Source organism: Acipenser ruthenus, chromosome 5 (assembly GCF_902713425.1).
Source record: "Acipenser ruthenus chromosome 5, fAciRut3.2 maternal haplotype, whole genome shotgun sequence".
Classification (NCBI taxonomy): domain Eukaryota; kingdom Metazoa; phylum Chordata; class Actinopteri; order Acipenseriformes; family Acipenseridae; genus Acipenser; species Acipenser ruthenus.
Genome location: NC_081193.1, coordinates 88,956,030 through 89,027,870, shown reverse-complemented (window position 1 = coordinate 89,027,870; position 71,841 = coordinate 88,956,030). Strand labels below are relative to the sequence as shown.

Sequence of the window (71,841 nt, the reverse complement as noted above, 5' to 3'; positions counted from 1 at the left end):
TTATAACTACCCCCCCCCCCCCCACCACCACACACACACACACCCCCCTCTATATACACTATAGCCTTTATAACTACCCCCCCCCCCCACACACACACCTCTATATACACTATAGCCTATATAACTACCCCTCCCACACCCTTCTATATACACTATAGCCTTTATAACTAGCCCCCCACACACACACCCTTCTATATACACTATAGCCTTTATAACGAGGAGGCTGTGTGGTCCAGTGGTTAAAGAAAATGGCTTGTAACCAAGAGGTCCCCGGTTCAAATCCCACATCAGCCATTGACTCATTGTGTGACCCTGAGCAAGTCACTTAACCTCCTTGTGCTCCGTCTTTTGGGTGAGACGTAATTGTAAGTGACTCTGCAGCTGATGCATAGTTCACACACCCTAGTCTCTGTAAGTCGCCTTGGATAAAGGGGTCTGCTAAATAAACAAATAATAATAATAATAATAACTAGCCCTCCACCCTTTTACAACAGGTAAATTGTCAGTTTGAAGTTATTATGAATGACTGAATGAATCTGACAGAAAATTAAACTGTAGGGGGTGTGCTAAATACATTTCAGAATAAAACCAGACAAAACACAAGCCTGAGATAAATCCTGTAGCACAGCTTGACAACGACTTTTCCTGATTTACTGAATAAAAAGGCAACCGTTCAAACAAACAAGGAACACCATATGAAGTTGAAAAAGGTAATATATAGAAGGGTGCTCAAACTCTTTTTCACTAACAGTAGCGCCACAATAGTCCAAAAAATAAATAGTAAAAAACAAACATGCCATTGTTGTGTAGTGAAATACGTTGGTTTACTGCACCCAAAACCAGCGATAATGTTTCCTTGTTTTTTTGTTGATCGGGTGGGTTTTGACTTGCTTCATTAAAGAAAATGCCCTCAAGAGCAGAGAAATCTTCAATGTTTTGGCATACAAGTAAATTTAGGTGTTGCATATATATCTGTACCCTGTAGAATTCTGTACCCTTGATGATTGCACGCCAACACAGCTGCATTTTTTCAGACAGCTGGACGTGAACGCTTGATGTTTCTAAACAGTATTTACATGTAATGCAATGAATGTGTTTTTTTTGTGTTTTTTTTTTTTTAAGTTGTATAAGGTTACGTTAATCAAGGGTTTCGTGTATTGAGCAAGGCAGGAGACTGAACGTACTGTATATCTAGAAAATCAGTGGTGTTAAATGTGCTATTTTATTTTGCCACAGAATTAGTTGTTTTCTTGTTTACAATATTTGTTGCAAGCTGCAGCAGAACTCAGTGGAGAACACAACGGGGCTGGGGCACAGAAATATCGCGTGTGCACGTCCAGCGATCTTTTAAAAACTGCATCTGCACAAGCATGGAATAATGTGGGGATACACAATTATATGGGGTAATGTTACATAAATCTGCATAACACCTGTCAGAATAATCTGATTTTGAGATACATGCCTCTGTTCGAATGTCAGTGAGTGAAGTTTTTCCAGTCAAATCTGTATATGTAAAAAATATAACACACACAAGCGTTTTGGGCCCACCTTGAGTTCGGGTCCTGGTCACATACCTAGTTTGTCTATGCGTTAATCCGGCCCTGAGTGCAAGTCTCTGTTAGGTGAAGGGTTAGAGCACAGGTTACCAATAATGTGGCCCCTTACTATCTACACTGAACTGAACTGCAGCCCCCTGCTATCTACACTGAACTGAACTGAACTGCAGCCCTCTGCTATCTACAGTGAACTGAACTGCAGCCCTCTGCTATCTACGCTGAACTGAACTGCAGCCCCCTGGTATCTACACTGAACTGAACTGCAGCCCCCTGGTATCTACACTGAACTGAACTGCAGCCCCCTGCTATCTACACTGAACTGAATTGAACTGAACTGCAGCCCTCTGCTATCTACACTGAACTGAACTGCAGCCCCCTGCTATCTACACTGAACTGAACTGCAGCCCCCTGCTATCTACACTGAATTGAACTGAACTGCAGCCCTCTGCTATCTACACTGAACTGAACTGCAGCCCTCTGCTATCTACACTGAACTGAACTGCAGCCCCCTGCTATCTACACTGAACTGAACTGCAGCCCCCTGCTATCTACACTGAATTGAACTGAACTGCAGCCCTCTGCTATCTACACTGAACTGAACTGCAGCCCCCTGCTATCTACACTGAACTGAACATCAGCCCTCTGCTATCTCCACTGAATTGGACCCATGTTGTCATGTAGCTGAAGTTTTACTTTTGAAAGTAAAAGTGACTTTCACTATTTGTCACTGTTGGTAAGGACCACTTGTTTAGAGTTATTATTATTATTATTATTATTATTATTATTATTTATTTCTTAGCAGACGCCCTTATCCAGGGCGACTTACAATCGCAAGCAAATACAAATACATTCAAGTGTTACAATATAAGTCATACAATAAGAACAAGAAATACAATAATTCTCAAGTGTGACAAACCACAATTCAATAATACAGCAGATAATAGTGAAAGTTACATCAGGATATGATTAAGTAGTGATAGTTACATCAGGATATGATTAAGTACAAAATACTACAGATTAAACACTTGGGAGATTACAATATTCTGAGGTACAGGATTAAATGCAGTAAAATAGGGGGCAGATAAGAGCAAAATAAAGCATATTTAAATGAAGGGTGATAGTGTCCCAGGATACAACAGAGGAGTTCTACAGGTGCTGTTTGAAGAGGTGAGTCTTAAGGAGGCGCCGGAATGTGGTCAGGGACTGGGCAGTCCTGACATCTGTAGGAAGGTCGTTCCACCACTGCGGAGCAAGGGTGGAGAAGGAGCGGGCTCGGGAGGCAGGGGAGCGTAGCGGAGGTAGAGCCAGTCTTCTAGTGCAGGCGGAGCGGAGAGGTCGAGTGGGGGTGTAGGGAGAGATGAGGGTCTGGAGGTAGCTGGGTGCAGTCTGATCAAGGCATCTGTAGGCTAGTACAAGAGTCTTGAACTGGATGCGAGCGGTGATCGGGAGCCAGTGGAGCGAGCGGAGTAGTGGAGTAGCGTGGGCAAAGCGAGGTAGAGAGAACACCAGGCGAGCAGCAGAGTTCTGGATGAGCTGGAGCGGACGGGTGGCGGACGCAGGGAGGCCAGCCAGGAGGGAGTTGCAGTAGTCTAGGCGGGAGAGTACCAGGGCCTGGACCAGGAGCTGGGTAGCATAGTTGGTGAGGAAGGGTCGGATTCTTCGGATGTTGCTCAGGAAGAATCTGCAAGTGCGTGCCAGAGTGGAGATGTGCTGGGAATAAGAGAGGCAGGGGTCCAGGGTGACTCCAAGGTTTTTAGCTGAGGAAGAGGGAGAGAGTGTGGTAGATTCCAGAGGAACAGAGATAGAGAGATCAGAGGAGGGGGAGGAGGAGGGAAAGAAAAGGAGGTCAGATTTAGAGAGGTTGAGTTTGAGGTGATGCGAGTGCATCCAGGAGGAAATAGCAGACAGACAGGTAGAGATACGGGAGGAGATGGTGGAGTCAGAGGTGGGGAAGGAGAGGAAAATCTGAGCATCATCAGCATAGAAATGGTATGAGAAACCATAGGATGCGATGAGGGGGCCCAGGGAGCGGGTGTAGAGAGAGAACAGGAGAGGACCCAAGACTGACCCTTGGGGGACTCCAGTTAAGAGAGGGTGAGGTGTGGAGGTTGCTCCACGCCAGGTTACCTGGTAAGTGCGGTTGGAGAGGTAGGAGGAGAACCAGGCCAGAGCAGTGCCAGAGATCCCCAGGTCAGCAAGAGATGATAGTAGAATAGAGTGATCAACAGTGTCAAAGGCAGCAGAGAGGTCGAGGAGAATTAGGACAGAGGAGAGAGAGGCAGCTCGGGCACACTTAAGTGAGTTGGTGACAGAGAGAAGGGCGGTTTCAGTGGAGTGAGCAGAGCGGAAGCCAGATTGGAGAGGGTCAAGCAGAGAGTGGTTGGACAGGAAAGCAGAGAGCTGGCGGTGTACAGTCCGCTCGAGGGTTTTGGAGAGGAAGGGTAGGAGGGAGACAGGACGGTAGCTCTGGAGGGAGGTGGGGTCGAGGGTAGGTTTTTTGAGGAGGGGAGTGATAGAGGCTTTTTTGAAGGCAGAGGGGAAGATGCCAGAAAGTAGAGAGGTGTTGAGGAGGGAGGAGATGAAGGGGAGTAGGGCAGGAGCAGCAGCTTGAAAGAGGTGAGTGGGGAGGGGGTCCAAGGCACACGTGGTGGGTTTGTGACCCTGGAGCAGGGAGGAGAGGTCAGAGTCTGAGAGGGGCAAGAAGGTGGAGAGGGAGGGCGAGTTAGTAGGGGATGTAGTGGGTGTAGGGGTTGGAGCAGGAGGGGGTGCGGGGGAGGGAGAGGTGTTAAAGAGTTTGCGGATATCTGAGATTTTAGAAGAGAAGAAGGAGGCAAAGTCGTCAGGGGAGATAGAGGAGGGAGGAGGAGGGGGGGGAGGGTTTAGGAGGGAGGAGAAGGTAGAGAATAGTTTACGTGGGTTGTTAGTGGAGGCTTGGATTAGAGTTGGTCTGATGAGGTCGATTTAAAGAATAAGCTATATTTATATTTTTCATTGTACTATACACCTCACCTGTAACTACTTCTCTGAGACTGTGGCAAGGCAAAGCTACCAAATTCTACCCCCTGCCACTCACTGTAAAACATGCAATGTGAACAGAGGAGTATTGACTGGTTCATGAGGACTGCATTCTGTATCAGTATTGACTGGTTAATGATAACTGCATTCTGTATCTGTATTGACTGGTTCATGAGGACTGCATTCTAACAGTATTGACTGGTTCATGAGGACTGCATTCTGTATCATTATTGACTGGTTCATGAGGACTGCATTCTGTAACAGTATTGACTGGTTCATGAGGACTGCATTCTGTATCTGTATTGACTGGTTCATGAGGACTGCATTCTGTAACAGTATTGACTGGTTCATGAGGACTGCATTCTGTAACAGTATTGACTGGTTCATGAGGACTGCATTCTGTAACAGTATTGACTGGTTCATGAGGACTGCATTCTGTAACAGTATTGACTGGTTCATGAGGACTGCATTCTGTATCTCTATTGACTGGTTCATGAGGACTGCATTCTGTATCAGTATTGACTGGTTCATGAGGACTGCATTCTGTATCATTATTGACTGGTTCATGAGGACTGCATTCTGTATCATTATTGACTGGTTCATGAGGACTGCATTCTGTAACAGTATTGACTGGTTCATGAGGACTGCCTTCTGTATCAGTATTGACTGGTTCATGAGGACTGCATTCTGTATCATTATTGACTGGTTCATGAGGACTGCATTCTGTATCTGTATTGACTGGTTCATGAGGACTGCATTCTGTATCAGTATTGACTGGTTCATGAGGACTGCATTCTGTATCAGTATTGACTGGTTCATGAGGACTGCATTCTGTATCATTATTGACTGGTTCATGAGGACTGCATTCTGTATCTCTATTGACTGGTTCATGAGGACTGCATTCTGTATCTCTATTGACTGGTTCATGAGGACTGCCTTCTGTATCAGTATTGACTGGTTCATGAGGACTGCCTTCTGTATCAGTATTGACTGGTTCATGAGGACTGCATTCTGTATCAGTATTGACTGGTTCATGAGGACTGCATTCTGTAACAGTATTGACTGGTTCATGAGGACTGCATTCTGTAACAGTATTGACTGGTTCATGAGGTCTGCATTCTGTAACAGTATTGACTGGTTCATGAGGACTGCATTCTGTAACAGTATTGACTGGTTCATGAGGACTGCATTCTGTATCTGTATTGACTGGTTCATGAGGACTGCATTCTGTATCTGTATTGACTGGTTCATGAGGACTGCATTCTGTAACAGTATTGACTGGTTCATGAGGACTGCATTCTGTAACAGTATTGACTGGTTCATGAGGACTGCATTCTGTATCATTATTGACTGGTTCATGAGGACTGCATTCTGTAACAGTATTGACTGGTTCATGAGGACTGCATTCTGTAACAGTATTGACTGGTTCATGAGGACTGCATTCTGTAACAGTATTGACTGGTTCATGAGGACTGCATTCTGTATCATTATTGACTGGTTCATGAGGACTGCATTCTGTAACAGTATTGACTGGTTCATGAGGACTGCATTCTGTAACAGTATTGACTGGTTCATGAGGACTGCATTCTGTAACAGTATTGACTGGTTCATGAGGACTGCATTCTGTATCAGTATTGACTGGTTCATGAGGACTGCATTCTGTATCAGTATTGATTGGTTCATGAGGACTGCATTCTGTATCTGTATTGACTGGTTCATGAGGACTGCATTCTGTATCAGTATTGATTGGTTCATGAGGACTGCATTCTGTATCAGTAGAGTATTGGCTGGTTCATGAGGACTGCATTCTGTATCTCTATTGACTGGTACATGAGGACTGCATTCTGTATCTGTAGGACCTTAATTATTTTTTTATGAAATAAGCCCCAGCCCTTACATGACTTGAGCAATTCTGTATTTTTACCTGGTGTATTTGCAGTTTTAAAGAGCTGTGTAAGACAGTGCTTCAGTGAACATGCCCCCGTTATCCATCAATACAGCATCTTTATCTGCCATGTTAAATTATTATGATCTAATACATTCCTGACCACAAAATAGGGCCAATTAAGATGAAATGCAAATGTGCCTGTTTATGGAACAGTGCCCAGTATACTGAGTGTGATGTCTCTGCCACACCGATACACTACGTAACCCTAATCAGCAGGTTTCTTTTTGTCTCTGCCACACCGATACGCTACGTAACCCTAATCAGCAGGTTTCTTTTTGTCTCTGCCACACCGATACGCTACGTAACCCTAATTGGCAGGTTTCTTTTTATCTCTGCCACACTGATACGCTACGTAACCCTAATTGGCAGGTTTCTTTTTGTCTCTGCCACACCGATACGCTACGTAACCCTAATTGGCAGGTTTCTTTTTGTCTCTGCCACACCAATACGCTACGTAACCCTAATCGGCAGGTTTCTTTTTTATCCAGCTGTTCTTTTTGCGTGTTTTCTGTATTGTGGCCACCACCATATCAACCCCCTTCCCCTACCCAAGTGTTCTGTGCCATGCTTCCAGTGTTCAGGGTAAATAATGTGTAATACATGGACTTGTTAATATGGGAATTCTTGTATAAATGGGTACAATGTACTATATTGTAAAAACCTTGTAAACCTTTTAAAAACAAAAAAAAGCTCTTCAGTAACTAAAATAAATGCTTTGTTGTTGAAGTTAAAGCAGATTGTTTTAGTTCTGAGTGGGGTTTGCTGAGTTTTGCAGATATGCTCATACCCCTGTGTCCCAGTTCTGTCAGAGTTAATCACAGATTTAATGCCGTACCTGGACTTGTCTCTGACACGTCTTTGTCTTATCCTGTCACCTGCTAAAGCGGATTTGTAATCGGGCTGTAATTTAAAGCAGCAATTGTGCACCAATGACATACATGTTTGACCTTCCCAGACACACTTACCCTCCTATCCTAGCCACATATGGGTTGTTGAGTTTAGACAAGGTGCAGAGCTGTACCAGAGTGTGGAGTTTAGACAAGGTGCAGAGCTGTACCAGAGTGTGGAGTTTAGACAAGGTGCAGAGCTGTACCCGAGTGTGGAGTTTAGACAAGGTGCAGAGCTGTACCAGAGTGTGGAGTTTAGACAAGGTGCAGAGCTGTACCAGAGTGTGGAGTTTAGACAAGGTGCAGAGCTGTACCAGAGTGTGGAGTTTAGACAAGGTGCAGAGCTGTACCCGAGTGTGGAGTTTAGACAAGGTGCAGAGCTGTACCCGAGTGTGGAGTTTAGACAAGGTGCAGAGCTGTACCAGAGTGTGGAGTTTAGACAAGGTGCAGAGCTGTACCCGAGTGTGGAGTTTAGACAAGGTGCAGAGCTGTACCCGAGTGTGGAGTTTAGACAAGGTGCAGAGCTGTGCCCGAGTGTGGAGTTTAGACAAGGTGCAGAGCTGTACCAGAGTGTGGAGTTTAGACAAGGTGCAGAGCTGTACCAGAGTGTGGAGTTTAGACAAGGTGCAGAGCTGTACCCGAGTGTGGAGTTTAGACAAGGTGCAGAGCTGTACCCGAGTGTGGAGTTTAGACAGAGCCGTACTACAACCTACCATTTTCAAATGGTTGGATATGTCACTGTAGTGTGTTCTTCTGTAGAATAGTTAAGCAAGAAAAGGCTAATTTGCAAAGGAACGTTAATGCTTTTGCCAAAACATTAATTTTCAACCAGTACATTTAGTTTCATATTAGAGTTTAAAATGATGACGTTATTGAAGTTATGAAACAGTCATTTCAAAATTCCATAAAACCTAATTTAAAATCTGCACATGGTGCCCCATTCAATCAAAACAGAGACCAGGTGCTACAAGAGCACACAGAGCGATTGCACAATACAAGCTGAATTAAAAACCTGTCGATTTTAAAAATAGTCACTACTCAACTGATATAAGGATCCCATGCTTTGCCTAGCACTGGCCCTGGGCCCAACTGTGTCTCACACCAGTGTTTGCTGGCGCAGATGGTCGTTGTTCATAAGAACATAAGAAGAACATAAGAAAGTTTACAAACGAGAGGAGGCCATTCAGCCCATCTTGCTTGTTTTGGTTGTTAGTAGCTTATTGATCCCAGAATCTCATAAAGTAGCTTCTTGAAGGATCCCAGGGTGTCAGCTTCAACAACATTACTGAGGAGTTGGTTCCAGACCCTCACAATTCTCTGTGTAAAAAAGTGCCTCCTATTTTCTGTTCTGAATGCCCCTTTATCTAATCTCCATATGTGACCCCTGGTCCTTGTTTCTTTTTTCAGGTCAAAAAAGTCCCCTGGGTCGACATTGTCTATAACTTTTAGAATTTGTATGCTTGAATCAGATCACTGCGTAGTTCTCTTTGTTCAAGACTGAATAGATTCAATTATTTTAGCCTGTCTGCATACGACATGCCTTTTAAACCCGGAATAATTCTGGTCGCTCTTCTTTGCACTCTTTCAAGACCAGCAATATCCTTTTTGTAGCGAGGTGACCAGAAGTGAACACAATATTCTAGATGAGGTCTTACTAATGCATTGTAAAGTTTTAACATTACTTCCCTTGAGTTAAATTCAACACATTTCACAATATATCCGAGCATCTTGTTGGCCTTTTTTTATAGCTTCCCCTGCATTTTATAGATGAAGACATTTCTGAGTCAACATAAACTCCTAGGTCTTTTTCATAGAATCCTTCTTCAATTTCATTATCTCCCATATGGTATTTATAATGCACATTTTTATTGCCTGTGTGCAGTACCTTACACTTTTCTCTATTAAATGTCATTTGCCATGTGTCTGCCCAGTTCTGAATGCTGTCTAGATCATTTTGAATGACCTTTGCTGCTGCAACAGTGTTTGCCACTCCTCCTATTTTTGTGTGTTCTGCAAATTTAAGTTTGCTTACTATACGAGAATCTAAATCATTAATGTAGATTAAGAATAGCAGAGGACCTAATACGGATCACGGTGGTACACCGGGTTCGGTTTTGTCTCCCTTTTTGTGGATCGGTATTATGTTTGCAATTCTCCAGTCTGTCGGTACAACCCCTGTGTCAAGAGACTGTTGCATAATCTTGGTTTGCGGTTTGTAAATAACTTCTTTCAGTACTATCGGGAGGATCTCATTCGGCCCAGGGGTTTTGTTTATTTTTCGTGTGCATGTTGACAGGAATGTGTCTCACAGCAGGGTTTGCCGCTGCAGATGGTCGTTGTTGGTGTGCATGTGAATGAGTTGTCAGTGAGAAGAGTAGAACAGGACATGCCCTACAGAAGGTATTTATTCCCTCTTGTCCTTCAGCGCTGATCCCATATTAATGCGTCACACTGCCTGTCCGGGACACTTACTGAGATTGAGGCTGTTCTGAGGAAAGCCTGTGAAGGGTAATGCAATAAAGAGTGTAAAGCTGTTCAGGAGCCTCTCAGACTTTGAGCTGATGGGGAGCTACCTTGGGCTGCACGTTCTTGTTCTCACACCGTCCCCCCTTTCTCACGCTTTCTCACTCAGATGCTGCATTTTCACAGTGTGCGTCAAGCCCTGCTAAGTGGAGTGGCTGCCATAACAATGCCAGTGCTGAGCAGGGAGAGTGTTCAGGTGCTGAAGACGCAGGAAAAACCATAATCAGAATAACCTCCACAGGATGGGTGTGTGGATTCACATGCTGTCATTCAGTGCAATGTGTTTGTTTCAGCAGGATGGGTGTGTGGATTCACCTGCTGTCATTCAGTGCAATGTGTTTGTTTCAGCAGGATGGGTGTGTGGATTCACATGCTGGCATTCAGTACAATGTGTTTGTTTCAGCAGGATGGGTGTGTGGATTCACATGCTGTCATTCAGTGCAATGTGTTTGTTTCAGCAGGATGGGTGTGTGGATTCACCTGCTGTCATTCAGTGCAATGTGTTTGTTTCAGCAGGATGGGTGTGTGGATTCACATGCTGTCACTCAGTACAATGTGTTTGTTTCAGCAGGATGGGTGTGTGGATTCACATGCTGTCACTCAGTACAATGTGTTTGTTTCAGCAGGATGGGTGTGTGGATTCACATGCTGTCACTCAGTACAATGTGTTTGTTTCAGCAGGATGGGTGTGTGGATTCACATGCTGTCACTCAGTACAATGTGTTTACTTTACCTATGATAGGCGATTATATCATAGAGAGATTTTTCATGATACCCAAAACCATTTATTTTTCTCAATTTCTTTAACCATAATCGCTCATTAGGCGGCAGTTCAATGTTTTCTTTATGGACACATGGAGATCATAGGACAGATTTGAAGACAAGTCAGTTTGTGTAAACTCTCCTGTGAAATAACTCCAGGATCGCGCTGCAGTGTGAGAGTGTGGTGTGATGTACTGACAGGAGGGTTAACTGCAGGATCACGCTGCAGTGTGAGAGTGTGGTGTGATGCACTGACAGGAGGGTTAACTGCAGGATCACGCTGCAGTGTGACAGTGTGGTGTGATGCACTGACAGGAGGGTTAACTCCAGGATCACGCTGCAGTGTGACAGTGTGGTGTGATGCACTGACAGGAGGGTTAACTCCAGGATCACGCTGCAGTGTGACAGTGTGGTGTGATGCACTGACGGGAGGGTTAACTCCAGGATCGCGCTGCAGTGTGACAGTGTGGTGTGATGCACTGACGGGAGGGTTAACTCCAGGATCGCGCTGCAGTGTGACAGTGTGGTGTGATGCACTGACAGGAGGGTTAACTCCAGGATCGCGCTGCAGTGTGACAGTGTGGTGTGATGCACTGACAGGAGGGTTAACTGCAGGATCGCGCTGCAGTGTGACAGTGTGGTGTGATGCACTGACAGGAGGGTTAACTCCAGGATCGCGCTGCAGTGTGACAGTGTGGTGTGATGCACTGACAGGAGGGTTAACTCCAGGATCACGCTGCAGTGTAACAGTGTGGTGTGATGCACTGACAGGAGGGTTAACTCCAGGATCGCCCTGCAGTGTGAGAGTGTGGTGTGATGCACTGACAGGAGGGTTAACTCCAGGATCACGCTGCAGTGTGACAGTGTGGTGTGATGCACTGACAGGAGGGTTAACTGCAGGATCACGCTGCAGTGTGACAGTGTGGTGTGATGCACTGACGGGAGGGTTAACTCCAGGATCACGCTGCAGTGTGACAGTGTGGTGTGATGCACTGACAGGAGGGTTAACTCCAGGATCGCCCTGCAGTGTGAGAGTGTGGTGTGATGCACTGACCCAGACGCTGACAGGAGCGTTAATCATAACAGCTTCCCATTGAGTCCTTAAATCATCCTGATCGCATTGGATAAACTGGACTCCTTGCTGAGCAACCTCACAGAGCGACTCTATAAACGCTCCTCTGTTTATTGTTATGTGTTTATTTAGCAGACACTTTATCCAAGGCGACTTACAGAGACTAGGGTGTGTGAACATCAGCGGCAGAGTCACTTACAACAACGTCTCACCTGATAGACAGAGCACAAGGAAGTTCAGTGACTTGCTCAGTGAGTGAGCCAGGATTTGAACCGGGGACCTCCTGGTTACAAGCCCTTTTCTTTACCCACCGGACCACACAGCATCCTTAGGGGTCGCACCTCTGCCACAGACTTGTATTTCAATTGCTGGATCTCCCCTCGCTGTGATATCACAGTTCTGCAGTCTTGCATATTAGATAGGGAAGACGAGCTTCAGTAAATTAAAAGTCATGACCCCATTGGAACCTTAGCAGCAACTCAATTGCAATTTCACTGAGAGTGCAGATCTGCACTCCGAATGCCAATGACACAACATTCGGAGCATTTAACCACAAAAGGTTCTATATAAGCAGATAAAATACATTACCAGCAAGTGTTCGATGGCTAGCTCTAATCAAGCTGAGAGTGTGTTTTCTTTTGCATCCTTTGTATGAAACAGCAAACCCACTCTCACCTTGATTGGAACACTTATAAACATATATTTATATACAAGTCTGTGTTCTCTGCTGTGCATCAAAATGCTATAGAGCAGGGACCTTCACTATGACTCAGATGCACCACAGCAATGCTGCAGATTTATTTGTAACCAGTACCACAGTAGCTAATGCCACACACAATATTGACAAGGTCTGGTCCCACAGTTTCACATGAGGGCCGAGATCCACAGTTAGTTAAAACAGTGTTGGGTCAGCTCTGGTGGCTTCTGTAGTCAAACTGGACCTTACACAAGAAGAAAAAGAAAGATTTGTAACCTGACCAAATACTTTGTTGTCTAACTGTGATTGTGACCCGGGAACCATGATAAATAAATCACTTTGTATTTAAAACTCACAGTATCATTCCCATCAACATATCTTACTGGTCATGTCTAATGCTTTATGGTGAAATTATATATTTAAACAAACACTTTGAATAAGGATGTTCATAAAAGATGTGTTTTATTAAAATATTTGAATAACTAAAATACATGTTTACAGATGTTCAGTGTAATTATTGTGCCCCTACTGACACATGAAGGTTTATAAGAGGATCAGTCTTGAAGCAGATTCACGCCTGGAAACGACGACAGCAATGCAATCACACTGGAGCGATTTCACCCCCGAAGCCATGTCACCCCCGGAGCGATTTCACACCCGAAGCCATGTCACCCCTCGGAGCGATGTCACCCCTCGGAGCGATGTCACCCCCGGAGCGATGTCACCCCCGGAGCGATTTCACCCCCGGAGCGATGTCACCCCCGGAGCGATGTCACACTGGAGCGATTTCACCCCCGAAGCCATGTCACCCCCGGAGCGATTTCACACCCGAAGCCATGTCACCCCCGGAGCCATGTCACCCCCGGAGCGATGTCACCCCCGGAGCGATGTCACCCCCGGAGCGATGTCACCCCTCGGAGCGATGTCACCCCCGGAGCGATGTCACCCCCGGAGCGATGTCACCCCCGGAGCGATTTCACCCCCGGAGCGATTTCACCCCCGGAGCGATGTCACACTGGAGCGATTTCACCCCCGAAGCCATGTCACCCCCGGAGCGATTTCACACCCGAAGCCATGTCACCCCCGAAGCCATGTCACCCCCGGAGCCATGTCACCCCCGGAGCGATGTCACCCCCGGAGCGATGTCACCCCTCGGAGCGATGTCACCCCCGGAGCGATGTCACCCCCGGAGCGATGTCACCCCCGGAGCGATGTCACACTGGAGCGATTTCACCCCCGAAGCCATGTCACCCCCGGAGCGATTTCACACCCGAAGCCATGTCACCCCCGGAGCCATGTCACCCCCGGAGCCATGTCACCCCCGGAGCGATGTCACCCCCGGAGCGATGTCACCCCCGGAGCGATGTCACCCCCGGAGCGATTTCACCCCCGGAGCGATTTCACCCCCGAAGCCATGTCACCCCCGGAGCGATGTCACCCCCGGAGCGATGTCACCCCCGGAGCGATGTCACCCCTCGGAGCGATTTCACCCCCGGAGCCATGTCACCCCCGGAGCGATGTCACCCCCGGAGCGATGTCACCCCCGGAGCGATGTCACCCCCGGAGCGATTTCACCCCCGGAGCGATGTCACCCCCGGAGCCATGTCACCCCCGGAGCGATGTCACCCCCGGAGCGATGTCACCCCCGGAGCGATGTCACCCCCGGAGCGATGTCACCCCCGGAGCGATGTCACCCCCGAAGCCATGTCACCCCCGGAGCGATGTCACCCCCGGAGCGATGTCACCCCCGGAGTGATGTCACCCCCGGAGCGATGTCACCCCTCGGAGCGATGTCACCCCCGGAGTGATGTCACACTGGAGCGATGTCACCCCCCGGAGCGATGTCACCCCCGGAGCGATTTCACACCCGAAGCCATGTCACCCCCGGAGCGATGTCACCCCTCGGAGCGATGTCACCCCCGGAGCGATTTCACCCTCGGAGCGATGTCACCCCCGTAGCGATGTCACCCCCGGAGCGATGTCACCCCTCTGAGCGATGTCACCCCCGGAGCGATGTCACACTGGAGCGATTTCACACCCGAAGCCATGTCACCCCCGGAGCGATGTCACCCCCGGAGCGATTTCACACCCGAAGCCATGTCACCCCCGGAGCGATTTCACCCCCGGAGCCATGTCACCCCCGGAGCGATTTCACACCCGAAGCCATGTCACCCCCGGAGCGATGTCACCCCCGGAGCGATGTCACCCCTCGGAGCGATGTCACCCCCGGAGCGATTTCACACCCGAAGCCATGTCACCCCTCGGAGCGATGTCACCCCCGGAGCGATGTCACACTGGACAGATGATGTCACACCTGGACTGATTGCACCCAATGCATTTGTGATGCTCTGTGGGGAGTTCATTCTGCAGATCTAGTATTTTCTTTTAGCCATCTCAACAACAAAGCATCATTTTTGTTTGTAGCCCAGAACATTCTTAAAATGGAGTGATTGCAGTTAATAAACCTCCACTGAATACAAACGTGGCACTGCAGTCAAAGGACACCTAAATGTGGGTAAACACCGGACACGATTCAATCAATCTAAACAGAGCTGCAATTATAATAGCAACGCAGAACCAAACCTGTCTTTATTTATTTTAAAAGACAACCCTACAATAAGGAGACTCAGACACCTTTTTAACAAGTGCTGGCAGTATTTAGATCATCCACATTTTAGATGAATGGAACAGATCCCAATGTGCCAGATTTCAATGTTAATTTACAAAGAGGTTTCTTTTTTTATGCAAGATGCTTTTAATATTGAACATATTTGTAAGCAGCATATAAATAACTAACAGCACTTCACAAATCTCCTTACTCACTGAGCTGAGACGTGACAAAGATAGGCTTACCTCTTTATATAATACAGACAAAATCCAGCTAACAGCTTTGTACGAAAGGACAAGACACAAGATTCAATTTACAGTACTAGTTATTTTAAAATACAATTTCAAGAAAAAAAAAAGTTTAATTACAGATACACTGGAAATGAGAATGTTGAAGGAGGGGTGTCAGTAAGGCCGGGTCTTGCCCCTGAAATGTTGAAGTCTGAGACGGTGTGAACCTGTGTACCCAGTGAAGTCTGAGACAGTGTGAACCTGTGTACGCAGTGAAGTCTGAGACGATGTGACCCTGTGTACGCAGTGAAGTCTGAGACGATGTGACCCTGTGTACGCAGTGAAGTCTGAGAAGGTGTGACCCTGTGTACGCAGTGAAGTCTGAGACGGTGTGACCCTGTGTACGCAGTGAAGTCTGAGACGCTGTGAACCTGTGTACCCAGTGAAGTCTGAGAAGGTGTGACCCTGTGTACGCAGTGAAGTCTGAGAAGGTGTGACCCTGTGTACGCAGTGAAGTCTGAGACGGTGTGACCCTGTGTACGCAGTGAAGTCTGAGACGATGTGACCCTGTGTATGCAGTGAAGTCTGAGGTGGTGTGATCCTGTGTACGCAGTGAAGTCTGAGACGCTGTGAACCTGTGTACCCAGTGAAGTCTGAGACGGTGTGACCCTGTGTACGCAGTGAAGTCTGAGACGGTGTGACCCTGTGTACGCAGTGAAGTCTGAGACGGTGTGAACCTGTGTATGCAGTGAAGTCTGAGACGATGTGACCCTGTGTACGCAGTGAAGTCTGAGACGGTGTGAACCTGTGTATGCAGTGAAGTCTGAGACGATGTGACCCTGTGTATGCAGTGAAGTCTGAGACGGTGTGAACCTGTGTACGCAGTGAAGTCTGAGACGCTGTGACCCTGTGTACGCAGTGAAGTCTGAGACGGTGTGACCCTGTGTATGCAGTGAAGTCTGAGACGGTGTGAACCTGTGTACGCAGTGAAGTCTGAGACATGTGACCCTGTGTATGCAGTGAAATCTGAGGTGGTGTGACCCTGTGTACGCAGTGAAATCTGAGAAGGTGTGACCCTGTGTACGCAGTGAAGTCTGAGACGGTGTGACCCTGTGTACGCAGTGAAATCTGAGAAGGTGTGACCCTGTGTACGCAGTGAAGTCTGGAAGGTGTGACCCTGTGTACGCAGTGAAGTCTGAGACATGTGACCCTGTGTACGCAGTGAAGTCTGAGACGGTGTGAACCTGTGTACGCAGTGAAGTCTGAGACGGTGTGACCCTGTGTACGCAGTGAAGTCTGAGACGGTGTGACCCTGTGTACGCAGTGAAGTCTGAGACGCTGTGACCCTGTGTACGCAGTGAAGTCTGAGACGGTGTGAACCTGTGTACGCAGTGAAATCTGAGGTGGTGTGACCCTGTGTACGCAATGAAGTCTGAGACGGTGTGACCCTGTGTACGCAGTGAAGTCTGAGACGGTGTGACCCTGTGTACGCAGTGAAGTCTGAGACGGTGTGACCCTGTGTACGCAGTGAAGTCTGAGACGATGTGAACCTGTGTACGCAGTGAAGTCTGGGACGATGTGACCCTGTGTATGCAGTGAAGTCTGAGACGGTGTGACCCTGTGCATGCAGTGAAGTCTTCAATGGTGTGACCCTGTGCATGCAGTGAAGTCTTCAATGGTGTGACCCTGTGTACGCAGTGAAGTCTTCGATGGTGTGACCCTGTGTACGCAGTGAAGTCTGAGGTACTCCCATTACATTCTCCACCTCTGTGACCACATTACTGATTGGGACGCCAAAGTGTAAAAAGACCTCCGATCCAAATGAAACTGCCCTCACACCAGACTATCGAACAGTTCTGCATTACCAAGCAGTTTCATTAGTGCTGAAGGAAAGCGCAGTGTGAGCTCTTGTATCTTCTGCACAAACACAGCCACGTGGTCACATTGATGGAAAATGTAATGACGGAACCTCAGGCTTCATTTCGTACGCTAGCTTCATCATTCAAATCATGGGAACATTCAGACTTATTGTTTCATGAATTCTTCAGGAGCCCAATCTGGGCTTTATCGGCAATCTCCCGTCCTTTAACAGCAGTATCATAGACACAGTTTCAGTGCATCCGTAGAGCACGCCAGGAAGGGGCAATGTTAAAATGTGATGTATAGTTTAGACCCTCCTCCAGTACTGTAACTCCCTCCCAAGGGACTGGTGATCACAAACACTGCAGGATGTCAGCATGCAGGACCAGGTTTTTCTGGGTTATGTTTTGACATTCCCCCCTGTCAAAGCTGCCGCGATCGACTGCGTCGGTGAAACAGATTTTCAACCCCATATTTGCTCTCATTTAACCCTCTTCTTTGCGTGTCAAAAGTCTCTGTTGTTCCCAGCAGGGATTCTCAAAGCAGGACACCATGGAAAGCAGACTGAGCTGTCTGATAACTACAGGCTCCCTGGCTGCATGGTGTCTACAGGCTCCCTGACTGCATGGTGTGTACAGGCTCCCTGGCTGCATGGTGTGTACAGGCTCCCTGGCTGCATGGTGTCTACAGGCTCCCTGGCTGCATGGTGTGTACAGGCTCCCTGACTGCATGGTGTGTACAGGCTCCCAGACTGCATGGTGTCTACAGGCTCCCTGGCTGCATGGTGTGTACAGGCTCCCTGGCTGCATGGTGTGTACAGGCTCCCTGACTGCATGGTGCGTACAGGCTCCCTGGCTGCATGGTGTGTACAGGCTCCCTGACTGCATGGTGTGTACAGGCTCCCTGACTGCATGGTGCTTATAGGCTCCCTGGCTGCATGGTGTCTACAGGCTCCCTGACTGCATGGTGTCTACAGGCTCTCTGACTGCATGGTGTCTACAGGCTCCCTGACTGCATGGTGTCTACAGGCTCCCTGACTGCATGGTGTGTACAGGCTCCCTGACTGCATGGTGTGTACAGGCTCCCTGGCTGCATGGTGCTTACAGGCTCCCTGGCTGCATGGTGCTTACAGGCTCCCTGACTGCATGTTGCTTACAGGCTCCCTGGCTGCATGGTGTCTACAGGCTCCCTGACTGCATGGTGCTTACAGGCTCCCTGGCTGCATGGTGTGTACAGGCTCCCTGACTGCATGGTGTGTACAGGCTCCCTGACTGCATGGTGTGTACAGGCTCCCTGGCTGCATGGTGCTTACAGGCTCCCTGGCTGCATGGTGCTTACAGGCTCCCTGACTGCATGGTGCTTACAGGCTCCCTGGTTGCATGGTGTCTACAGGCTCCCTGACTGCATGGTGCTTACAGGCTCCCTGGCTGCATGGTGCTTACAGGCTCCCTGGCTGCATGGTGTGTACAGGCTCCCTGACTGCATGGTGCTTACAGGCTCCCTGGCTGCATGGTGCTTACAGGCTCCCTGGCTGCATGGTGCTTACAGGCTCCCTGACTGCATGGTGTCTACAGGCTCTCTGGCTGCATGGTGTGTACAGGCTCCCTGGCTGCATGGTGCTTACAGGCTCCCTGGTCCACTCACTTCACCAGGCTCGTACTCTGTGGGAATACTATGAGTTACCCTGTGAAAGAACCCCACTACCTAACATAGACGATCTCTCTCTGATTAAACATGGGCAGGCAATGCAGCTCTTCACTGGCTGTTGTGTACACTATGCTTCAGATGGATAGCCATGGGGAAAACCTCCCAGGGTAGGGTGGCACTTATCGGGTTAAAAATCCATTCCTTATCTCAGAAATGAATCACAATGCAGTCACACAAGGGAATATGAAACACATTTCATGAAAGGACGGGTTTATTTAGTTATTTGTGTTGTTCCTGTCCTCTGACTGAGGGTATTTCACATTGCAAAGCAAACCTTCTAACTTTAAAGCAGAACTGTTTTATATACCGGGGACGGGCTGAGAATTTATATTAATGAGTGAGTGGCCATGGGGGGATTACAGTCTATTCAATTACAGTGGAATGGATTAGAAGAACCAGATTTACAATATACACAGGTCTCTGGTTGGCAACAAGTCATGCTTTTTGCATTTATATTTTATACAGGCATATATATAAATATATTCATGTGGGCTCACATTCTACATGGTGTAAAATACTTGTTCACTTTTGTGTGCAATTAGTTTCCTGGTTGTCTTGCTTCCCTCCCGCTCTCTGATAAGGGATTGGTCCCCCAGGCTGTCACTCCTCAGCTGACAGTGGCGACGGTCTGTGCCTCCACTCCCCCGGCCTCCGCGTCGCTGTCCACCTGGTTCGACTTACCCATGGACTTGAGGCCCTGGAGGAATGAGCTCACTGTCTCCTTCACGCTCTTCTCCAGCAACCAGCCTTCACTCTCGCTCTCTGGGTCCTCCGGGTTCGACAGGCTCTCCAGGGAGGTGTGCAGGTACCGCAGCCCCACCATCACTGCCCCCTGCAGGTGGGGAGGAGCAAACACATGCATGTTACACAGAAAGCCACCAGGCAAACACATGCTCCGCTGCCCCACTCTCCCGACTCTCCGTGCTCCCCCGCTCCCCACTGTTCCCCACTCCCCTGCTCCTCCACTCGCTGCTCCCCCGCTCCCCACTCCCCACTCCCCTGCTCCTCCACTCGCCACTCCCCCATTCCTCTGCTCTCCCTGCTCCCCTGCTCCCCAATCCCCCGCTCCCCTGCTCCTCCACTCGCCACTCCCCCATTCCTCTGCTCTCCCTGCTCCCCCGCTCCCCTGCTCCTCCACTCGCCACTCCCCCATTCCTCTGCTCTCCCTGCTCCCCCGCTCCCCAATCCCCCGCTCCCCTGCTCCTCCACTCGCCACTCCCCCATTCCTCTGCTCTCCCTGCTCCCCTGCTCCCCCACTCCCCCGCTCCCCTGCTCCTCCACTCGCCACTCCCCCATTCCTCTGCTCTCCCTGCTCCCCCGCTCCCCCACTCCTCTGCTCCTCCACTCGCCACTCCCCCATTCCTCTGCTCTCCCTGCTCCCCTGCTCCCCAATCCCCCGCTCCCCTGCTCCTCCACTCGCCACTCCCCCATTCCTCTGCTCTCCCTGCTCCCCCGCTCCCCCGCTCCCCTGCTCCTCCACTCGCCACTCCCCCATTCCTCTGCTCTCCCTGCTCCCCCGCTCCCCCGCTCCCCTGCTCCTCCACTCGCCACTCCCCCATTCCTCTGCTCTCCCTGCTCCCCCGCTCCCCCGCTCCCCTGCTCCTCCACTCGCCACTCCCCCATTCCTCTGCTCTCCCTGCTCCCCCGCTCCCCCGCTCCCCTGCTCCTCCACTCGCCACTCCCCCATTCCTCTGCTCTCCCTGCTCCCCCGCTCCCCCGCTCCCCTGCTCCTCCACTCGCCACTCCCCCATTCCTCTGCTCTCCCTGCTCCCCCGCTCCCCTGCTCCTCCACTCGCCACTCCCCCATTCCTCTGCTCTCCCTGCTCCCCCGCTCCCCCGCTCCCCTGCTCCTCCACTCGCCACTCCCCCATTCCTCTGCTCTCCCTGCTCCCCCGCTCCCCCGCTCCCCTGCTCCTCCACTCGCCACTCCCCCATTCCTCTGCTCTCCCTGCTCCCCCGCTCCCCAATCCCCCGCTCCCCTGCTCCTCCACTCGCCACTCCCCCATTCCTCTGCTCTCCCTGCTCCCCCGCTCCCCAATCCCCCGCTCCCCTGCTCCTCCACTCGCCACTCCCCCATTCCTCTGCTCTCCCCGCTCCCCTGCTCCTCACTCCCCTGCCCCTCCACTCTCCGCGCCCCACTCCCCTGCTCCTCCACTCGTCACTCCCCAATTCCTCTGCTCTCCCTGCTCCCTCGCTCCCCTGCTCCTCACTCCCCTGCTCCTCCACTCTCCGCTCCCCCATTCCCCCGCTCCCCACTCCCCTGCTCCTCACTCCCCTGCTCCTCCACTCGCCACTCCCCCATTCCTCTGCTCTCCCTGCTCCCCCGCTCCCCCGCTCCCCTGCTCCTCCACTCGTCACTCCCCAATTCCTCTGCTCTCCCTGCTCCCTCGCTCCCCTGCTCCTCACTCCCCTGCTCCTCACTCCCCTGCTCCTCCACTCGCCGCTCCCCACTCCCTCGCTCCCCTGCTCCTCACTCCCCTGCTCCTCCACTCGCCGCTCCCCTGCTCCTCCACTCGCCGCTCCCCCATTCCCCTGCTCTCCCGCTCTCCCTGCTCCCCTGCACCCTGCCTCACCTCCAGGAGCAGGACGAGCAGCACCAGGATGCCGATGGAGTTCAGCATGCCGCTGTAGTAGCTGAGCAGCGCCTCTCGACAGCCCCGAGTCCAGATGTTCAGCTCCTCGCTGTGGTGGTCATAACTGTAGTGGGCAGAGTTGTTGGTGATCTGGTACTGGATACAGGGCCGGGGGGAGCTGGGGTTACAGCAGCTGAAGGGGACCCCGTCCATCAGATACTTCCCATCCACGTTACTCTTAATGCGGCTGGAAAACCAACAGTGAGAGAAGGTGAGATGCGACGCCCAGCACACGCTACACTGGAGCTGCAAAGACAACTAGAGCTTAGACCTACAGCATGCCGGCTGAACAATCTTTAGCTGAACACATACATGATTATGATTTAATTAAATTAGAAATAAATATAGCTAAATATAGCTTTCTAACAGACAGATAACTTCCTTTACTAATGGTTGTCTCTAATGTTATTCAGCTGACAGTCTTCGGATTGTCCAGTTCTTTGTTGTATTGCATCCACTGTACTGTGTAGGTCTGACCTTAATAGAGTGTACTGCTCTCAAAGAATGCTAACGTATTCTGGAATTCTGTTGGAGATTCCACTATGGTATCAAACAACACTGTTTTTATATAAGTACAAAGTTACACATTTTATTTGCTTTGAATCTTTACCAAAAAAAGGAAATAGTTGACAGAAGTCAAACAAAACATTAGGATCGTTGTGCAAGATATCCCAATTGTGCCATGAATAGAAAATAAAAAGAGGTTCAAACCAGCCATTGACACACAAACACATCCACCTGTTCTAACGGATCTAGAGCCTCCCAGCCGATCACCCAGCCTTCGATGTCATGAGAGTATTTACAGGCTGACTGTGAAACAGTTTTATAAAAACATGAAGCCAACATGAATGCCTTCTACCCTGGAGCAATACACTGCAACACAGAGCTTCAAACAAGACGTGTATTAAAATACACTGAACCACAGAGCTTCAAACAAGACGTGTATTAAAATACACTGAACCACAGAGCTTCAAACAAGACGTGTATTAAAATACACTGAACCACAGAGCTTCAAACAAGACGTGTATTAAAATACACTGAACCACAGAGCTTCAAACAAGAAGTGTATTGAAACACCCTGCAGCAGAAAAGCAATAGGAACCTTCCTGGAGCTGCCAAGACCTCAATGATGTTTGAGGAAGGGACATGAAGCAGCATTTTATACAACTAATACTATAGTAATAAGAGAGGCATTGAAACAACACACACACACACACACATTACTAAACATAAAAATGAATGAATCCATGCATAGCAAGTAAGCTGTTATGTATCAATAGATAATGTGTTAAAAGAATGCACCTCTATCCCTGGGTTTGTTTCTGAATCACTAATACAATATTTTAACATTCTACTCGTTTAATGTAATATCCAAATAAAACAGCACTAGATGAATTGAGCTGCTCATGGCAAACAGCAGAAGAGCAGGAGGGAGACTTACTCTTTGACCTCCTTGGAGCTGAAGTCCAGGTAACGGTTGCTGATCCACTGGATCTCAAACCAGTCCTTGTAGTTATTATTCCCGCAGCAGCGGAACTCGATCTGCATCATGTCCAGGGTGGTCTTCATGTAGCAGCGGCCGGGCGTGTCTGTGTCCTTGTAGTAGCGCATGCCGCTCTTCAGCCCGTGCATCAGCGTGCTCTCCAGGGCCAGCCGCATGGTGAAGCACAGCCCAGCCGTGAGGAACAGCAGGATGTTGAAGATGAAGCAGGTGGCCAGGAAGGGCTTCAGGAACGGCTTCCACTTGCTGTACTTGGCCGGGTCCAGGGAGTCATAGCAGATCTTGCCCCCGAAAGCGTTCAGGGCGCAGGCCAAGATCCCCACGCAGATCAGGGAGTTGGGGACGAAGTGGCTCTCGGCATTGTCCATCATCTCGCTCCGTTTGCGCAGCTCCACTTTGAGAACCAGTCCCAGGCTGAAGACCAGGACCCCGGCCATCACAGAGAACCAGTTCATCAGCCATAGTGTCTGGGCAAGAGTCACCCTCTTCTTCAAATCGAACTTCACCGTCATGAGCGCCATTCTGCCTTTCCACACTGTCCTCCAAAAATATATATATATTTATATATGTATTCTTTTAATTAAGAATTAAAGAACAAGAACAAATATAAAAACCAAAGTGGTGGAGAAATCAAATTTAAAAAGAAGTTTGTAATCCATTCCATACAGCAGCTGCAAAAGACAAGACTTTGTTTGAAATCCCAGGCTGTCCATCCATGCTGACCACCCAGCTTCTCGTAACCTAGAGCACAACAACTGAAAACTTATCACCCCGCCCCAAAAAAATGATATGTATTTATTATTATTTTAATACATATAAAAGAACTGGCCAGCAGGCTTTACAGCTATTTCAGGTCCTTTTCCAGCAAAGGAGAAGGATTGTCTGGGATCCAAATGATAAACTCTGAAGTTCCAGGACATCAGCCTAATGCCACTAATCAGCCTCATCCCAATTACAAAAATCCCTGTCAGCAGATGAGCCAGGAAAATAATCCTGTTTTACTATTTAACTGGTTTGGTCATCTTGCTCACGTGGTCATCCTGCCTGTGCTGTAGGAGCCAAGCAGGGATTAAAAGCACAGCCCGTTTACAGCAGCTTGTTGAAACAGAGGGTATGAAAGCCAGGCTATGACTTAGTATATAAGACCCACAGCAGTGAACAGCTAGTTAGTTAGAAAGGTATCAATCAAGTCAGTTCAGCAATTATTATATATTTTAAACCAGGTCACTGTGACCTACATACACAGGTATAACAAATACTCATCCTACAAACCAGAAGAGCGGTTCTCGAGATGTAGCCTTCAATAGTTCAACCAATCAGTACCATGCAGCAGTTCCTCATACCTACACACGCAGCATGTGGAATAAGTGCTTGTAACAAACATCTGTGCAACGTTGCTTCCGATTTGGGCGGGATTTTGTTTTAGCCCAATCAATGAGGCAAGATCACCTAGGTTTAAGTACCTGAATGTATAAACCTACTTTTATTGTGAAATATGTTCGTGTGTAAAATTGGTAAATCTATAGATCAACCGGTAAATGTGTAGATTTACCAGCAAATCTGTCAATGTATAAAATAACTTAGGAGATGGTAGCTAATGCTACGGTAGTTATCATGCTACAGCATGGGAGGTGAATTTGGAAATAAAGTAACATCAGGGAGCTGAATGGCAAAAAATAAATAAAAACATTTCTGTAAGATCTGCTACGTACTTGTGGGTAAATTAACAAATTTATTATTTATTTTTCTTAAACTCCAGCCTTAGGATTTCTTTGTATTATTTGATTAATCTTTCTAAACTTCACTGCATCCCTTCTTGCAATATTAATATTATTAGTAGTAGTACTAGATGATAATAATAATAAATATAATAATAATAATTTATGTACTTAGCAGAGACCATGTATTAATGTTTTGCGCTATATATAGACATGATTAGAGACAGATTTCTAGTTTTATTTCCAACGATTTTATCCCTCTTGTCTTTCGCTTTATGTAAGAAAAATGCACTTTCCCAATTTTATTTTAAATCAAAATGTACGTTAGGGCAAGCATTCGGCATGCTAATAATGACATCTCTATAGCAGAACTCCACGAAGTGTGCTTTAGGGTTATTCAGTTGAACTCGTTTATAAAAAAGCATCCCGAGTGCATGCGGGTTTCGCATTTCAGGGAGAACTACACGTAGGGTGCTGCTTTACCACCAACACATTATTTTGTATTGTGAATTGTTGCCATACAGTGATCATAGATGTAAGTGAAAGAGATTGTTTAGTACCATCTCTTCAGTTATTTTATACATTGACTGATGAGCTGTTTAACCTACACATATAATCAAGCGATGCAAGTTATTTCACTCAATGTTTTTCCTTCTTCATGAAAGTCAAGGTTGTTATAATAGTAGAAAACAATGGTGGAGGCTTTGAGTAAATTGTTGATGCTCATAGTGCATCAGAGTAGAACAATGCAACATGTCTAAGACTTTTGCACAGCAGTGTGTGTGTGTGTGTGTGTATATTACATTACATTTGTTTTTTTCTTTAGATGTTGTTGCCTGTCCAGACAGACAAGTCCACAAGTATAAGCTGTAAAGGTTTGACAGGCAGCTGCAGTGAACTGTGAGGGTGAGGATTATTATAAAGCACTCAGAGCTGTGAAAGGCACTGCCATTCTGAGCATGTCAGCGCTATAAGAATATTAGTACTGTTAATCACAGTGCTGAAGAGCGTCTTAACAACTTATTTATAATTGCAGCATTAAATTAACAGATATATTGAAATCTTTAGCCTTATTTCATACAATCTACTGTTTTTATTGTGTTATTTATTTTCTGTACATCTGCTGAAGAGAAGTATAATGCACAAAGCACTTAAGTATTCAAAATAAAACACATGAGAAGTTACTTTGTGGAATTGACATCTGTCTCAATTTTAATTGTGTCTCTAGGACGAACAGTCATTCAGTTAACACGTTACATCACCAATAATTACACAAGCAACTGCTTTTTTTAAAAAAAAAAAACAGATTTCTATAACAATCAGTATATATTGTGTGCTGAATCAGCACTGGAATCATTTTTATTTAATTCTGAACAGCCATGGAGTTGGGGTTGGGGTTGGGGTGAAAAATGAATACACACTCCATGCTGGTTCAAAGCAAGTAACTACCATTGGACACAAGTCACAAGGTGTTTCACACGCTTATTATTTGAGAATATTCTACACAGAACTGCTGCATATACAATATTCTACAGATGTGAAATCCATATTATTTTTCAGTCCTCTGCATTACTGTCTGCTTTAGAAGAGACTGTATTTACATCACATAACTTGTACAGATCACTCCAAATCAACCAGTCCAGAGACAGTGAGTCTAGAGTGACAAAACGATCACAGCTTGTCAATTAGTCATACTGCAATGCTCATTATTGTACTTTCCTATCTTAATGACTTACAAGCATGAAGAGCGAAGAAAGTTTACATGTCCTCAGAGTTCTAGAATGATATCCTTCATAATGACATCACATTATACTGAGATGGTGATTTAGACTCAAGGGAAAAAAACAACAACATAGGATTGAGCATTTCTGTAAGATTCATATTTTCCTAAACAGAAATACATAAATAAATAGAGTTCTATTTGTATTCTTTCCCTGAACATTTCTCATTTCATTTCTCACCCCAACCCCAACCCCGTGGCTGTTGAGAATTAAATAAAAATGATTCCAGTGCTGATTCATGCACGTTTACTTCTTACTAGACAAGGTTTTTATTCTGCACAAAAGATTAGTTTTCATTAAAAATAAATAACAAATTCAAGTAAAAACAAAACATGAAAGAAAGCCGGTTTGCATCCATTCTAGTTGACGTGTGTGTTGTGCTCAACATGCATGCCAAGGAGCACCGCATCACGTGGGGCTGCCTGCCGCTACATTGACAACAATACACCAACTGCAAAGGCGCTTGCGCTGTCCGATCCATTATCTGAACAGGTTCGTGTTACTCTGGCATCGCGAAACGCATACATGTTATCAGGTGTGGGGCCCCTGGTATTGACACCAGGCAGGGTAGTCATTCGTTTGGGTTTTATTGAAACAACCCCTTTCACACGCCTTTAAACCCAGGTAGTTTTCCTCTCCTCCTCGGGAATAACACTCCAGTTGGGAGAAGGGGTGTCACTCGCCAGCCAGTTGAAATCGTCCACCTGGGTCCAGTTGTTTCTCTCCCTGTCTAACCCCGACACCTGGAAGTCTTCCTCCAGGCCCGGGTAGCTCCAGGTAAACGGCGCAAACCGCACCCCGCTGCAGTCCTCTACAATGGCCCGGCTGGTGACGTGCAGGTACGCCCGGCTGTCGGTCGTGTTGTGGGTACGCAGTTGCTGGCACGGGAACGCGAAGGTGCAGCCCGAGCAGTGGTCGATGAAGACGGAGCTGGACACGGGCCCGCACAGTATGGTGGAGTCCCTGACGTGTTTGATGTGGAGGGTGCTCGGGGCTCCGAACAGCTTCACCGTGCAGCTGGACAGGTGTGTGAGCAACACGTCCCTCTGATTAATCTCATCCGCCCTCTTGATCAGAACCTGCGAGACCACATTGGAAAAGCCGCACTGCGCGCTGACATCATCGCTGTTACCTGGGGACGCCGTCACAGAGGCGTCTGTCAAATCAATGGGTCTGCTTGCTTGCTCGCCCCCCTTCCTAGGTTCGGGGGTCTCTTTGTTTGTATTATTAGCCCCGACATTGCGCGATCGGAAGGCAAACTTCTTCTTCGGCAGCAGCTCGCCTCTCTTCTCCGCCAGGCCGCTTTGGAGCTTCTGCAAGGCGGACTGGGCCTGCCGCAGCTCGTACTGGGGCAGGAACACCATGCTGTCGTTGAGAAACTTCTGCAGCTGCTGGATCCGAGCCGAGATATCCTCCAACCGGCCTGCCAGCGAACCGGACTCTGCCTCACCGCCGCCCGCCAGCAGCTCCTCGATATCTGCCTTCTCCTTGGAGAAAGTGCTGGTGAAGAAGTCGCTCTTTTCCTCTGTCACCTGCTTGCTCTCCTTCGCCTCTTTGCGCCTCTCCAGCTCCTCCTGCCTCTCCTGGTCCCTCTTCTGCAGCCTCTCCGGTATCCTCGCCATCCTGTCCGGCTCCGCGTCCCCGTTTCCCTGGCAGGTCTCCCCGACTTCGATAGCCACAAGCTGATCCATCTCACTGTCTTTCAATCTCGTCAATACTGTGCTGTTACAGGAATCGAGCAACTGCGCGGATAGCCACTTGCAAATAAACCCGAATCTCACTGGGTGAATCTGCCCGGTCTCTTCTTGTATGCGCACTTTTCATTGGTGTTCGTTTGCGGAGTCAAGGGGCACTGTTTGTGACTTCCGTAAAGGCGCAGTCCCGCCCCGCTGTTTTTACGCTATTCTTACGCTAGTCTAATGAGTCTGCAAACACTGGGTTAGATTATAGCTTTGCTCTGACCGTATCACTGAGAAAGAAACCCTGTCGTTTCTTTTAGTACTGGCTTAAAGTGTATTTATTGAGGAGAGAGATGGCTGCTGTCAGAATCGTGTAGCTTTATTATTAATTAACTTATTTTCGGATTTGATTTATTTTACAGTCAATAAGGGTCAGTGCAGGGTGGTTTTCTCAGCTTGATTAGGCACGTTGTATTGGTCAAAGCTGCTCAGTTCGGTCTTATTAGACACAGTAAAACCAGGAATGGATCAGACTGCTGTGCAACGAGTCTTATTATTATTCCTGGAATGATTCAGTTAAAATGAAACTCATTATTCTCACTCTCTCTCTCTCTCTATATATTTTAAGTGTATCCACAAAGTCTTGTAACATTGAGTGGAAATTAGTAGCCAGACGGCCACAGCAAGATGTGGTACGCTAAAGTAGCAGACTTTATTCAGTGAGGGTCAGCACACAATAGCACAACCCACAGCAGCGTGCAGGCTGCGCCTACAGCAAAACACAGTGAAAACATGGAACATTTAGACATAACCAGACATACACTGCAGACATAACAAGACACATTGGACCAAACAAATCGAACGAGGGATAAACACAACATGACTGGACAATTTTCACAAGCACACTGGGGTCACGACTCTATCACGCCCCCCCCCCCCCCCCAATCACAGGCACCCAGGACGGAACAGCGACACAAAACGATACAACACACAACACTTAGTACAGATCGCTAAAATATTTAAAATGAAAAATAATATGTTTGGACAGTGTTAAGTAGCCCACAAGTCTACCTGTAAGCATTTCACAGACTTGGTTCCAAAAGAGCAACAGCATGAAGTCATTACAAAACAAATGTCAAAATTGTCTGATGGTACCTCAGTTTACAGTATGTGTTGCCAATCAGGTGTATAATTGTGTGTTTGGTACAAGAATCAATGTCTACTTACATATATAATCATCAAATATAATAGCTTTCCTCCATACAAAGCTACCTAGACATTACAGGATTAATATTTGAGAGTACTCTGTGATGACATTAACAGTAAATACAAAAATTATGAAAGTTATGTTTATTAATCAAAGGGTTAAAGAGTGGTGAGTGTTGTGAACATGCCCCTCTAGATACTACATAAAAGCACAAAGCCTTATCTTGCTGTACCATGTAAGACCATTGCCACTCCTTTACTGTGTGTTGTAGAGTTTGCATACACACTTTACTGAAGAGCTGATCATGTGTGTTTCAGTGCGAGGGGAAGCGAGTCATGGTGTAACCCAACACCACTGGAATGCAGTGTGCACAGTGAGGTGGGGTGGGGCGGGGCTCAGCAGGTAGGAATGCAGGATCTAGCCAATGGAAAGATCCATGCCCTGTGTCCAGGAAGTGTCTCGACAGCCACCCTGTTTATAGGATGGCTCTTGTGTGAGGTATGGTAATTATGCTAATGAATGCAAACTGACAGAACGGAGCCCACTCTGGGACACAGGCTGACTGTCTCAGTTCAACACAGGAGTGTTCCCTAAACACATGAGGGAACAGCTCCATTAGTAGTACAGTGAGGACAGAAACGAGTGTCACTGCAGGGGAATAACCCCAGGAACACTCACGTCAATGCAGTCTCTGTTGCTTATTTTTCTTTAATGTGTGTAAATTATTGGTACCGGTAAGTTCAGATGTTTTATGTAACCATGAGATAACATGAAAAGTGAGATTTATGAGCAAAACTTCCTTAATGTTACACGAGAAAGATCCAAAATTTACATTCCAGTTTGTTTACATTCCCTAGGTGTCTTGCCCTTTAAAACCAACCTTTTTTCTTTCTCAGCACGTGGTACAGAGAGCTCTCTTCAAGCCCAGCCAGCAAAACATCAACTACAAAGATGTGCTTACTGCTTACAGGAAACACCAGCAGCTCCATAACAGCCATCCGCCATACAAACAAACCCTTTCAAAGGTTATTTGAATGTGTTTATTTCCTTGCCTGTTTCAAAAATAACAAATAGACTTCTGTATCTAATTCATGTTTAACATGCTTTTATAACATTTACAGCTGTACTTACAGATGCACCAGCATGCATGTCTCAGTGCCCTTTCACTGTAGATAAATATCTGCACTTGAATTTTACTGGAGTGCAGTGTTTTCACATGACATGGTCTGCTTCATGCGGGTCTACAGATGTACTCGTATTGATGTTTTCAAAGGCAATGCACTGGTTTGGCTCCGTTCTCAGGGAGAGTGGTATGAGACGATACTAAAATGATAGCGGTAACATGTCAGGATTTCAGATGACATTCCCATAGTATGCCAGTGTTTTGACTCACTACCCAGGATATGAGGATCACAGTGAAACACTTACAGTAATGATTATTTATGTGGTTCAGGGATATAGGCAGCTATAATTATCTATGGCACAGGTTTCAGCTCAAGTAACGCTTTACAATTTTTGCTCACTGAATGTACTGCAGTTCCAATAAAAAGCAGAATATTCTGATCAACACATTTTTTTTTCCCATTTTTTTCATATATAATGTTTGTCACAGCAGTTTGGGTCTGACAACCTGCTGGTTCAGAGCAGAATACCAAACAGTAGGCTTAACTCTTAAAGCTTCATTCCATGTCTTTGGATGCACAGAATTAAAAGACAGTATTTGGGAATCTCTTTGGGAACACTCGTATTCGCTTTCTATTCTGCAAAGTCATTATAAATAATCCAAAAGAGTCTGCACTGTAAATGTTTATCACGTTATCATTTACTTCCCATCTCAGCAGAATTATGTGTGCCATTTAAAATGTTTACAACATCAAAAACATTAACCTCAAGATAAAACTATAACTAACAATTGTTTTATTAAAGCCAGCATAAAAATGAATAAAAGGGACTCTCTATAACTTTCTGTCGCTTTGCACTTTCTGTAGAGACTGTAGAGAGTGTTTTCTTCCTTTCTGTCGCTTTGCACTTTCTGTAGAGACTGTAGAGAATGTTTTCTTCCTTTCTGTCGCTTTGCACTTTCTGTAGAGACTGTAGAGAGTGTTTTCTTCCTTTCTGTCGCTTTGCACTTTCTGTAGAGACTGTAGAGAGTGTTTTCTTCCTTTCTGTCGCTTTGCACTTTCTGTAGAGACTGTAGAGTGTTTTCTTTGTTTCTGTCGCTTTGCACTTTCTGTAGAGACTGTAGAGAGTGTTTTCTTCCTTTCTGTCGCTTTGCACTTTCTTTAGAGACTGTAGAGAGTGTTTTCTTCCTTTCTGTCGCTTTGCACTTTCTGTAGAGACTGTAGAGAGTGTTTTCTTCCTTTCTGTCGCTTTGCACTTTCTGTAGAGACTGTAGAGAGTGTTTTCTTCCTTTCTGTCGCTTTGCACTTTCTGTAGAGACTGTAGAGAGTGTTTTCTTCCTTTCTGTCGCTTTGCACTTTCTGTGGACTCTTGTGTTTTCTTCCTTTGTTTTTCTTTTGCAAGTATGAAATGCATCCAAAACAAATTCAACCAGCCGCTATTGCTGTTACTGAAACGCACCCGTAGTAATAAATAAAACAAAAACCGTCAAAGTATGAGGATTGTGATTAGCCTACTATTTATGTTTACCGGAGCTTTTATAGGCCCACTTCTAAAAAGTGCAGAAACACCATGCTGCACTGATACAAGTTCAAAACAGCAAAGCTCATGAGCCACACAGAGCGCTCTCCATAGGCAGAATCACAAGACGTCTGCTCTACCCACCCTAATAATAAACATCAGAGTGAAAATCCATTCAATCACACATGTGTACAGGGGGAAAGTGCGGACTTCATGGGGAGGTGAGGACATCTGCGGTTCACTTTGAGCTGCTAAACAAAAAATACATATTTATGAACAGTGGTTTAGAGATAATATATAATACTGTACAGTCAGAGCTTTCACACATTCCTGTTGGGAGATGCAGAGTTTAGGTAATACTTTATAGTGTAAGTCAAAATCATATTGAAATATGCTGCATTTATTTTGTATCCACAATGATCAACACGAGTTCCTCAAGTGCAAAAGAGCGTGCACTTATTTGAAAGTGGAACCATGTACTACAGTGATGTATGTACCTGTAATTGTGTCAGTATATGATATGCAAGTGGTCTGTATTTAAACATAGCCATTTCCTTGCACAACATTCAATGCTGATTTAGTCTTGTGTTTGTTTTATTTTAGTGTAATTGCACAATTATTTTGTGAAATGAGAATACAAAATTCAACTTTATAAAACGCAGGTTTAAGACTCAAAGGTGTTCCATGTTTATTGCAGAAAATATTCTGTCGATTGCTCCTTTGTGTAAATGGATCATCACATTCTGGTTTTATTTTACATCATAAAAATAGATACTATTCAGCTGAAGAATAAACTGTTAAGTTGACAACTGTTTTTTGAATGGGTTGAGATAAATGCAAGTCCTAGCCTGCTGATTGAGTACTGCATGGCTAAGAACAAAGGTGTGTGTTTGCATTTCTAAAATAAAGTTCTTTGACCAGATGATCATTTATTTAATGCAAAGATGGTAACTTTTTAAAACACAGTTAGGAAAAAAAAAACAGTTTTAGTTTTATATAAATATAAAAGAAAAAGCACATGTATGAAATTGCTGTGTTGAATGTTCTACAGGAAAGTTAAAACAAGCCTATTGTTTTATTGCACAAACCCCGCCCCCTCGCGTTTAGAGTTTTCAAGTTTAATACAGTAGGGTTTTTTAAAAGCCTAATGCGATTTGTACCTTTCAAACAAAAATATAAGTTATTTTGTTGAAAATAGGCCACACTAGTGTATTGCGTGCCACACACCACATTGCTTTAACAATTTCCCCTGTTGCTTGTGTATGTGTGTGCAATGCTAGTGACAGCAAGCATGGGGCTCCCGGCTTCAGTTACTGCTGACTGCAGGAGCGGCACTGCCCCGCCGGCCCCTGATGTGATGGCGAGGAAACCCCGTTGACAAGGCACTGCTTTTTCATGACGGTGAGTTTCCCTTTGAGTGTATTATAATTTTGTGATAAAAATTTCAAGGAAAAAAAACACACAACCTCCTTCCTCCCCTTCCTTCGGGGAGGGAAGAGAGTGAGAGAGAGAGGGAAACAAAATCTATCCGAGACAGAAAAAAAGGAGAGAGAGAAAAAGATATATATGAGTGAGAGGGAGAGTCAGAAGAGGGGGGAGCAAATTAAAAGTTGCCAAATGGAGATATTAGGTTTCAAGAGGGGTGAGACAGGAGTAAGGGCTTGCCTTCTTTTTTTAAACCGTCTTGATGTTATGCAAATTTAAATAAATATGTATGCTTGTCCATTTAGGACGGTGCAGAAACCTGAGGTTTCCAAATAAAAATAATGGGAAAGACCACGTTAGGTTTTTTCAGGGCCACATTAAAGACGAGCGAGAGATCGAAAAAGAAAGGCTTAGTTTCGGCGTTAAACCTAGTCACCGGAACGCCCAGGATTCATTTCATGTAGTCATTTATTTATTTTGAGAAAATAAATGGTCTTTCACGTAGTTTCAAACAAGGAAACAAAAGCAACCAAAGGTTTCGGCGGAAGACTGCCATCATCACCTCGGCGAAAGAGAAGGCGTGTGTGATCACAGGGCGACTTTCTTTGTGTGATCTGTCACTTGAGTCTATTTTTGGACATTAAAAATTGCTACACATTACATTTCTAAAAAAAACGAAGACAGGATGATAGGTTTCCGAGCTAGATTAGAAAGAGTTGAACTAAGGGGGAGAGACTCGAGAGCGATAGATAGTTTTTGCTGAATGCGAACCAAATTGAGTAACAACATAACAACAAAGATCTTTCAATGACACATTGATTAAACTGGGTTAAAATTGTTTTTTTCCACCACCCCTTTGATGAGGTTGCGAGAGGAAGGAAAAAATAGAAAAACAATATTTTATAATCTCCCTCTTTCCATTTGCTCTTTTCTCGGTCTGGTTAACGGTACTGTTTTTATTTTATTTTATTTTATTTATCTGTTAACCGATCTCTCTCGGGTGGTTCTGTTATCGAAAATTGTTTGACGATCAAAGTGAAAGATGTTAAAATGGCTGCAGACTGGTTGTTTTAGTGCTGTGCTTTTCTGTTTACTGTGCTGCTACAGATAATGAGTAAAACAGTACACGTCTCCGTTTTGTAATCACTAGCAAGTCCATTTCATGTTTGTTGTATTTGGGATCATTCATATAGAGTACTGTTTCTTATAATATATATTTTGATTTGTTAAATAAAACGTTTAAACTTAAATATATGTTGGGAGTTTTATTTAAAAACGGGTTCAACAAAGAAACAATCATTGTTCCGAAAGATAACAATTTATACATTTTTTTTAATTATTTTTTTCTGTGCATGGTAACTATTTTATGTGCTGTTTTTGATTCAATACTACGCATTGTTTATTTTATGATACCATCTTTAAAGCGATCGTGTGGTTTGGATTTCATCACGCTTTATTTTAGCTTGGTTTAGTCGTGTGTGTATGTGTGTTTATATATATATATATATATATATATATATATATATATATATATATATATATATATGATAAATGCGTTTCAAAACGCCTTTGTGACTGGCACTGTGCCAGGGTCTGTGGCGCAGTTCTTAACAGCCGCCGCCATTTTAAAACCGAAAAAAACTATTGCAGTTGTAGTCTTCCATAACGTTAATCTTATGTTTTGAATATATACAGTGCATTTTGTGAAACGGTTACAGTGAATTTCGTGTAGTTGTAAAATGTGAACTAGCGAGTTCATTAGCCCAAGAAAACTTACCACACATGATGACTAGTTTGTGTACCTAAGGGTACAGTATATAATTTATATTTACAAGCACAAACTGGATTGCAGTGTAGGCCTATGTACATAGATATACAATACAAAACAAAACACAAATTGTTATAGGCCCATGTAGGGGAGAGGATTAAAAAAACACTTGGGAACAATTTAATTGACAATGCAGCCCATTTAAGAATGAATAATAATAGCAGTTCATTTTCTTAAGGAGCTCTTACTCAGTTTACTGTTTTTGTAAATCAAAGTTTCATGGGCTTCTGTTTTTGAAGGTCCAGTAATGCACATTACTTTTGCCATGTATCAGTATTACTAATGTATTCTTAATTAGCCTAAACTTGGTGTCCAGCACCTACAAACAGCATGTAATATATTCTGCTACTAAAATGTTACTGAGTACTGAACAAATGCGGTCAAACCTACAGTCCTGAATCTTCAGTTTCATCAAAGGTCACATATGCATTACCCATTTATCAGAAGCCTTTTTAATGCTTCTCTAATGCTGATCCAAGTTTTATGGATTGATGCCTGTGTTTCTCAAATAAGAGCTCTCTGTTTGCATCCATCAAACTATTGTATTTTATGATCTTCAGAATGAGATTGTTGGGGCAGCTTGTCCACCTGTTTTATCCTTTAGATGAAGCTTTTTCAGTGCTACAGTACTGCAGTGGGAAGGCTGATTCATGCTTAAGTGTTGTTTATTTAGTAGACTTATTTGTTTATTTAGCATACACCTTTATCCAAGGCGACTTACAGAGACTAGGGTGTGTGAACTATGCATCAGCTGCAGAGTCACTTACAATTACGTCTCACCCAAAAGATGGAGCACATGGTTAAGTGACTTGCTCAGGGTCACACAATGAGTCAGTGGCTGAGGTGGGATTTGAACCGGGGACCTCCTGGTTATAGCCCTTTTCTTTAACCACTGGACCACACAGCCTACAAGGAAATGATTGTGACTACAAGGAAATGATTGTGCGGTGTGGCCAGCTAGAGTTTAGGTCTGGCGAACAGTTTCCTTTTGGACGCTCGACCAGAAAGACTGGCAAGCGCCTTTACTGTCTGTCGCGGGACAGAAGAATGAACCAGTCTCTTGCATGCTGTCCTAGCATAGTGCTACTGTACCACGTGCAGTGTGTCCGGGGTAACCCAATGCTGTCATCATCCCAGGTAACCCACTGCTCTCATCAGAGAAATTATTATTATTATTCGTTTATTTAGCAGATGCCTTTATCTAAGGCGACTTACAGAGACTAGGGTGTGTGAACTATGCATCAGCTGCAGAGTCACTTACAACAACATCTCATCCAAAAGACAGAGCACAAGGAGGTTAAGTGACTTGCTCAGGTTCACACAATGAGTCAGTGGCTGAGGTGTTATTTGAACCTGGGACCTCCTGGTTACAAGCCCATTTCTTTAACCACTGGACCACACAGCCTCCCATTAGCAGCACATGTGACATTAAACAGCAGCTCTTGTTATTTCCTTGTCACTAGTATATGCAGGAGGGTAAATGACCCAAAACTCTTCTGTTCTGTTTTTCTGTTCTGTAAATAGTGTGTGAGTTTGAAGTGTCATATCCCGGCTTCACGCATGCTCACATCTGTGTTAAACTGCATTATAAACCAGTGGTTGGCAAACGTGCATCCTGATTGGCTAAAACAGTTAATAATCTTTGGTATACGTCTGGAGACCTCTTCACCACCAAACATATCGGGTCAATTGCAACGAACTGAAAGCAGCGTACTAACCTCGTATTAATCCCGTGGTTAGTACGCAGCTTCACTAAACTAGTACGCAAGTTAATACCAATTGCAACGAACGGCAGCTCAAGATAGACCCCAGCTGCATACTGAAAATGATCTCAATTGCAATGAACCCAAAATAACTGCTGCTGCCCTCTAGAGGATACCAAGTACGAGACTAAGTTAGTCTAACCCTTTCTATAGACTAAGTGGGCCAAATCTGAAAAATCCCAAAATGTAACTGAACAATTCATAATCACAAATCCCTACCATGTACCTATATCTTACACATGAAAGACATATTTACTTGCATATTATTTTTTTATGTAAGGGATGTCATTGCTGTCATGGCAATATATTCGTGTAGCGTTGGAATGAGTTTCATGACATTATAGCAGTACGGAAAACGATCAAATCGCTTCCACAGCGGAAAAATAAGCCAGTGGCAAAATATTACAATTACGGTTGAAAGGATTTATTACAAATATCGTGAAATAATTGAGAATATATTTAAAGCAGTACAGTATGTATTACCCACATGGAACGGAATTGCAATATTTAATATATGAGTAATACATTTCGAAGTTATATATAACAGGCTATATGTATACTTGTGTCAAAGTATGCTTTTTGTAGCCAATGCTACGTATTAGTAGGCTGTAGCATGCATGGGGTTGGGGTCAGGACTGGCGGATCGGCGCTGTAGCTGCTGTGCTGGAGGTGCCAGGTTCAATTTCTGACTGTGCAATACATTTAATTTCTTTTTTTATTTTAAATATTATATTCAATGTTTTAGACTACATACAACACCAAACAAGTTTGTCGGTGTTGGGGGGAGGGGGGAGGGGGGGGGGTGTGTGTGTCTTATTTTGATTTAAAAAAAAAAAAAAAAATGCAAGGGGCAATTCAGCATATGTATTTATTGTGCGTAAATATACCCTTTCACGTTTAAAACTTAAGCATGAATAAATCAAAATAAATTAAATAATTAAGATGTTTAGGTTTCGTAAAAAAAAAACAAAAAAAAACGCTCTTTTAAAATATAATTTGTACCAGTCGCTCAGATCTTGAGCTCCAGCCCTCTTCAGTTCCTGTTTGGAAGCACACCAAAACAAACCCTAATCCTTACTACTGTACTAATGCTGAGGATCAGCTAGTGCCCGACTTTGTTCCGCTTCTTTTTTCTTTGCAATTGGTATTTAGTACGCAGTTGCGGATGATCCCGATAGTCACATACTCGCTGGTACGCAGCTCCGTACTAACTCTGCAAGTTTGTTGCAATTGACCCATCGTTACAAAGTGCACACATGTTTTCATTAAGTGTAATCACAATACACAGAGGGCATTACCAGAGGCTATGGACCGGTTTGACCAATAAGCCCATCCAGGTTTCAGGGAGTACTTTGTGTACCTCATCTGGAAGGATGCCGAAGCAATGCGGACAGCACAGGATTGGACCTGCGAGAGCAGCCCTGTGGCTTCAAGGGGCTAATAGGTAAAGAGTGTGAGATTTAAAAACAGTCACAAATGAAAGGTTGAATTTACAGTGCCGAATTTTTGATGTTTTAACATTTAAAAGTTATAAAATAAGCAGTGTAATCAAGTATAGAACAAAAGGGGTACATGTTATTATACATAATGGGTATTCTACTGTATGTGTTTGTTGCAATATAGTACTGAAATATAAATATATTTAAATTGTGCCGGTGTTCCAGACAAACAAATACTGTGGCATGACCCAACAGATCAAATATTCAAATGAACAAATGTTGGTACTACTAATATGTAACAAGCTGCTTAAATAGGGCTAGTGTTATTACATGTACATGGAAGGACATTTCACAAGTCACTTTTATTGTATATATTCCAGTAAAATAAAGTTTATTGAACTAAGTGCTAAATAACTTAACATAATGGCTACTGTAGTACAACTAACTAAATAGTGTCATTGTGTTGTACTGAAGAATACCTAGAAATAGGCATATCTATATTAGGGTTAGTGCTGTGCAGTGTTGAGTCTAGTTCTCTTTCCAACACTACTAGAGCACTCTGAAGTGTTGAATGGAGTTCTCTTTCCTATACTACTAGAGCGCTCTGCATTGTTGAATGGAGTTCTCTTTCCTATACTACTAGAGCGCTCTGCAGTGTTCAGTGGAGTTCTCTTTCCTATACTACTAGAGCACTCTGCAGTGTTCAGTGGAGTTCTCTTTCCTATACTACTAGAGCACTCTGCAGTGTTCAGTGGAGTTCTCTTTCCTATACTACTAGAGCACTCTGCAGTGTTCAGTGGAGTTCTCTTTCCTATACTACTAGAGCACTCTGCAGTGTTCAGTGGAGTTCTCTTTCCTATACTACTAGAGCGCTCTGCAGTGTTCAGTGGAGTTCTCTTTCCTATACTACTAGAGCGCTCTGCAGTGTTCAGTGGAGTTCTCTTTCCTATACTACTAGAGCACTCTGCAGTGTTCAGTGGAGTTCTCTTTCCTATACTACTAGAGCACTCTGCGGTGTTGTGGCAGGATGGCTTGCAGTGGTGAGGTGTGGTGATGTTCAGCTGATTTTATTAAATCAATAAACCAAAATATTTAAACAAAACACAACAAAACAAAACAAAAGGGCATGTTGGCCAAACAAATAGAAATAAACAAATAAGCAGATACTTAGCAGTTGTTTCTCTTATTCGCCTCGCTCTCTCCACTCCCCGTACTCTCCTCTGTACACTCCTCCCCACAGCACGGACAGCTGCAGGTTCTTATACTCTGGCCGAGGGGTTAACTAGCTGTTAATTATCTTATTACCCCTCGGCCACAGTCTGCACGCGTTTAGTAAGGATGTGTGACTGTCAGCTAGTTAAATAATCAGTAGCTGATCAGCCACGCATCCTCACGAGGTTTTTAAAATATACAAACAATAAGAAATATGCAGCGCTGTTATCCACGCCGCAAACAATAATGTAAATAAATATATAGGGGCGGGACACTCCGCCACAGGTGTTCAGTTGAGTTCTCTTTCCTATACTACTAGAGCGCTCTGCGGTGTTGAGTCTAGTTCTCTTTCCAACACTACTAGAGCACTCTGCAGTGTTGAGTGGAGTTCTCTTTCCTATATTACTAGAGCGCTCTGCATTGTTGAGTGGAGTTCTCTTTCCTATACTACTAGAGCACTCTGCAGTGTTGAGTGGAGTTCTCTTTCCTATACTACTAGAGCACTCTGCAGTGATTAGTGGAGTTCTCTTTCCTATACTACTAGAGTGCTCTGCAGTGTTGAGTCTAGTTCTCTTTCCAACACTACTAGAGCACTCTGCAGTGATTAGTGGAGTTCTCTTTCCTATACTACTAGAGTGCTCTGCGGTGTTCAGTGGAGTTCTCTTTCCTATACTACTAGAGCACTCTGAGGTGTTGAATGGAGTTTTTTTTTCCTATACTACTAGAGCATTTTGCAGTGTTTGGAAATGGGGACAGATGAAGGGCTGGGTTTGGAAATGGGGACAAGTGAAGGGCTGGGCTCTTGGAAATGGGGACAGGTGAAGGGTTGGGCTCTTCGAAATTGGGACAGGTGAAGGGTTGAGCTCATGGAAATGGGGACAGGTGAAGGGTTGGGCTCTTGGAAATGGGGACAGGTGAAGGGTTGGGCTTGGTTGACATCATAAAACCCCCTCCTTCCCACCTGTGTGGAGAGTAAAATATATCTTATGTAAAGTATGAAACCAAAAATACTCTGGATTGCAGAATTGAATTTGGACCCTGGAGTCCAGTCTATATTCCACACTAGATGGTGGTGATGGGAACTAACAATCTATAGAATCTGATTTATAGTCCACCCTAAAATCAAGACAGTAATTGTAACAGCTTTTACAAATTACTTTAATGCTACAAATAAAACAACAGTGATGAAGATATGCATTCAATATTAAGAATTATAACTAATATTAACTTATGGATGGGTTCAAAGCTGAAAAATCGAATGTTTTTGTATTGAATGCAGCAATGTGATATGTGTGTTGTCTCCCTGGACAGTTTCATCAGTTTAAACTCTTTTCTTCACACAGGAACTTAAAGGTGTTAAATGAATGTCTTCAAGTGCCACGCCCTAACTCAGTAAGTGGTGCTTTTTGTTCAATTGTAAAAGCATTCTTTCTTTTGGTTATTGTAAGTTTAAGGGTTCCCTCCTGATAAGTCACATTATTAGTTTTATCTTCCTGGTGTGGGAGAGTTGTGTGATGTGTTCTTGTGGAGTTTGCATCATGTGATGTGTTTTAAGCAGTGTTCTCATGGAGTGTGTGCATCATGTGATGTGTTTTAAGCAGTGTTCTCATGGAGTGTGTGCATCATGTGATGTGTTTTAAGCAGTGTTCTCATGGAGTGTGTGCATCATGTGATGTGTTTTAAGCAGTGTTCTCATGGAGTGTGTGCGTCATGTGATGTGTTTTAAGCAGTGTTCTCATGGAGTGTGTGCATCATGTGATGTGTTTTAAGCAGTGTTCTCATGGAGTGTGTGCATCATGTGATGTGTTTTAAGCAGTGTTCTCATGGAGTGTGTGCATCATGTGATGTGTTTTAAGCAGTGTTCTCATGGAGTGTGTGCATCATGTGATGTGTTTTAAGCAGTGTTCTCATGGAGTGTGTGCATCATGTGATGTGTTTTAAGCAGTGTTCTCATGGAGTGTGTGCGTCATGTGATGTGTTTTAAGCAGTGTTCTCATGGAGTGTGTGCATCATGTGATGTGTTTTAAGCAGTGTTCTCATGGAGTGTGTGCGTCATGTGATGTGTTTTAAGCAGTGTTCTCATGGAGTGTGTGCGTCATGTGATGTGTTTTAAGCAGTGTTCTCATGGAGTGTGTGCATCATGTGATGTGTTTTAAGCAGTGTTCTCATGGAGTGTGTGCATCATGTGATGTGTTTTAAGCAGTGTTCTCATGGAGTGTGTGCATCATGTGATGTGTTTTAAGCAGTGTTCTCATGGAGTGTGTGCATCATGTGATGTGTTTTAAGCAGTGTTCTTGTGTTCTCATGCTTTCAGTTGTCATGGATGATGACGATGACCGTCGTCTTCTAGATATAATAGGGTAAGTGAAACCCTAATGAAGTATACACCAGTAATATACAGCAGTGCTTTTCATAACAGTGTCATTATGCTATATTATCCACACTTGTACAGAGTTTTACCGAACTCAGTTAGAGACTTTGAAAGTATTGGCCTATGAGCATTATTATTATTATTATTATTATTATTATTATTATTATTATTATTATTATGTGTTTATTTAGCAGACGCCTTTATCCAAGGCGACTTACAGAGACCACGTGATGCAGATAGACGGTTATATAGAGTGCTGTTTGGTGCAAGTTTATGTAAAATATGCTTTTAAAATGCTGTTGGAATTTGCAGGTCTGTGTTTTACTGTGGACTTTCAGCTTCATGTCTTTTACACAGGGATGTGCAGGCATTAAATGATTATCTCCATGTCTTTTACACAGGGATGTGCAGACATTAAATGATTATCTCCATGTCTTTTACACAGGGATGTGCAGACATTAAATGATTATCTCCATGTCTTTTACACAGGGATGTGCAGGCATTAAATGATTATCTTCATGTCTTTTACACAGGGATGTGCAGGCATTAAATTATTATCTTCATGTCTTTTACACAGGGATGTGCAGGCATTAAATGATTATCTTCATGTCTTTTACACAGGGATGTGCAGGCATTAAATTATTATCTTCATGTCTTTTACACAGGGATGTGCAGGCATTAAATGATTATCTTCATGGCTCAAGCAGTAAATCAGTAAGTGCTTCTTCTTTGCATTTGTCCAGAATGAATGTGCTGTACTGTGTGTAAGCCACACTGAGTGATCTGGAATGAATGTGCTGTACTGTGTGTAAGCCACACTGAGTGATCTAGAATGAATGTGCTGTACTGTGTGTAAGCCACACTGAGTGATCTAGAATGAATGTGCTGTACTGTGTGTAAGCCACACTGAGTGATCTAGAATGAATGTGCTGTACTGTGTGTAAGCCACACTGGGTGATGTAGAATGAATGTGCTGTACTGTGTGTAAGCCACACTGGGTGATGTAGAATGAATGAAACACTGTCTTTCCAGATTGATGAAGATGACCTGGCCAACGCTGCCTTTGGTTCAGCCAGCTCCCTGTTTGCCACTTCCACTGTGAGTACAGAGGAGCCTGCTTCACTTCTCTATGTTGTGTTGTAGTTTTACCTGTATTGCTAATTTTATATAGCTCTTAATATAATGTTTCATAATACACAACCATGTATAGTGGTACCACTTTACTCCCTACAAATTAATTACAAATGTACTGAATTCATGGTACTAACCTTCAGAAGTGTTTAAATTGTTCACAAATGGTGAGGTAGAGTGGCTGCAGGCACCATACACTTGTATTTTGTGTGTTCTATCCAATCAACACTAGAAATAACACTCTCTGTATAAGTATGTTATATATATGCATAATTGGGGCCCCTTGTTACAAATGTTGCAGGGGAGTGGGATGTAGTCATATGACAAGTGTTGGCACAAAAGTTTTCTATACACTGGATGTTCCAGTTAGATATTGACTGGATTATTTATATATATAATATATATATATATATATATATATATATATATATATATACAGTGCCTTGCAAAAGTATTCAGACCCCTGACCAATTCTCTCATATTACTGAATTACAAATGGTACATTGAAATTTCGTTCTGTTTGATATTTTATTTTAAAACACTAAAACTCAGAATCAATTATTGTACCAAATATTAATGTGTGGGGGTTGAATACTTATGCAAGCAAGATATTTCAGTTTTTTATTTTTCTTAAAAATATTTCCCAACATAAAACCAATGTCACCTTACAATAATTGATTTTGAGTTTCAGTGTTTTAAAATAAAATATCAAACAGAACGAAATTTCAATGTACCATTTGTAATTCAGTAATATGAGAGAATTGGTCAGGGATCTGAATACTTTTCGAAGAGGCGGAGGGGTAGCGCTATACATAAGAAATAGTCTTGAAGCCCAGGTGTTAAATCAAGACAAATAAAACAATGCAGAATCAATATGGGTCAGAATAATGGATAAAAATTCAAAGGGCATAATAATTGGAGCATGCTATAGACCGCCAAATTCAGACGCTGAGCAAAATAATCTTTTATACAATGACATTCGAAAGGAGAAGCCATACTAATGGGGGAGTTCAACTTCCCCCGTATGAAATGGGAGAACCCGGTGGGGAGCATGACGGATGAAATTGAAATGGTGGAAATGACAAATGACTGCTTCCTAATGCAATTTGTCAAGGAACCGACTAGAGGGGAGGCATGCCTTGATTTAGTCTTTTCAAATATCGAAGACAGAATAACTAAAACAGAGGTCAATGAGCCATTGGCAAACTCAGACCACAACATGGTCTCATTTGAAGTATTTTTTAAAACCCCAAAAGTAATGATTAAAACTAAGGTTTCCAATTTTAGAAAAGCAAACTATGAAGGTATGAAACAGAGACTAACAGAGGTAGATTGGAGTAAAATAGAGAAAACATCCACAGAAAAAGGATGGCTGTTTTTTTTAAAAATGTAGTACTAGAGGCGCAAAACAATTACATCCCAAAAGTAGACAAATCTAAATCTAAAACAAAATGGCCAAAATGGTTTAATAGATCAATTAAAAAAAATATTCAGCGAAAAAAGGCACTTTACAGAGCGTTTAAAAGGGACCAAAAACAAACTACACAGAAAGAGTACTTGGAACTGCAAACACAAGTCAAAAAGGAAGTTAGAAAGGCCAAGAGAGAGAGAGAAATCAATATTGCTAAGGGGGCTAAAACCAATTCCAAAATGTTTTTCCAATATTATAACAGCAAGAGAACATTCAAAGAAGAGGTTAAATGTGTAAGAGACACAAATGGCAAAATCATAGATGAAGAAAAAAAAATAGCAAATATATTAAATGATTACTTTTCACAGGTTTTTACAAAGGAGGACACGGACAACATGCCCCACATGTCAACCTGTTCCTAACCAATTTTAAATAACTTTAGCATAACAGAGGCAGAAGTATTAAAGGGACTAGAAGCTCTTAAAATAAACAAATCCCCTGGGCAGGATGAGATCCTCCCAATAGTACTCAAAGAAATGAAAGAAGTTATTTACAAACCGCTAACCAAGATCATGCAACAGTCTCTTGACACAGGGGTTGTACCGACAGACTGGAAAATAGCAAACGTAATACCGATCCACAAAAAGGGAGACAAAACCGAACCAGGTAACTACAGACCAATAAACCTGACTTCTATTATATGTAAACTTATGGAAGCTATAATAAGATCAAAAATGGAAAATTACCTATATGGTAACAATATCCTGGGAGACAGTCAGCATGGTTTTAGGAAAGGGAGATCGTGTCTAACTAACCTACTTGACTTTTTTGAGGATGCAACATTGAAAATGTATAATTGCAAAGCATACGACATGGTTTATTTAGATTTCCAGAAAGCTTTTGACAAAGTCCCGCATAAAAGATTAATTTTCAAACTGAAAGCAGTAGGGACTCAAGGAAATGCATGCACATGGATTAGAGAGTGGTTAACATGTAGAAAACAGAAAATACTGATTAGAGGAGAAACCTCAAAATGGAGCGAGGTAACCAGTGGTGTACCACAGGGATCAGTATTAGGTCCTCTGCTATTCCTAATCTACATTAATGATTTAGATTCTGGTATAGTAAGCAAACTCGTTAAATTTGCAGATGACACAAAAATAGGAGGAGTGGCAAACACTGTTGCAGCAGCAAAGGTCATTCAAAATGATCTAGACAGCATTCATAACTGGGCAGACACATGGCAAATTAAATTTAATAGAGAAAAGTGTAAAGTATTGCATGCAGGCAATAAAAATGTGCATTATAAATATCATATGGGAGATACTGAAATTGAAGAAGGGAACTGTGAAAAAGACCTAGGAGTTTATGTTGAAATGTCTTCATCTAGACAATGTGGGGAAGCTATAAAAAAGGCCAACAAGATGCTTGGATATATTGTGAGAAGTGTTGAATTTAAATCAAGGGAAGTAATGTTAAAACTTTACAATGCATTAGTAAGACCTCACCTAGAATATTGTGTTCAGTTCTGGTCACCTCGTTACAAAAAGGATATTGCTGCTCTAGAAAGAGTGCAAAGAAGAGCAATCAGAATTATCCCGGGTTTAAAAGGCATGTCGTATGCAGACAGGCTAAAAGAATTGAATCTATTCAGTCTTGAACAAAGAAGACTACGCGGTGATCTGATTCAAACATTCAAAATCCTAAAAGGTATAGACAATGTTGACCCAGGGGACTTCTTTGACCTGAAAAAAGAAACAAGGACCAGGGGTCACAAATGGAGATTAGATAAAGGAGCATTCAGAACAGAAATTAGGAGGCACTTTTTTACACAGAGAATTGTGAGGGTCTGGAACCAACTCCCCAGTAATGTTGTTGAAGCTGAAACCCTGGGATCCTTCAAGAAGCTGCTTGATGAGATTCTGGGATCAGTAAGCTACTAACAACCAAACAAGCAAGATGGGCTGAATGGCCTCATCTCGTTTGTAAACTTTCTTATGTTCTTTTGCAAGGTACTGTATATATATACAGTATACATACATACATACATACATACACACACACACACAGTGCACCCTCGCTATAATACGGGTCTCGGGGGACACACAATAGGGACACGGGACACATAACACACATCACAAATACAAAATAAAATAACTCCCTCTCGATAATGCACATAATATATATATATATATGTTGTTACAGATTGCCGGCCCGCCGATCCTGAAGGATGTGAGTATCCACCTGGGGGGACCTGCGGGGGCGGGGCTGCAGCTCTCCAGCAGCCTGCAGTTCCTGGAGGACGAGCTGGGGGGCGCCTCTCCCCCTGTGGGGGGTGAGCTGGGAGAGGAGCAGCCCTTCGACATCCTGCAGAAATCCCTCCAGGAGGCCAACATCACAGAGCAGACGCTGGCTCAGGAGGCCTTCCTGGAGTCGTCCTCCCTTGGCCCGGGTCAGCCCTTCCCTCAGCAGCTGGGGCTGTCGCACCTCCCTCTCCTGCAGCAGCCTACGGGGGCGCACTTCCCTAACATGCAGCCCCATGGCTTCATCCAGCAAGTCCACCCCCAGCACCTGCACAACGGACACCCAGCCGGCCACATCCAGCTGCTGGGCTCCTTCAACTCCCAGCCTCCCGGTATGGGCAGCGGGCTGCTGGTCCAGAGGCAGCCCAGCAGCAGCAGTGCCGGCTGTGTTCCCATGTTCAGCAGCTCCGTGGGCGCACAGCTGGCCATGCCCTTCAAAGACTGTGGGCTCCAGACTCCCCTGCCGCTGCAGAACATCATCATACAGAGGGGTCCCTCTCAGTCTCTGGGGGGGAATGCTGCCATGGCTCCAAACCAGAGCCAGAAAGGGCCCATTAGCATTCAGCCCAAGCCTCTGCAGGTGGGCCATCAGACTGTGTACAGTGTGAATTGCATGGGGAGCCAGTCCCAGCAGCAGCAGCAGCAGCAGCAGCAGCAGGGCAGCCCCTACGTCTCAGACAGCTCTCCCCAAGCAGGCCAGCAGCAGCAGCAGATGACAGTCGACATCACCAGCCAGCAAGGGCTGAGGACAGCCATGCATGGGCACCAGGGGATCAACCACTCGAACAGCAGCATTGTGATCCACTCTCCCATGGGAGGGCAGCACCAGCAGCTCCAGCAACAGCAGCAGCAGCCCCACTTACCTCAGAACCAGTTTCTGCTCCCTACTTCCCTCTCCGTCACCCCTGGCTCCATGGGACAAAGCATCCAGGCTGTCAACGGTCAGATCCTGCACACCCAACAGGGCCAGCTACTGTCTAACAATGCCAACCCAGCCTTCAGCAACCGGACTTCCGCTAACCCCTCCTACTCTGGCTCCATCCTGGCCAATCACAATGCATCTGTGCAGCTGGTTTCCGGGCAGAGCTTTGCAGCTCCTGGAGGGCAGCTCTTAGTTAATCAGCAGCTACAGCAGGTCTCTCCCACTGTGCTGCATCTCTCGGCCTCCCAGGGGAACATGCCCACAGCCCGGGCAGGGTTCCCCATGAGTGGGCAGCCGGGATCCATGATGGTCCAAGGCGTTCAGATCCAGAACAGGTTTGCTGTCATGAACTCGACTGGCTCCATGCATCCTGGCTACGGAGCTCAGAGCCAGCCGGGGGTTCAAGGAGGCACTACCCAGCAAGCCCTGCAGCAGCAGATACAGGTCAGGCAGCAGGTACCCGTCAGCATGGGTCACCGCTTCCTCATCCCTGTGTCCCAAGCATCCAGCACCAGCGCTCTGCACGTGGGGAATCAAGTGGCACAGCAGCAGCACTTTGAAACACCGCAGTTTGGGCAGAATCAGGTACAGCTTCCCACTACATGTGCAGTGCTGAGTGTTACTCATATGTGTTTTTTATTTTATTTATGAAAGCGGCATATATACGACTTGATTCACACTAATCGGACTGTCGTGAAACTAGCCTTGAGCAGCAATCAGAAGAGTTTGATCATTCATCCCTACTTCAGTTTTACAAAACTAATTAGTAGAGGCTTTTGAACAGGTCTGTAGGGTTAAGTTCATTCCAGCTCCAGTGGTCTAATGGGTTATTCACCCTCTTATCTCAATTCATTATTTCATGTGGGGCTGGAGTGAGTGACACAGATCATTGTCATGCACACAACACCTGGCACCCTTTCCACCATCATACATGGTTTGTGTCTCATCAACCACAGAAGGAGGAAACACTGTCCTCCCCAGAATTCGGTCCACTTGAGCTGGAATGACCCAAGAGATAGCCAGGGTTTTTAAATCTCTTACCTCTTGTTAGCATTATCAGCAGCATGATCACATTATCACTTCTGGTGATGCAGTACCTCCAGTACCTCTCTCTATCCCACTTGATTTAATAGCTGTTGTTTTATCTGAACTAACTTTGCAGGTTCAGAAGGAAGCAATGATTCAGACATCAGCGGGATGTGTTTCAAAGCTGCAGGATGGCTCAAGACAACCTCAGTTGGCCAACCCCCTCAGTAACAAAGGCAAGACTGCATTTCAAGGGCTTATAATGGAATATCCTGTCCTTCATTAATTATGCCTTTTTGTTTTTAATCCATTTCATTAACAGTCTATGAAATTAATATTTCTATTTTATTAATAGCTGGCAAGGCCGTGGGCGGATCATCATCAAACTTGGAGAACATACTGCACCTGCAGAACAGAATGTCCGGACAGAGTCCCCTTGAACAGAACACACAGGTACCAGGGTTCAAATGCTTAGAGAACATACTGCACCTGCAGAACAGAATGTCCGGACAGAGTCCCCTTGAACAGAACACACAGGTACCAGGGTTCAAATGCTTAGAGAACATACTGCACCTGCAGAACAGAATGTCCGGACAGACTCCACTTGAACAGAACACACAGGTACCAGGGTTCAAATGCTTAGAGAACATACTGCATCTGCAGAACAGAGTGTCTGGACAGACTCCACTTGAACAGAACACACAGGTACCAGGGTTCAAATGCTTAGAGAACATACTGCACCTGCAGAACAGAATGTCCGGACAGAGTCCCCTTGAACAGAACACACAGGTACCAGGGTTCAAATGCTTAGAGAACATACTGCACCTGCAGAACAGAGTCTCTGGACAGACTCCACTTGAACAGAACACACAGGTACCAGGGTTCAAATGCTTAGAGAACATACTGCACCTGCAGAACAGAATGTCCGGACAGAGTCCCCTTGAACAGAACACACAGGTACCAGGGTTCAAATGCTTAGAGAACATACTGCACCTGCAGAACAGAATGTCCGGACAGAGTCCCCTTGAACAGAACACACAGGTACCAGGGTTCAAATGCTTAGAGAACATACTGCACCTGCAGAACAGAATGTCCGGACAGAGTCCCCTTGAACAGAACACACAGGTACCAGGGTTCAAATGCTTAGAGAACATACTGCACCTGCAGAACAGAGAGTCTGGACAGACTCCACTTGAACAGAACACACAGGTACCAGGGTTCAAATGCTTAGAGAACATACTGCACCTGCAGAACAGAGAGTCTGGACAGACTCCACTTGAACAGAACACACAGGTACCAGGGTTCAAATGCTTAGAGAACATACTGCACCTGCAGAACAGAGTCTCTGGACAGACTCCACTTGAACAAAACACACAGGTACCAGGGTTCAAATGCTTAGAGAACATACTGCACCTGCTTAATAGTGTCTGGACAGAGTCCCTTGAACAGAACACACAGGTACCAGGGTTCCGATGCCTTGGGCAATAGAATGAGGAACTTTTTTTACCCGATGTTTGTGTGAATGAGGAAACATGTCTGGTATGTTTGCACAGTCTCAGACCTGTTCCTTTTAAAAGCCTGAATGCTGCCAGTGTCATCGTGCTGGGCTGTGTGTTCAATGCCAGTGACATCGTGCTAGGCTGTGTGTTCAATGCCAGTGTTGTCGTGCTGGATTGTGTGTTCAATGCCAGTGACATCGTGCTAGGCTGTGTGTTCAATGCCAGTATCATCGTGCTAGGCTGTGTGCTCAATGCCAGTGTTGTCGTGCTGGATTGTGTGTTCAATGCCAGTGTCGTCATGCTGGGCTGCGTGTTCAACAACTGCAAGATCTGAGTTTGAATTTATCTTCTGTGTTGTTCAACATGTGTGTCTTTGTCTCACTCTCAGGTTGGTACACAGAAGAGGCCAGCATCTCAGCAGCTAACAAAAGGAAGCTTGTGAGTAAACTCTGCTGATTCATTCATGTATTTACTGTCTCATCTGTAGCTGACAAAGCCTGTATAACAGTTTCCCTTAGTAAAAGCATAGCAGAGTGAAATAAAGCATAGTGTAAGCATAGAGGTGTGGTAAAGCATATTAAAACAAACATGGTAAATACATAGGAAACTGAGAAAAAACATGTGAAAGCGGCTATATTATTGAGCTTCATGTCGTCTTGCAGCATCCTACAGCAGCTGCACAAGGACCAGACCTGCGTCCACGCAGCCGACCGCTCCCCCTTCACTTGTGTGGACGAGGCGATACACAGACTGCTGCCTTACCACGTCTTTCAGGGATCGCTGCCCTCCCAAGAAGAGTTTACAAAAGGTCTGTGCTGACCAGTCCTTGCACAGTGGGGTCTGTGCTGACCAGTCCTTGCACAGTGGGGTCTGTGCTGACCAGTGCTTGCACAGTGAGGTCTGTGTTGACCAGTGCTTGCACAGTGGGGTCTGTGCTGACCAGTGCTTGCACAGTGGGGTCTGTGCTGACCAGTGCTTGCACAGTGGGGTCTGTGCTGACCAGTGCTTGCACAGTGAGGTCTGTGCTGACCAGTGCTTGCACAGTGGGGTCTGTGCTGACCAGTGCTTGCACAGTGGGGTCTGTGCTGACCAGTGCTTGCACAGTTGTGTCTGTACTGACCAGTGCTTGCACAGTGGGGTCTGTGCTGACCAGTGCTTGCACAGTGAGGTCTGTGCTGACCAGTGCTTGCACAGTGGGGTCTGTGCTGACCAGTGCTTGCACAGTGGGGTCTGTGCTGACCAGCGCTTGCACAGTGGGGTCTGTGCTGACCAGCGCTTGCACAGTGGGGTCTGCTGACCAGTGCTTGCACAGTGGGGTCTGTGCTGACCAGCGCTTGCACAGTTGTGTCTGTGCTGACCAGCGCTTGCACAGTGGGGTCTGTGCTGACCAGTGCTTGCACAGTGGGGTCTGTGCTGACCAGTGCTTGCACAGTGGGAGCAGCACAGTGTTTAGTAGTGCTTCACTTATTTCCTTTGTTCCTTCCTCCAGTGGATGATGAGTTTGAGGCCGTGTCCACGCAGGTGCTGAAGAGAACACAAGCCATGCTGAACAAGTACAGACGCTTACTATTGGAGGAGTCCAAGGTGATTCTGTCTTCTCTCTTTCATCTGGACATCGTTAGCAGAGCATTTCACCATTACCTGGGAGCCACATATTTCATTATTTTATTTTAAAGAAAAATGTGCTGGGTGTATTTGCTATCAACCATTTTTTAAAATGTTAAGGTTGAATATATTATTATAGTGACCCATTAGTTGACTCCATTAGGTCATCTTGTCTTGTAATTTAGTGGCTTAGCTTGTAGACACAGGACTGAAGTTCGTTTAAGCAGCACAGCAGTTCTGTGCATGGAAGCATGCTTGTGAAGTGCTGTGAGCAGCACTGTGGGGTTTATCAGTCTGGAAATGTAACGCCCATCCCATTCCTTTCTGTTTCTCTGTAGCGGCTCAACCCCTCCTCAGAAATGGTGATGATTGACAGGGCGTTCAATCAGGAGGAGAGAGCCACTCTGACTCGGGGGAAGCGGCTGTCTCTCATGGACCCAGGTGAGACACAGGATCGGGAGACAGGCGTGTTCTAGCCTTCTCTTGCTTATTCTGGATATCATCCTGGGTGGAATAGTGGGTTACACACTGCTTTGGTTTTGTTAATTTAGTAGTCGCCAATTCATTTTTACCCTGTTTTTCTCTCAATTTAAATGCCCAATTGTATTTAGGCTCAGCCCACCGCTACCACCCCTGCGCTGTCCTCCTGAAGCGTGTGCCGCCAGCCGACCGTTTCTTTTCACTGTGCAGGCCCGCCATGCAGCCAGCCCAGAACTACAGCGTCGGAGGACAACGCAGCTCTGGGCAGCTTACAGGCAGGCCCACAGGCATCTACAGGGGTCGCTGGTGCGCTGTGAGCAAAGGACATCCTGGCCAACCTAAACCCCCCCCCCCCTGCGAGTTTTACCGGATGCGCCACTCAGGAGCCCCTGTTTTGTTCTAGTTTTAAACACAACACCCCTGCTCTTTTTTTTTTTTTTTTTTTTTTTTTATAAAAGAGATTCAGGTACAAAAGTACATGTGTCCGGGTGAGATACACGGATAGAAGAGGCTTTGTTGCCTTTCAACACCACCTATATAAAACTGGTGGAGTTGGACTTTCTATAGGGTTATATATCTTCCTATTGAATTTGGCCTTGACTTAACCAATAACTTTGTGGCTTCCATCAGATACCCAGGTCAACACTCCTGCTAAATTTGTACATCCAGTTATGTCTTGTGGTAGATCTTCATAATATACAGGAGCAAAAAATACCTACAAATGCATGCACACGAATGCACTTCGGCGCAACTGCTATTCGTTTACATTGCCCTGCTTTACAGGGCTTGTTTGAATGCAAAGCTTTGAAGTCATTTCTGATCTTCATCATTTCAGACGGCTTCCTGGAGGACTTTTGTTGCTTGGCCAAGCCTGCAGAGCAAAGCGCTGGTGTGGAGCCGGCGCCCCCTGACCTTGTTGTCTCCTCCCCGAGCTGCGCATCTCCGAGCCGGGCCAGGCTCCCGGGACTGAGGGACGAGCCCAGGGGATCCAGCCCAGCTCCACGCAGCTCGTTACAGTGCGAAGCAGCAGGCAGCCCTGAGCAGATGAGAAAGGACTCACAGACTGCCAAGCCCAGTGTGACTCTGCCCAAGGGCCCCGGAGGGGAAGCCCCTCCCCAGAAGGAGGTTTCTCTAAACCAGCACCTGGAGACGGCAATCAAGAGCATCCTGGACCTGAAGAAAAGCCAGAGACCCCCACTGAGCAGTAACAAGAGTAATAATAACAATAATAATAATAATAATAATAATAACAGCAGCAGCACTGTCACGCCCCCCGCACCGCCAGCACCCCCCCCACCTGTCAGCACAGCACAGCCCAGTGCCACGCCCGCTGAGCCACCATTAGGGCGGCGCTCCGACAAACCCCTCGCTCCTCAGGCTGGCCAGGGTGCAGCAGACACAGACTCGGCTCTCGAAGCAGCTGTAAACAGCATCTTAGAATGTTAGAGGGGCCATTCCTTCCACCCCACTGCTACCCGCCCAGTGCAGGAGTACAGGGGCTCTGGAGAATGGAGAGAACACAGCGTTTCAATGCACTTCACCACAAAGGGACTTCCTGTCGCATGACGGGAGAAGGGAAGAGGTGTTTCTTTATTAGTGAAGAAACATTTTTCTTGACTTTTGAGGTAAATATCTTGCCTAAAGGAATGTGTATCATGTCTCTATCATACTGTGATACGGAAAAACATGACTATATGGAGATATCACATTTGCAAATACGTACATATATAAGCATATGTATCTGTGGTAAAGTGTATTGAAACTGCCCTGCCTGACCCAAGCAAGCCATGTATTATGTTCATATTGTCTGAGCTGTGAAGGGGTTCAGCCTGGGACACTAAACATGTCTGAGAAGGGCAGGAAAGAACACAGTTATTTTGACCAAGTATACAAAACAGGAGCACTTTTTTATTTGAAGAATAGTATTTTTGTTCATGAATGTTTTTTTTGTATCTTAAAGGTATGTGAAACTCTTGTGATACAGACTGGCCCACCCACCCCACACGCATTACTGACTGAACAAGATCTACATTCATACCTTGTGTCAAACTCCCAAGTCTTTATGTCGAAGTGTTACATGCACACATTTCCATTGAGAGGTAGATTAGGGACACTTTAGAGCTAATGCATTTTGGCTTTTGCAAGAAAGGTGCAAATTGGCATGAGGAACTGCCAGCTGATCTTCATTTTTAAAAACATTTTTATAATGGATTTGTTTAAGCAGAATCCATACTTGGATCCATACTTGAAATAGCAGCACTTTTTCTGAGGATTGACATGGAGTTAGGAATTGATATTTTCAGTGTGATGACATGTTCATTTATCATTCCACAGTCTCAGAATGAGACCTGAACTCTAAGAGCTGGTCAGGCACTTTTATAAGCAACCACACTATTAATTGGCTTATTCCTGGAGCTTGGAGGTAAATCCAAGGTGAGGACTGAACAGGAAGACGAGTTATTTGCTCACTCGGGGATGCTGTCTGCACAAGTGTTTCCCACTGCATTGAAATGTGAGATTCAGCACAGGATCATATCAGCGTGGCTGGTTGGCTGAGGGGAGAGCATCCCCCTGTGGGTCTTTGTGGATCATCAGTCTCTGTCGATGCCCAGAAATGCCCTGTATTTCTTTTTTTATAGTGGAAGGATATTAATATATTTATAGTGGGGTTTTTTTACTTCACACTTTAGTGAAGATGTGCCAATTTTTCTTTTTAATGGTTGTTTGACTTATTTATTAGATACCATAAAGGGGGTGCATACGGTGTTTATGTACAGTGATGCAATCCATGCTCCATTTATTATGGGCTCGAAGTCCACACTACACCAGCTTCCCTCACTTCAAGACTAGAGATTCAAGTCTCTTCTTTTTAGGGTTTAACTTTCTGATATATTTTGCTGCTTGTTGTTGTAAAAAAATGACTTGTGTGGCCTTAACAGACTGACTTCACATGAGGGGAATGTATTGCTTCACATGTGATAACATTCTGAGACTGACTTCACATGAGGAGAATGTATTGCTTTATGTGATAACATTCTTTGCTCTAGTTTTGGTCTCACTTGAAACTTGATTTGTATTCAGTTTTTTGTATAAAAAAGAAAGGAAAAAAAATGTTTTTTTTATAATTCCAAAAGAAATGGCAGTTCTTTTTTGTTATGTTGGATATAAACGTTGCAATGAGTCGTAAATATTTTGTTCATTCTTGGGTTATACATTGTTTCATTGGATGTTCACACAAAAAAAAGACAAAAAAAAGTTGAAATTAATTTTCAAATACAGCCAAAGACTTGAAGAGACTCCTGTGTTCTCTTTATTGTATATAAAATATGTGTGTGTCTGTGTGTATATATATATATATATATATATATATATATATATAGATATAGATATAGATATAGATATATATATATAGTGTATCTATCTGTGTTGGTGTCTGGGTGTGTGTATATATGTGCATGTGTGTCTGGGTGTATGTGTGTATATATATTTGTTGGTGTCTGGGGGGGGGGGGGGGGTATATCTGTATTGGTGTCTGGGTGTGTGTTTGTTGGTGTAGGTGTTTAATTTTGGACCATATCTTCTCAAGTGCATAACAACATGACAAAAACTCCCTGGTGAGGACAAACAAAAGTCTGTTTTTGGGATTCAATTTAAGATACGTAATGGTGCTTACAAATCCAGTCTATAAGAATTGTTGCTGTGTGTGTGCCTATCTATGTGTGTCTCTGTGTGTAGGAGTGAGGGAGCAGTTCTTTAATGCCACTGCAGTGAAAGATGACTTTAATTAAACAACATTCTAGAAATGATTCACTTGCAGGTCACCATGATGTGAATTCGGAGAACCTGACAAATTGCTGGTAAAGAGCATCTATCTGTAGAAGCTTAATGGGGATGGGTTATTCTGATTATTCTGAGAGCTGGAGCAGATCATTCAGAGCTGGAGCAGATCATTCAGAGCTGGAGCAGATCATTCAGAGCTGGAGCAGATCATTCAGAGAGCTGGAACAGTTCATTCAGAGCTGGAGCAGATCATTCAGAGCTGGAGCAGATCATTCAGAGAGCTGGAGCAGACCATTCAGAGCTGGAGCAGATCATTCAGAGAGCTGGAGCAGCTCATTCAGAGAGCTGGAGCAGCTCATTCAGAGAGCTGGAACAGTTCATTCAGAGCTGGAGCAGATCATTCAGAGCTGGAGCAGATCATTCAGAGAGCTGGAGCAGATCATTCAGAGCTGGAGCAGATCATTCAGAGCTGGAGCAGATCATTCAGAGAGCTGGAGCAGATCATTCAGAGCTGGAACAGATCATTCAGAGAGCTGGAACAGTTCATTCAGAGCTGGAGCAGATCATTCAGAGCTGGAGCAGATCATTCAGAGCTGGAGCAAATCATTCAGAGCTGGAGCAGATCATTCAGAGAGCTGGAGCAGATCATTCAGAGAGCTTTGGAGATACATTGTTTTTAAAAAACTTCCTTTTAACAATTAAATTACATCAGTACTGAGATCAGTCGCTCTGCTCTGTAAACATATATTGTCATATGCTGGTTGATTTTAATGATTTTAATACCACCACTCTTTTGTATTAATCCTGGTCAGTTACAGTATCTCACTGCCTTGGCCAGTGAAACTCTGTCACAGTCATGAGAAATAATAAACACACATAATTAGACAGGAGTAGGACAGGAGGGTGAGTGAGTGCATGACCTGTACTACCCGAACCAGCTGCAGTAGCAATAACAAGGTCTATTATTAGGGGATTAGAGCAGCCTGGGATTGGAACAGAATTACTGTCAACTCCATTCAATTTGACAGGTCCGCTCATTGGATTTGAGAAGCAACTTGCTGCCCAGCAACAGAGTCACAGCCCTGCAGGAATAGGAATCAGTTCACTGCTCTGCAGGGGGTTCAAGACTCGGTATCCATAGTGTGGTTAAGTTAGAAGCAAGGACAAGGGTGCATTTATCCTACGCAACTTAAATCTAACAAAACACACACTTTAAATAAACTACAGTATTACTTGTGCTGTATGGAAAAATACCTTTTAACAATATGTAGATAAGGATAAGTTCAGTACATTTCACAATACTTTAATTCAAATTGCAATACTGTTTATTTGACTAGGAAAGTCCAATAGCTATTATTTGTTTTGCTAGGTACAGTGGATGAAGATGTCCACTCAATGAGTTGAATTAATCCCTTACTAACCACTGTAGCGGCTCTAATGCCAGTATTGCATATTGGGACCCAAGCTATACCAGCCACTAGCCTGGGGCTCAAACCAGCACTGTTCCAGACACAATGCTCAACTCACACCTCATGCAATCTTCTGATTTAGCCATTATTATTATTATTGTTATACCAGTACACTCCTGTCTCATGCTGTTTTATAAGTAGGTTGAATGCCAATGGCAGCATGTTTACTGGGGAAGGGTCTGTCCATTACTTGGATTTTTTTCAAAGGGAATTTTTTAACTCTCTAACTCCCTGTAACTCCCCCTCTCTCAAACTCTCTAAATCTCTAACTCTCTAACTCCCTCTAGCTCTCTAACTCCCTCTAACTCTCCAACTCTCTCTAACTCTATAAATACCTCTAACTCTCTAACCCTCTAGCTCTCTAACTCTCCAACTCTCTAACTCTCCAACTCTCTCTAACTCTCCAACTCTCTCTAACTCTCTAACTCCCTCTAACTCTCTAACTCCCTCTAACTCTCCAACTCTCTCTAACTCTCTAACTCCCTCTAACTCTCTAACTCCCTCTAACTCTCCAACTCTCTCTAACTCTCTAAATACCTCTAACTCCCTCTAACTCTCTAACCCTCTAACTCTCTAACTCTCCAACTCTCTTTAACTCTCTAACTCCCTCTAACTCTCTAACCCTCTAACTCTCCAACTCTCTCTAACTCTCTAACTCTCCAACTCCCTCTAGCTCTCTAACTCTCCAACTCTCTAACTCCCTCTAACTCAAATTCAAATTCAAATTGGCTTTATTGGCATGACAATAAAAATAAGTGTGTTGCCAAAGCACATACATGGCATAACCGACTCAAATTTACAGACAAAGATTTTTTTTTTTTTTAATACTAACAGTATCCCTCCTCTCTCTATATTAATACAGTAAACAGAATCCCTCCCTTCCCCTCTATATATTAAACAGAATCCCCCTCCCTCCCTCTATTAAACAGAATCCCCCTTCCCCCTATATTAAACAGAATCCCCCTCCCTCCCTCTATTAAACAGAATCCCCCCTCCCTCAATTAAACAGAACACCCCCTCCCTCCCTCCCTCCCTCTCTATATTAAACAGAATCCCTCCCTCCTTCCCTCTCTCTTTTCCCTCTCTAGTGTGACGTGTTCACGGTCTGTCCCTCAGGCTATGACTGGTCTCCACGTATTGACCAGCCAGTCTGGCTGTGTGTTTGTCTTCCCCCAGCAGGATTGACAGCTTCTGGGTATCACACATTTTTGGGAATTCTGGGACTAAATCACAGAATTTGGGGAAGAAAATGTCCCTTATGTTTTTATATTTTTCACACTGTGTCAGGAAGTGAATCTCTGGCTCGACCTCTCCTGTCTCACAGTGACCACAGTGCCTGTTCTCCCTGGCCAGCCAGGTTTGCCTCTGTCAGCCTTTTTCAATGGCCAGGTTGTGGTCACTGAGCTGGTATTTGGTCAGGATCTGCCTCTGCTTTGTGTTTCTGACAGTTACCAGGTATTCTGCCAGGGTGTAATTTCTATTTAGGGTCCGATAGCACTCTAGTTTGTTTTGTGTTTTAGTATTTGTATCCCAATGGTCCAGATAGGAGTGTTTCAGGTGTTTTATAATTTGGTTGACACTAATTGGAATTGTTTTTGCAGTGCTGTCCTGAAGCTGACTGATGTCAGTGTTGCTCAGCTCAGTGAGCTTCAGGACCAGGTGGCCGAGGGGACTCTTTTCTGGGCTGAGCTCTTGTTATTGCAGGGCTTTATGATGGAATGAGTTTGGGTCACTAGTTTTTAGATGAATCCAGTATTTTAATGCTCTTTTTTGGATATTAATAATCAATGGATAAAGGCCTAATTCAGCCCTGCATGCATTGTTTGGTGTTTTTCTTTGTAATCTCATTATGTTTTTGTCTAACTCTCCAACTCTCTCTAACTCTCTAACTCTCCAACTCTCTCTAACTCTCCAACTCTCTCTAACTCTCTAACTCTCTAACTCCCTCTCTCTCAAACTCTCTAACTCCCTCTCTCTCAAACTCTCTAACTCCCTCTCTCTCAAACTCTCTAACTCCCTCTAACTCCCTCTCTCTCAAACTCTCTAACTCCCTCTCCCTCTACCTCTCTAACTCTCTAACTCCCTCTAACTCTCTAACTCCCTCTCTCTCAAACTCTCTAACTCCCTCTCCCTCTAGCTCTCTAACTCTCTAACCCTCTAACTCTCCAACTCTCTCTAACTAACTCTCCAACTCTCTCTAACTCTCCAACTCTCTCAAACTCTCTAACTCCCTCTAACTCCCTCTCTCTCAAACTCTCTAACTCCCTCTCCCTCTACCTCTCTAACTCTCTAACTCCCTCTAACTCTCTAACTCCCTCTCTCTCAAACTCTCTAACTCCCTCTCTCTCAAACTCTCTAACTCTCTAACTCCCTCTACCTCCCTCTCTCTCAAACTCTCTAACTCCCTCTAACTCCCTAACTCCCTCTCTCTCAAACTCTCTAACTCCCTCTCCCTCTAACTCTCTAACTCTCTAACTCCCTCTCTCTCAAACTCTCTAACTCCCTCTAACTCTCTAACTCTCTAACTGTAGTTGTCTTAGCCGAAGTGTTCTTTAAGACGGAGTCGACCACCAGAGACAATATGAACAAAGAAATAAATAAATATGTATTACCTGTCATGATGCACATGCTTTTTATTTATTTTACTTTTGATTACACAGATCTGAGTCCGACCCGGGTACAGCATGCCAGTGTGAAAGGGGCTCGATGTTCCTGAGATCAACACAGACTCAGATCTATCTGACCCGGGTACAGCATGCCAGTGTGAAAGGGGCTCGATGAATAAGAGATCAACACAGACTCAGATCTGTCTGACCCGGGTACAGCATGCCAGTGTGAAAGGGGCTCGATGAATAAGAGATCAACACAGACTCAGATCTGTCTGACCTGGGTACAGCATGCCAGTGTGAAAGGGGCTCGATGAATAAGAGATCAACACAGACTCAGATCTGTCTGACCCGGGTACAGCATGCCAGTGTGAAAGGGGCTCGATGAATAAGAGATCAACACAGACTCAGATCTATCTGACCCGGGTACAGCATGCCAGTGTGAAAGGGGCTCGATGATTAAGAGATCAACACAGACTCAGATCTGTCTGACCTGGGTACAGCATGCCAGTGTGAAAGGGGCGCAATGTTTAAGAGATCAACACAGACTCAGATCTGTGTGACCCAGGTACAGCATGCCAGTGTGAAAGGGGCTCGATGAATAAGAGATCAACACAGACTCAGATCTGTCTGACCCGGGTACAGCATGCCAGTGTGAAAGGGGCTCGATGAATAAGAGATCAACACAGACTCAGATCTGTCTGACCCCAGTACAGCATGCCAGTGTGAAAGGGGCTCGATGATTAAGAGATCAACACAGACTCAGATCTGTCTGACCCGGGTACAGCATGCCAGTGTGAAAGGGGCTCGATGAATAAGAGATCAACACAGACTCAGATCTGTCTGACCTGGGTACAGCATGCCAGTGTGAAAGGGGCGCAATGTTTAAGAGATCAACACAGACTCAGATCTGTGTGACCCAGGTACAGCATGCCAGTGTGAAAGGGGCTCGATGAATAAGAGATCAACACAGACTCAGATCTGAGTCCGACCCGGGTACAGCATGCCAGTGTGAAAGGGGCTCGATGATTAAGAGATAAACACAGACTCAGATCTGTCTGACCCGGGTACAGCATGCCAGTGTGATAGGGGCTCGATGTTCTGGAGATCAACACAGATTCAGATCTGTCTGACCCCGGTACAGCATGCCAGTGTGAAAGGGGCTTGATGTTCCAGAGATCAACACAGACTCAGATCTCTCTGGACCTCCTGAGCCAGGCTTGTTTAATTAACCAATTAAACAGCAGCATGTCTTAAATAAAGTTATCATTCCTTACACACAGTGCCGTGCACAGGGCTGCGTTTCAGAGAGGAGTTATCATTCCTTACACACAGTGCCGTGCACAGGGCTGCGTTTCAGAGAGGTGTGGGAGTTTAAAGTGGATTTATCATTCCTCCAGCTTTCATTTATAACATTAAGAGTTATTTATTTTTTTTTTTGTAAAAAAATTGCACTTTGGTGAAAAATGAAAAGCATAGAGGTGACCGATCAGGCCCACAGTGCAAAAGCCAAACTGTAAAAGCTTGTCTTTAAGGGTTTGAATGTGTACTGTACTGTGCTAATAAACCACAAGAAAGGGAACAGAACCTCTTCAAACAGTGACCCTAAATGGAGATTTTTTAAATGAGTGTTTTTGGATGGTTTTCAGTTGGACCTGCTTAAAGAATTATGTGCTTGTGGTGGGTTTTTAAGTTCATTCATGTATTATTATTGTGACTCCATGTGACCGAATCTAAAAGGCTTTTCAAAAAGCAGTGTGCCCCCCTCCCGCCCCCTACTACCCCTTGTATAAATAAACTGCAGATTGCAATTGTCTGTTGTTAATTATCACTCTTTCTCTCTCTCAATTTGATCTGCATGCACTTCAAAGGAAGTCGTCTCCTTCCATTCAGTTATTCCTTTCAGTTTAATGACTTTTTAATTTGAACCAAACGTGGACTGGCATTCTAATCCAGCAGAAAAGAGAAGGAATGTGTTTATTCATAATGAGCTTTTGATAGCCCGTGATTCATGGGGTGCTGGGAGAAGGTTATTCCACAGAGCTGCTGGAGTGGAGTTCTCTTTTTCTAGCCTGTGATTCATGGGGTGCTGGGAGAAGGTTATTCCACAGAGCTGCTGGAGTGGAGTTCTCTTTTTCTAGCCTGTGATTCATGGGGTGCTGGGAGAAGGTTATTCCACAGAGCTGCTGGAGTGGAGTTCTCTTTTTCTAGCCTGTGATTCATGGGGTGCTGGGAGAAGGTTATTCCACAGAGCTGCTGGAGTGGAGTTCTCTTTTTCTAGCCTGTGATTCATGGGGTGCTGGGAGAAGGTTATTCCACAGAGCTGCTGGAGTGGAGTTCTCTTTTTCTAGCCCATGATTCATGGGGTGCTGGGAGAAGGTTATTCCACAGAGCTGCTGGAGTGGAGTTCTCTTTTTCTAGCCCGTGATTCATGGGGTGCTGGGAGAAGGTTATTCCACAGAGCTGCTGGAGTGGAGTTCTCATTTTCTAGCCCGTGATTCATGGGGTGCTGGGAGAAGGTTATTCCACAGAGCTGCTGGAGTGGAGTTCTCTTTTTCTAGCCCGTGATTCATGGGGTGCTGGGAGAAGGTTATTCCACAGAGCTGCTGGAGTGGAGTTCTCTTTTTCTAGCCTGTGATTCATGGGGTGCTGGGAGAAGGTTATTCCACAGAGCTGCTGGAGTGGAGTTCTCTTTTTCTAGCCTGTGATTCATGGGGTGCTGGGAGAAGGTTATTCCACAGAGCTGCTGGAGTGGAGTTCTCTTTTTCTAGCCTGTGATTCATGGGGTGCTGGGAGAAGGTTATTCCACAGAGCTGCTGGAGTGGAGTTCTCTTTTTCTAGCCTGTGATTCATGGGGTGCTGGGAGAAGGTTATTCCACAGAGCTGCTGGAGTGGAGTTCTCTTTTTCTAGCCCGTGATTCATGGGGTGCTGGGAGAAGGTTATTCCACAGAGCTGCTGGAGTGGAGTTCTCTTTTTCTAGCCCGTGATTCATGGGGTGCTGGGAGAAGGTTATTCCACAGAGCTGCTGGAGTGGAGTTCTCTTTTTCTAGCCCGTGATTCATGGGGTGCTGGGAGAAGGTTATTCCACAGAGCTGCTGGAGTGGAGTTCTCTTTTTCTAGCCTGTGATTCATGGGGTGCTGGGAGAAGGTTATTCCACAGAGCTGCTGGAGTGGAGTTCTCTTTTTCTAGCCTGTGATTCATGGGGTGCTGGGAGAAGGTTATTCCACAGAGCTGCTGGAGTGGAGTTCTCTTTTTCTAGCCTGTGATTCATGGGGTGCTGGGAGAAGGTTATTCCACAGAGCTGCTGGAGTGGAGTTCTCTTTTTCTAGCCCGTGATTCATGGGGTGCTGGGAGAAGGTTATTCCACAGAGCTGCTGGAGTGGAGTTCTCTTTTTCTAGCCTGTGATTCATGGGGTGCTGGGAGAAGGTTATTCCACAGAGCTGCTGGAGTGGAGTTCTCTTTTTCTAGCCTGTGATTCATGGGGTGCTGGGAGAAGGTTATTCCACAGAGCTGCTGGAGTGGAGTTCTCTTTTTCTAGCCTGTGATTCATGGGGTGCTGGGAGAAGGTTATTCCACAGAGCTGCTGGAGTGGAGTTCTTTTTCCCGCAGGCACACAGTGCAGCCGTCACTGGAGTGCTTCTGGGCTGTGGAACACATTGGGGGCTTTGTAGTGGAAACAGACCAGGGTCTGATCTAATCTGACTGTGTTTAGAACAGGTCCGAGGTACCTCTGAAGTGTCCATGTTTGAATCACTTCACAAGCCGATACCAGACCCAAACACAAACATGTACAGCAGGCTTCTCCTTTTATTTCAAATGTGTCTGTTTGTCAATATCAGAGATGCCAAGGTCAGGAAATCCAAACGAGCAAGATGTGAAAAAGTTATTAGTGAGAATGTGCAACAGGGTGGAGGCTGGGTGCATTCGTGGTTTTAGAGCTTTTAACCACATCTCATCTCACTGACAAGACACAATTTGTAATCCATAGCCACAGTACATCACACATTACAAATGCTCCATTAAAATGCATGGTCAGTGCCTTTCTTTTGTGAGTGAGATTGCTAAAAGTGATGCCAAATACAAGTGAGTCTCGCTCAAATCAGTGAGACTTGACACGTCTGCGAAATAGTGTTTTAACATCACCTTCCTAACATCAAAATTGGGTTCCATTCTGACATTCCTAACATTTCTGAACCGGATCCCATTTGAGTTCTCCACACAGGACTCTGTGGCAATCATAAGGGAGTGGAGCATATGTGAAATATACATAACATGAGATTATGAAAAAGTGAACTGTCTATCTGTCTGTCCATTATGCACTGATGCTGTCTGTGTGTCTGTCCAGTATGCACTGATGCTGTCTGTCTGTCTGTCTGTCCATTATGCACTGATGCTGTCTGTGTGTCTGTCTGTCCATGATATAGTAATGCTGTCTGTCTGTCTGTCTGTCCAGTATAAGAACATAAGAACATAAGAACATAAGAACATAAGAAAGTTTACAAACGAGAGGAGGCCATTCAGCCCATCTTACTCTTTTGGTTGTTAGTAGCTTATTGATCCCAGACTCTCATCAAGCAGCTTCTTGAAGGATCCCAGGGTGTCAGCTTCAACAACATTACTGGGGAGTTGGTTCCAGACCCTCACAATTCTCTGTGTAAAAAAGTGCCTCTTATTTTCTGTTCTGAATGCCCCTTTATCTAATCTCCATTTGTGACCCCTGGTCCTTGTTTCTTTTTTCAGGTCGAAAAAGTCCCCTGGGTCAACATTGTCAATACCTTTTAGAATTTTGAATGCTTGAATCAGATCACTGCATAGTCTTCTTTGTTCAAGACTGAATAGATTCAATATACTAATGCTGTCTGTGTGTCTGTCCATTATGCACTGATACTGTCTGTGTGTCTCACTCTCCTGGGTGAACAATAACTTCCTTCAATTTAATTTCCAATCTCATTTCCATTATTAAGCCTAAAGCGAAGCTAAACCAGGCCTGACGGTGAGTCCGGTGTTTGAGTCCTCCTTTGTTTAGGTTGCAATAGTCACGTTTACAATGAAAACGGAAAGCTGACGCGATTATAGTGGAACTGAAAAAAAACGACTTCAGTGGGCCCTGCTTCTTAGCACACCGAACTTGAAGTGTTTTTCCACTGTGAGTTCTTGTTTCCAGTAATGAAGGAGGAGTCGTGCCAATAGCAAGGTGCTGTGAACTAGTCCAGCATTGCCTTAAAAACACGCTGGCATGATAGAGCAGAAACGCTCCAGTTCTACTTGCCTTATCCCAGCCATCTGGGTTCACAACACAAGTAGGAAGTATTCTCTCTCTCTTTGAGGATGGTTAAATGCAATTATTTATGAAATGCTTCCCTGAAGATTCCCTTATCATAACAGAAAAAAAGGATTTGTTGATATGCTGTGCTAAAGTTGTGGTGATCTGACTTATTCCATGACATTTCTGTTAAAATCTTTATTTTTGGTTTTACATATACACAACATGGGGTAACAGAGGATAGCAATGACATGAATGAAATTTAGTCTTACCTAGGGCTCAGCAGTTCAAGAAGCCTGGGATGCAGTTAGGGCTCTTTCCTGTGGGTGGTGCTGTTGTTACACAAACCGAATTGTCTTTCTTGTGGAAGCTGGCAGTCATCAGTCCAGAGTTCTGGTGAAACCAGCTTGGAGAGAAATTAAAATGAACAGAGAACAGAATTATATGCATATTGATATTACAGATCTGTGTTAATGGAGGGATGCATATCGATACAGACCTGTGTTAATGGAGGGATGCATATCGATACAGACCTGTGTTAATGTAGGGATGCATATCGATACACAGCTGTGTTAATGGAGGGATGCATATCGATACAGACCTGTGTTAATGGAGGGATGCATATCGATATACAGCTGTGTTAATGGAGGGATGCATATCGATATACAGCTGTGTTAATGTAGGGATGCATATCGATACAGACCTGTGTTAATGGAGGGATGCATATCGATACACAGCTGTGTTAATGGAGGGATGCATATCGATACAGACCTGTGTTAATGGAGGGATGCATATCGATATACAGCTGTGTTAATGTAGGGATGCATATCGATACAGACCTGTGTTAATGGAGGGATGCATATCGATACAGACCTGTGTTAATGGAGGGATGCATATCGATACAGACCTGTGTTAATGGAGGGATGCATATCGATATACAGCTGTGTTAATGGAGGGATGCATATCGATATACAGCTGTGTTAATGGAGGGATGCATATCGATACACAGCTGTGTTAATGGAGGGATGCATATCGATATACAGCTGTGTTAATGGAGGGATGCATATCGATATACAGCTGTGTTAATGGAGGGATGCATATCGATATACAGCTGTGTTAATGGAGGGATGCATATCGATACAGACCTGTGTTAATGGAGGGATGCATATCGATACACAGCTGTGTTAATGGAGGGATGCATATCGATACAGACCTGTGTTAATGGAGGGATGCATATCGATATACAGCTGTGTTAATGGAGGGATGCATATCGATATACAGCTGTGTTAATGGAGGGATGCATATCGATATACAGCTGTGTTAATGGAAGGATGCATATCGATACAGACCTGTGTTAATGGAGGGATGCATATTAATACACAGCTGTGTTAATGGAGGGATGCATGTTGCACTTTTAGGATTGTCGAAATTTCCATTCCTATTATTATTAATAATGTAAGGTTTCTGGAACAGCCTAATACTTTGTTGGTATGAACCATTTACTAAACATAAAGCTGTTCTTAAAAACCCTGTGAAGGATAATGTTATACATTCACAAATAGCTGGGGTGTAAAGACGATTTCATTACACGGAGATGCATTTTCCGTTCTCCCCGATTAAAATTATTATTATTATTATTTATTTGTTAGCAGACACCCTTATCCAGGGCGACTTACAATTGTTACAAGATATCACATTATACATTATTTCACATTATACAGATATCACATTATTTTTACATACAATTACCCATTTATACAGTTGGGTTTTTATTGGAGCACTCTAGGTAAAGTACCTTGCTTAAGGGTACAACAGCAGTGTCCCCCACTGGGGATTGAACCCATAAACCTCTGGTCAAGAGTCCAGAGCCCTAACCACTATTCCACACTGCTGCCCTCTTATTAAAATCTCTTATTAAGTCCTTCATTTGCATTTACCAGCGCAGTTTAAGAGACATGAAATACACAGTGAAATGTCATTTAAAATTCAAATGTTGATATTATAATGTACATGTTTGATCTTACTAAATTAAATTAGTCATGCCTTAACATTAAGTACAGTGGGGATCAGGGCCTGTTGTAACAGATGTCTACAATTATAAATCCGTCCCTCGCATGCTAACACCATTCCAGTTCATCAGTCTTGCCTGACTGAATGAATGATATGCAGTTAGGACTGGACCTGATCCCCAGAATGTGCAGCACTCTGTTTGAGGCTGTGGGGGATAGATGTTCCAGGACACCTGAGAGGATGTTTGATACACAGGTGTGTTGAAGCAGTCACTGGAGAGACACAGCTAGTCAACGGGTAGAGCTAAGATATTGGGGGAGTGCAGGGTAGTAAGCCAGTGTAGATCTGGATAAGTATGATCTGAACCCAAGGAAGAGTTCACCACATTGCAGACATCTTAAACAGACAGTAGCAATTATTTTATCAGGATTAATTATGGCAGCTGTCTGGCACACTGGAATTCTCTGGAGTTAGAAGAACATACATTTACTGATGTTACGTAGCAAAGCCTGTATTCAGATAAATAAACTGACGGTAGTCTACGATTGTTGTGAGCCTGGCAAATTACATTCAAAACATTTTAATATTGATTCCATCAGCGTCAATTATGGGATCTGTATTACTTTTGTCCAAAAGCAGCCTGTGTGCAGCCTGAGCACCGGAACCTCCCACATAAAAGGCATCAGTGCAGAGCTGCTTCCACGCAGGACACTCCAACTTCTCAGCCCAGTGCAGAGGTAAACTGCTGATCAAAGCCACGTGTGGAATGAGCGCAATCAAGCATGTGAATGAGCATGAGAATCTGAATCAATCAAGCATGTGAAGGATCGTGAGAATCTGAATCAATCAAGCATGTGAAGGATCGTGAGAATCTGAATCAATCAAGCATGTGAATGAGCATGAGAATCTGAATCAATCAAGCATGTGAATGAGCATGAGAATCTGAATCAATCAAGCATGTGAAGGATCGTGAGAATCTGAATCAATCAAGCATGTGAAGGATCGTGAGAATCTGAATCAATCAAGCATGTGAATGAGCATGAGAATCTGAATCAATCAAGCATGTGAATGAGCATGAGAATCTGAATCAATCAAGCATGTGAAGGATCGTGAGAATCTGAATCAATCAAGCATGTGAATGAGCATGAGAATCTGAATCAATCAAGCATGTGAAGGATCGTGAGAATCTGAATCAATCAAGCATGTGAATGAGCATGAGAATCTGAATCAATCAAGCATGTGAAGGATCGTGAGAATCTGAATCAATCAAGCATGTGAAGGATCGTGAGAATCTGAATCAATCAAGCATGTGAATGAGCATGAGAATCTGAATCAATCAAGCATGTGAATGAGCATGAGAATCTGAATCAATCAAGCATGTGAAGGATCGTGAGAATCTGAATCAATCAAGCATGTGAAGGATCGTGAGAATCTGAATCAATCAAGCATGTGAATGAGCATGAGAATCTGAATCAATCAAGCATGTGAATGAGCATGAGAATCTGAATCAATCAAGCATGTGAAGGATCGTGAGAATCTGAATCAATCAAGCATGTGAATGAGCATGAGAATCTGAATCAATCAAGCATGTGAAGGATCGTGAGAATCTGAATCAATCAAGCATGTGAATGAGCATGAGAATCTGAATCAATCAAGCATGTGAAGGATCGTGAGAATCTGAATCAATCAAGCATGTGAAGGATCGTGAGAATCTGAATCAATCAAGCATGTGAAGGATCGTGAGAATCTGAATCAATCAAGCATGTGAAGGATCGTGAGAATCTGAATCAATCAAGCATGTGAATGAGCATGAGAATCTGAATCAATCAAGCATGTGAATGAGCATGAGAATCTGAATCAATCAAGCATGTGAAGGATCGTGAGAATCTGAATCAATCAATCATGTGAATGAGCATGAGAATCTGAATCAATCAAGCATGTGAATGAGCATGAGAATCTGAATCAATCAAGCATGTGAAGGATCGTGAGAATCTGAATCAATCAAGCATGTGAAGGATCATGAGAATCTGAATCAATCAAGCATGTGAATGAGCATGAGAATCTGAATCAATCAAGCATGTGAAGGATCGTGAGAATCTGAATCAATCAAGCATGTGAAGGATCGTGAGAATCTGAATCAATCAAGCATGTGAAGGATCGTGAGAATCTGAATCAATCAAGCATGTGAAGGATCGTGAGAATCTGAATCAATCAAGCATGTGAATGAGCATGAGAATCTGAATCAATCAAGCATGTGAATGAGCATGAGAATCTGAATCAATCAAGCATGTGAAGGATCGTGAGAATCTGAATCAATCAAGCATGTGAAGGATCGTGAGAATCTAATCAATCAAGCATGTGAAGGATCGTGAGAATCTGAATCAATCAAGCATGTGAAGGATCGTGAGAATCTAATCAATCAAGCATGTGAAGGATCGTGAGAATCTGAATCAATCAAGCATGTGAAGGATCGTGAGAATCTGAATCAATCAAGCATGTGAATGAGCATGAGAATCTGAATCAATCAAGCATGTGAAGGATCGTGAGAATCTGAATCAATCAAGCATGTGAATGAGCATGAGAATCTGAATCAATCAAGCATGTGAAGGATCGTGAGAATCTGAATCAATCAAGCATGTGAATGAGCATGAGAATCTGAATCAATCAAGCATGTGAAGGATCGTGAGAATCTGAATCAATCAAGCATGTGAAGGATCATGAGAATCTAATCAATCAAGCATGTGAAGGATCGTGAGAATCTGAATCAATCAAGCATGTGAAGGATCGTGAGAATCTAATCAATCAAGCATGTGAAGGATCGTGAGAATCTGAATCAATCAAGCATGTGAAGGATCGTGAGAATCTGAATCAATCAAGCATGTGAATGAGCATGAGAATCTGAATCAATCAAGCATGTGAAGGATCGTGAGAATCTGAATCAATCAAGCATGTGAATGAGCATGAGAATCTGAATCAATCAAGCATGTGAATGAGCATGAGAATCTGAATCAATCAAGCATGTGAAGGATCGTGAGAATCTGAATCAATCAAGCATGTGAAGGATCGTGAGAATCTGAATCAATCAAGCATGTGAATGAGCATGAGAATCTGAATCAATCAAGCATGTGAATGAGCATGAGAATCTGAATCAATCAAGCATGTGAAGGATCGTGAGAATCTGAATCAATCAAGCATGTGAAGGATCGTGAGAATCTGAATCAATCAAGCATGTGAATGAGCATGAGAATCTGAATCAATCAAGCATGTGAAGGATCGTGAGAATCTGAATCAATCAAGCATGTGAAGGATCGTGAGAATCTGAATCAATCAAGCATGTGAAGGATCGTGAGAATCTGAATCAATCAAGCATGTGAATGAGCATGAGAATCTGAATCAATCAAGCATGTGAATGAGCTTGAGAATCTGAATCAATCAATCATGTGAAGGATCGTGAGAATCTGAATCAATCAAGCATGTGAAGGATCGTGAGAATCTGAATCAATCAAGCATGTGAAGGATCGTGAGAATCTGAATCAATCAAGCATGTGAAGGATCGTGAGAATCTGAATCAATCAAGCATGTGAAGGATCGTGAGAATCTGAATCAATCAAGCATGTGAAGGATCGTGAGAATCTGAATCAATCAAGCATGTGAAGGATCGTGAGAATCTGAATCAATCAAGCATGTGAATGAGCATGAGAATCTGAATCAATCAAGCATGTGAATGAGCTTGAGAATCTGAATCAATCAATCATGTGAAGGATCGTGAGAATCTGAATCAATCAAGCATGTGAAGGATCGTGAGAATCTGAATCAATCAAGCATGTAAAGGAACGTGAGAATTTGAATCAATCAAATGATGAGCGGACAGGGCTTCTGTTTTACATTTCTGTTTTCACCAGCTTCTCAGCAAGAACATAGGTTCTCTGTGTTAGGAAAGCATTCATTAGGAAAGCATTCTTTCATTATTATCATAAAGAAACACAGTGAGAGTCGCAGGTAACTTCCCTGTAACTCTCCTCCCTGCAACTCCCGTGAGGATGGAAACAACACAGCATTGTGATACACCAGCGAGGATGGAAACACAGCCTTCTGATACACCAGAGAAGATGGAAACAACACAGCTTTGTGATACACCAGCGAGGATGATACCAGTGAGGATCCATACATCGATCATTCTCCTGTATCTGTCTGCCTCTCATCAATCCGTCGATCATTCTCCTGTATCTATCTGCCTCTCATCAATCCGTCGATCATTCTCCTGTATCTGC

General features: G+C 44.4%; 3 protein-coding genes across 5 annotated transcripts; 1 reads left to right on the top strand and 2 right to left on the bottom strand.

Annotated features, from left to right (window-relative positions):
- Window positions 1–19,058: 19,058 nt before the first annotated feature.
- LOC117971690 (peripherin-2-like) lies at window positions 19,059–23,894 on the bottom strand. The gene is made up of 3 exons (XM_034919893.2): window positions 22,940–23,894; window positions 21,439–21,685; window positions 19,059–19,697 (listed from the first exon to the last, which is right to left on the bottom strand). The coding sequence occupies exons 1-3, from the start codon at window positions 23,518–23,520 to the stop codon at window positions 19,473–19,475; spliced, it is 1,053 nt and encodes a 350-aa protein (XP_034775784.1). The 5' UTR covers window positions 23,521–23,894; the 3' UTR covers window positions 19,059–19,472.
- A 2,008-nt stretch (window positions 23,895–25,902) lies between these two features.
- LOC117403019 (tubulin-specific chaperone C-like) lies at window positions 25,903–28,356 on the bottom strand. Its single transcript, XM_034004842.3, has one exon. It carries the CDS (start codon window positions 28,187–28,189, stop codon window positions 27,113–27,115), a length of 1,077 nt encoding a protein of 358 aa, XP_033860733.1. The 5' UTR covers window positions 28,190–28,356; the 3' UTR covers window positions 25,903–27,112.
- Window positions 28,357–29,811: 1,455 nt separating this feature from the next.
- LOC117403009 (BRD4-interacting chromatin-remodeling complex-associated protein-like) lies at window positions 29,812–55,731 on the top strand. 3 transcript variants are annotated; one of them, XM_034004819.3, is made up of 14 exons: window positions 29,812–30,409; window positions 33,305–33,425; window positions 41,035–41,083; window positions 42,006–42,051; window positions 42,728–42,776; window positions 43,095–43,160; window positions 46,810–48,414; window positions 48,992–49,091; window positions 49,211–49,308; window positions 50,743–50,792; window positions 51,017–51,162; window positions 51,844–51,938; window positions 52,298–52,400; window positions 53,275–55,731. In XM_034004819.3, exons 4-14 carry the CDS (start codon window positions 42,011–42,013, stop codon window positions 53,883–53,885), a joined length of 2,964 nt encoding a protein of 987 aa, XP_033860710.3. In that variant the 5' UTR covers window positions 29,812–30,409; window positions 33,305–33,425; window positions 41,035–41,083; window positions 42,006–42,010; the 3' UTR covers window positions 53,886–55,731. The 3 variants fall into 3 exon arrangements, with proteins under 3 accessions (XP_033860710.3, XP_058880721.1, XP_033860712.3); XM_034004821.3 differs by lacking the exons at window positions 29,812–30,409; window positions 33,305–33,425 and adding an exon at window positions 33,432–33,677; XM_059024738.1 differs by lacking the exons at window positions 29,812–30,409; window positions 43,095–43,160 and having other exon boundaries at window positions 33,181–33,425.
- Window positions 55,732–71,841: the final 16,110 nt, after the last annotated feature.

Excerpts from the sequence above, each read along its gene's own strand:
- LOC117971690 (XM_034919893.2), bottom strand. The coding sequence starts at position 23,520 with ATGGCGCTCATGACGGTGAAGTTCGATTTGAAGAAGAGGGTGACTCTT. Across the intron at positions 21,686-22,939 it reads AGCTCCAAGGAGGTCAAAGA|CCGCATTAAGAGTAACGTGG; the intron begins GTAAGTCTCCCT and ends TTGGTTTTCCAG. Across the intron at positions 19,698-21,438 it reads TGCTCGTCCTGCTCCTGGAG|GGGGCAGTGATGGTGGGGCT; the intron begins GTGAGGCAGGGT and ends CCCCACCTGCAG.
- LOC117403019 (XM_034004842.3), bottom strand. The coding sequence starts at position 28,189 with ATGGATCAGCTTGTGGCTATCGAAGTCGGGGAGACCTGCCAGGGAAAC.
- LOC117403009 (XM_034004819.3), top strand. The coding sequence starts at position 42,011 with ATGGATGATGACGATGACCGTCGTCTTCTAGATATAATAGG. Across the intron at positions 50,793-51,016 it reads CAGCTAACAAAAGGAAGCTT|CATCCTACAGCAGCTGCACA; the intron begins GTGAGTAAACTC and ends GTCGTCTTGCAG. Across the intron at positions 51,939-52,297 it reads TACTATTGGAGGAGTCCAAG|CGGCTCAACCCCTCCTCAGA; the intron begins GTGATTCTGTCT and ends GTTTCTCTGTAG.